At 43.6% G+C, this 60,948-nt stretch overlaps 1 protein-coding gene across 1 annotated transcript; it reads right to left on the reverse strand.

Moving 5' to 3' along the window:
* Positions 1-20,268: 20,268 nt before the first annotated feature.
* On the reverse strand, positions 20,269-53,352 carry LOC124287467 (alkaline phosphatase-like). The gene is given in 12 exon segments (XM_046724023.1): positions 20,269-21,165; positions 24,990-25,103; positions 25,556-25,747; positions 27,311-27,451; positions 27,907-28,003; positions 30,099-30,206; positions 31,419-31,497; positions 31,499-31,592; positions 32,625-32,799; positions 37,542-37,762; positions 38,868-38,942; positions 53,329-53,352. Coding segments are annotated over 11 exon segments (1,572 nt in total). The 5' UTR covers positions 38,929-38,942; positions 53,329-53,352; the 3' UTR covers positions 20,269-20,875.
* Positions 53,353-60,948: the final 7,596 nt, after the last annotated feature.

The raw sequence follows: 60,948 nt of genomic DNA on the forward strand, positions 1-60,948 counted from the left end.
CACTACACCATCCTACTATGCGTGCTGATCGTATGGTACCTGTCGAAACAGAAGGTACCCACATCGTCCGATCTAGCCGAAAGGATATAAAGAAGGTTGAAGAACCGTTGTTTGAATTACTGAAAGTATCGCTGTCTGGCGCTCGGGTTCCATACCCCTCCGGCCCTTTAAGAAGTCGTAACAGCGACAACCCTCATCTGTCACTTCCGAGCGTCAGCTGCGTATGGGAGAACAGCACCGCGCATTATGAATAGCGGTGTATAGCGACAATTTTTTACATTACCCTACCAGCGATGCCGGTCGAAACTGGACGGATAATTACCAACACACTTACACGTAGATTTACCATACCCTGAAAGAGTAAACAGAAGAAGGATAATTGGAGAGTTGGCGTTAGGACTGTGCAGATCACCATTGACATGGCACAATTTACCCGTTCCTCATAGCGCTTCTAGCGCGTATATGACTGTCCCCATCCGTGAGGAATTAGTGTATAAGAAAGGCATGGTGAGAAAAGGATAGATTCGGTTTAGAAACTAAATTTCTGGGGCAGATAATGTTGCCGCATAAAGGAATTATCACGATCGCGAAGACTCTTAGATACCATAAGATAGTTCCATCAGCTGTAGCAGGTTGCAGCGCGGCGTGAAGAATATCATAAAACATATAGCAATGCAGGGCAGTGGTGTGGAAATGCGATATAAATTGATAGCGCCCTAAGAGGACTAGTAAATATTTGTACTCCCAGGGCTGATTTAGTCTACATGGCCTCGGGCTTTATGGGAAAGCGATTTCGAGGGGTCCGATGCTGAAAAGAGGTGAGACATGTTTTAGGCAATTGTGGTCCCTAGATTCGACGATGTCTCCTTACTTGGCTTCCATGCCTGGGTTTCACAACCGTAGTGCCGAGGCAAGGCCGACACTACCAGCGTATCGCGTCTCTCGACCAGAACGACCCGTAGCCGATCGGTGTTCCAATTTCTCCAAAGAACAACTTTTTCCACAATATGTACGTCTATGCTGACATTATAGACGACCAGATAGTTAGTCCGCGCGCAATGGCCCTCTGTTGACATTGATACCGTCAAAGGAAAATGTTAAAGATGATGTAGTATCGTGGTGCCGAAAGAACCCTATTCAATATCTGTCTTTAAAATTTGGCGAGATATCGTTCCTGTGACTATTCTTATAAGAGACGATCGAGGACGACCCATTATCATTGCTAGCTATTCGGTCGGTCGGTGGGTGATACTCCATTTAAAGCGAGGATTTGCATAAGCGCGTAAGACGTCTGTAAAGGGATGTACAGGAATACATACCGATTATGCATTGGGCAGGCATTATGGTCAAGGTGGTGCTGGACTCCTGGAATATTTTAGAAGCTATAGGTAGAATAGCGATGCCCCTGCTAAAGTCAAGCGGGTAAAATACTATTGAGGGAGGGAGCCCAGGCTGCTGCGGGTGTTGTGGGCGACGTGGCGGTGTAGTGCAAAAGCGTCAGAAAAGTATCGACGCATGCAGGGCAGCTTAAAAGCACGATGAAAGGTGTTTTGGGATCATTTCCATCGGGGACGTCGGGCCATATAAGCGTAGACTCGTTAGTACGGGTACTCAGGCACCTCGTAAAAATCACATCGCCGTCTAAAGAGAGAATTCCGGCTGTTGGATCCCTCCCGAGCAGAAAGAAGCGTAGGAGAGAGTCTAAGAAGGCGTTTTGGTATTTTAGGTAGAGATATCATAGCATCCATCACGATCAATCGAGGATATGGAAACACGCGCAATGCGAGTAAAAAGCGAACTGGATTTATTTTCATTACCGGGTATGTATTTCCACGATGACTGGATTCACACTGGACCAAATATAGCCCGTTGATTACAGGCCTCGGGCAGTTGGATCGCACCATAAGGTTTGATATCAATAACCCTATAAACAGCTACGTAGACTTGGCCGAATGTTACCTGAGAATTGTATGCAATTTAAGGCGGCGGATGGTGGGAACACAGTCGCTGACAATGTGATGAGCCGCTGGATGGGGGTGACGGTGACGTAGAGGCATTAATGGCGCTCCCCGTGACGAATACTCTACATTCTCTATTTAGGGAGGTGAGAGTAATGAAGCGGGCTCTAATCAACTAGAATTAACAGACAGTTTGGGTACATACCCATTAGGCGTACAGAAACACTACTAGGCTGCGATAAATCGCAAAATAGACAACAATTTGGTAGCACCGAAAGTAAAGATAAAGGCCAGGGTGTTTAATGAATTTTCTCTAGGCAATGAAAGATTCCAACCCGCATTCGCGAAACGACGGCAAAATATGTGCGCCCAGTAGGCCTTAGAACTCTGTTGGAGAAAATTACACTCCTGATTTGTTCATGCAGCATAGATACCTCATAGACGGCAGTACACCTTTAAAAATCGATAGAGTTGATGCAGTAGCCTGAATAGCACATATGTTACACTCCACCTACGGACGAGGGCCGGTACTCGCATACCGGTTATGCTTACAGCATACTCTCAGCCGAATTTCATGTCCAGACAAGCAGCGTGGCACCAGCTAATAGAGATAGCCATATTAGAGGTTTTGGCATTTTGAAGTACCGTGAAATATCCCATAGCCCAGGTGAAAACTTCGCACTACCGACATTCCCCCAAGGCTGAGAGAATATAATTCGGTCAACATTTAATGAATGGGTCACATTCCTAAAGAATAGTACTTTTCGGTCTCGTTGACAACGAATCGCTCGGCGGGGTTTCGAACAAAAATCCTTTAATTTCCAGCCTTTTGGATTGACGGAAATGAGCCGTTAAAGTAAACGGTCAGGAGGTAGGCAAAAGATGCCATAATCATCAATTTTCGGAAGCCAGGAACCTCTACACGGATGTATCAGATATACCCAGAGCTGTTTAGAAATACAGGGGGTTTGGGGAGAAATTCCACGCACACAGTAACTCTCAAAGAGTTTTAGACGGCAACTACATTGTTTGTGTTCGATTTAACGCACGATTTAGGTGCTGACATGTCCTGCGTGTATCAAAGTGCTCTGGTGAGAGTCGGCATAGAATGGAAATTTTCGCGTAGCCAGCGGCCCTGAGTACTGACGTTAGTGTGTTATAGAGAGCTGGACGAAGCGTAATAGAATTTGACCACTTTAGAAATGCGGCCTATACACTGACGTAGACGAGGGACGAAGAGTTACATATCCTTCTAAAATGTTTGGTACTGTCGAGATTTGGAATGGTTTGGTGCGTAATGAGCCTTTTCTTAAAACAACTATGGCGGCATAGCAGTAGCAGAGATACTTTGGAAGAGGGTGTGGTAATAAAATAGTCGGGATGAAGAGAATTGAAATATCCTATATTGTTTATTTACTTGCAACACAGGAGGACAGAAAAAGCGAACCGAAGTCACTGTGGCTCGCTTTAAGCCGTAGAGGCACCCGGTAGATTACACATGCACGACTCGTGACGGTATAGATTACACGCGAATATGGCCCGAATTTCACGATTTTTGTGACAAAATACTGTCGTTTGCATTATTCTCCTACAACAGAGTTAGGTGTGCAAAGTCTATCGTCAGTAGCTTGCGGTCACCATTGTTTATATTTGATTGCTTAGCTGGCGATCTCGAGGTATTTCTAACGACGATATAGTTAGTCATTTCAGTAAAAGTAATATGCGCTTGCAAAACGATTCCATGGTTTTCAGATGGTATGATAATGCCAAGAAAGAATATACTCGAGAACTTTAAGAGCTATGGATTTTGACGAGGTTATTATTGATAGAGCTGTAGGAATGTTGACGATTTTTTCCACGCCGATCATCTCGTCGCAAAACCGGTCTTACCTAGGCAACCATACAAGGAGGTGTCAAGCCCGGCTTTTAAGCGCTTTCGCTGTCAGGTACTCGCCGCGATAACGACTGTGTTCGATGTAATTGGCATAATTATGTCCAGGGCCGGGATTTGACCTTACCGTCCAATGGCAGGACGAGGCGCCCTATAGGTCACGCCCCCTATTCTTTTGGTACGTAACCGCTGATGGTGTCGAGTAGTATCACGCACCCGCATGTGTGCAGCTAGCAAGAAGCTGACTGTCCGAGGCGAGGGTTGTATATTTTGAGTACTCCGTGCACGATGTCCCGCTGCTACGTTCCCGATTCATTATAATGACCAGAGCGATGGAGAGAAAGATGTAAACTTTTCTTCAATAAGGAATAAGAAGAAATATCATCATCAGGACTCTGGAAACGAAGACACACCTTGTCCGTGGACGGGAAATATGGTATCAGCGTTTCAGCGATGATAATGTGGATTCAAAATTACCGTTTACGCAGCAGGGAGAATGGAGGAGAAACGGTGATAGACAGATTGCGGGTACACGCGGAGACACGTGGGGAACCTAGGAGGCTACTGACAGATTTAAGCCGCAGAACTACTGTTGGGAAGCAATGCTCCAGCGGCTACGCCAGGATGGTTTCTTTCCCAGGACTGGCCAGAACAAATTGTTCAAAAGGGGAGACAGCTAGCCCGGAGAGGATTCTTTTATACGGGTGTGGCGGACAAGGTCGTGTGTGCATGGTGTGGATTAAGACTATGGAAATAGTGTGCGAGGAGACGACATGTGACTTTTGAAGTTCACAAATAAGTTCAGCCCGTCGTGCGCATTTCTCAAAATCACGTGCCCCGTGGGTTTGATACTGACATGAGAACTCTTTAATGAAACTGAGTTGATTTGTGGGTAGAAATGTAGATGTGTATATTTACGAATAAAATTTGTGAGATATTGTTTTACTAGTCTCTGTTGTGTTTTATATAAAAGTGTTGACGTTGTCTACCTCGTGGGTATATTTTGGGAGATTGGTTTAAACAAGCAGGGATACGGTGCTCGCGCGGTCTAGTATTGTAGAGAGCTTTACATAGACTGTCCAGGCTCAATATCTTCTTTGTTGTATTTGGTGAATATAACCGCCTCCGGTGTTGTATTGTAGAAGCTTTACATAGAATACTGGAGGGGTGTGTTATTTTCGGAGTGTCTTGTTATTTTATTTTGTTTTGCTGCCTAGTATTGGTAGAGGCTTTACATTGGCGGTACGACATTTACAGACCTCCTTCAAAATTATTATTCGTTCCAGCTTTGGGTTTTACGATACGAGGTAAAGAACGTAACACTCGGTACCACTCTTGCTGCTTTGCCGTTTTCTACCTCACATTTTGTTTCACGTAGAATATCGCCGTCTTACCGTCTTGTATTGTAGAGAGCTTTACACGGGCCCGGGGTGGTCGTGTGATTAAGAGTGTCTAGGTGTTTCTTGCGGTCTAGTATTGTAGAGAGCTTTACATAGACAGCACGAGATTCCCTAGCCTCCTTTCAAAAACTCAAATATTATTGGCACGCTAATGGTGCATTTATGAGGTAAAAACGCGTCTGAGAGCAATTGAGAATTTAGCTTGACGGATGGGATTCTTATGGTCGCCATTTTTGTTTGTGTGACGTCATTAGTAGATGTCACATGCGCGCGTACACACACACACGTACATGCACGAACACGTACTAGACGACCATTACTCTTATTTGTGACGGTTCAATGACCACGTGACGTCAATACCGTCGTTGTAGGGCGCGTGACGTCAGTGTGGTAGTATATTTTTGAGGTTGCGTCACCATCAAGTGACGTCACTACCTTCGTTTGTGGATCGTGACGTCATGAGACCAATCGTCGTGACGTCATACTGTAGGTCGTGACGTCACGAGACCAATCGTCGTGACGTCATGCGTGTATGACGTCAGTGTGGCCGCATATTTTCGAGGTTGCGTCACGTTACGTCACCTCGGAAATGTGCGGTCACCATACTACTTGGACAGTGTTTCACAGCTACCAACAGTCCAGAAATATTTTGATTGTATACACGTAGAAGACTGCAAATTCGTGGGAAATAATCGCCAAGCGATCTTTCCTGCCGCCATGTTGAGATACCGGTATCACCTTAGGTACAGTGAGAAATGTTAGCCATCGATCTGTGCTCACCCCTCCGAGGTTAAACGACAAAGAATTGATCGACTGATCGCAAACATTACAAATCCACCCTCAAACGACGAATCCCATTGTCGCAAACAGACAACTGCTGTACGAGTTACAGGTCAAGTCTATATGAAACCGTCCACAAGCATCACATGTTCATCTTTAGGAAACCATATTCTTATGCCACAGTGGCCATAATAACACAAAAGTACCATGAGAGATATGCCATTATAAATATTAATAATGGTTTCAGCTCGTTTAAAACCACCTTCAACGCTGTTCAGTGTGAAGCTCAGGGAGGGAGATATATATGATTTTACGTGCGCATCAAATAATTCAACAACACTATTTGTGGTAAATGGAATTCCGAGGTTGGGGAGATGTGCAGCCCTCATCCTGACAACACCATTACTATCACAAACACCGCTACCTCAGGTATTAATAATACCATGTCTACTTCTACTACTGTACCACCACTACCTCAGGTATTACTATTACCATGTCTACTACTACCACTGCTGTACCACTACCTCCGGGTATTAACTAACACCATGTCTACTTCTACCACTACTGTACCACCTACCTGAGGGTATTACTAATACCGTAATGTCACTACTACCACTGCTGTACCACCCTACCTGAGGGTATTACGTACCATGCCATGTCTACTTCTACTACTGAAAAACCACCACTACCTCTGGGTATTAGCCTTAATGCCATGTCTGCTACTACCACTACTGTACCACCACTACCTCAGGTATTACACTACTATTACCATGTCTTCGCTACCACTGCTGTACCACATCCTTACCTGAGGGTCAATTACTAATGCCATGTCTGCTACTACCACTGCTGTACCACCCCTCTACCTGAGGTATTTACTAATGCCATGTGTCTGCTTCTACCACTACGGTACCACCAAGCAATACCTCAGGTATTACTACCACCACCATGTCTACTACTACCACCAATACTGTACCCACGGCTACCTCAGGTATTACTAATGCCATGTCTACTACTACTCACTGTACCACCACTACCTCAGGCATTAATAATACCATGTCTGCTTCTACTCACTGTAACCACCACTACCTCAGTTGATTTACTAATGCTATGTCTACTACTACCACTACTGTACCGCCGCTACCTCAGTATTTACTTAGAACCATAGTGCTGCGCTTCTACTCACTGTACCCACACTTTCACCTCGTGCATTACACTGATACCCATGTCTACTACTACCACCACTGTACCACCACCACCTCAGGTATTACTAATAACATGTCCACTTCCTGCACCATTTCACTGTACCACCCCCTTCCTGAAGGTATTACTTAATACTCATGTCTTACTTCACTTCACTCAATTCTCACTGTGCTCACTGACAGGCCTTCAGGTGTATTACTCACACCATGTCTACTACTACCACCACTGCACTAATCACAATTTCCAGGTATTACTAATTCATGTCTTCACTTCTACCACTGTACCACCGCCACCTCCAGTGTTACACACACCATGTCTACTACTACCACTCACTGTTACCACTGCTACCCCAGGTATTACTAATACCATGTCTACTAATAATACCACTCACTGTACCACCCACCACCTCAGATTACACAAACACCATGTCTACTTCTACCACTACTGCACCACCCCTACCTGAGGTACGTTTAAATACCATGCCCATTTACCAAGGGAAGTCAATTACGTTTACTTTATCAACATATGAACAAAGCAAAGACGTATTTCCTGACCTGGATTCAAATCATCCACTTCCACGTGGGAGTAGTGTTGTTAATTCTTGAGCTGGATAATCGAGATTATAAGTAATATGTAGATCAAGATAGCTCTCCTCGAGTGGATCTGGACCAAACAAATTTTTTGTATTATTCATGTGATGAAATTATTTGTTTGGTATTTTTTCTGTTTAAAATGTTTTGTCCTATCAACTCTGTTTTATAGATATAGGGTATTTATTCACGCATTTATTTTCAGTTGTACAGGACTAGTGGGGATGTGCGCGTAGCTGCATGTTACAATCGCAGAGGAAAAACGAATCGCCACATCATCATGTAGAAACTATTTATTTCAATCATCAACATAGACCAGAGACCATATCTATTATATGGTCTCTGGTGGGACACAATGTGCAAGACAAAACTGGATGATTTTTCAAGTTCTTTCTTGACTGATTTGGAGGTGAATAATTAATTTACCTAAATTGACAAGTGGTACCTGCATGGGGAATATTTGAACTAATTTTCAATACTGTGTTACTATACCATAAAATTGATTTATTGTAGATCAGGTGTACTTGTTCTGTACCACTGTAACTGAAGACATTTTTAAGGAGAAAATATTATCAGATTAACATAACAGGATTCACACTACAGCAAACAATTAACCCAAATAAATAACGAACACCTGGAGTGGAGTTAATAAAATTTATTTTGAAATGGTGTCTTTAAAAGTCCAATAAACAATAGACACATTCACAATAGCTTCCAACTGTAATACTGATGAATAACAATAAAATTTTCAGAGGATGCAAATTGAAAATATATTGGGTGCAATATTTATGTTGATAGAAGTATCCTTTTAGATTAGTCTGACATGAATGGCAACAATTACAGCTGGATCAATGCATAATTTATCATAGTTTTCTCCCCTTACACATTATCATAATTTCTTACCTATGAATGATGTGTTTTTTTCTGATTCCCAACTAACTCTTTTCAAACAGGATGAAATACATTCTTTTTCATCAATTATTAATTAAACAGCAGCAAATGAGTTACATCTACAACTATGCCAATATGAAAGACCTTTCTATTTTTTCAGTTAAATCCATCAATGTGTATATTATAGCTGCCTCTCTTTTTCATCCATCATTTACACAACACAAAAGCACAAAACAATTTCATTTACATTCATGTCTGTCAATTTTTGTGCTGTTTGGGCAAGGTACTTCACAAAACCTGGGAAGATATTCAACAAATGAAAAAGTTCCAGCTAATCAGTGCCAATGGTTGAAATGATGGAATACTGTAAATGTTCAATCAATTTTATCATCATACATGAATTTTACAAACCCAAACTTTTCAAGTTCAAGTTTTCTGTTCAATTTTTCTATTTTGTCAACCTTTTCCTTGAGTTGCCTCCTCCTGTTCATGTAAGTTTTGTTGAGTTGTTCTATGTAGGACTGGGGTCAGTGGCTGCTGTATCACTCTCGCTTCACTGTAATATAAGCATTGTAAAGCATCAGTATTATCTCTTCGACCACACAAACAATAAATATATCTCTGGAATTACAAATATACATCAAGGAATAGTTGCTAACATCATTTCATATTTTAGACAGTATGGGCAATCAATATTTTTATATGTAAATAACATAGCATATAGGTCAAAGTTCAGTTGTATTAAATTCTTTAAAACCATGTCAGTTGGCAAAATTAACTTAATACGATCTGACATTCTTACTGTATCTGAGATGGTTTGAATGTGTCTCTGTGTGTGTGACATTCACATTGTACATGTGCCCCTAATATTAAAACCTTGCATAGTGAACAGTTTGTACATTACACGGCAGATCTAGACTATGCCATGTGCCGTAATTATTTTGTACTTACTATGAATCAAAGTGAACTGACAACGATCAACTGCATTTGCGCGCGCTAATTGTGCGCATGTCCGGATATGACCAAACGAGGCGATCGAAAGGTCAACATCTGGCATGTGTTTGAAAGCAAATTGTCGGGAATTATACAATTTTGACAGTTTTGTGGGAAAATATCAAATGTAATGCAATTCGGATAACTGATGACTTTATACCTATAATCATTGATCTTTTCATTTTCTATTGCGATTTACGTAATATTTCCGTCCGTTGATCGTGCACAATCAAACAATATATAAGATTATATGTGTCACTAGCTCGATCTTGATCTTTTATGAAATTAATGTTCCGAAATGATAGTTGCTAAGTTGGATACCTATTACCAATATGAATTATGTATCAAATTTGCCAAGGAAACAATTAGTTGACATTAGTTGACTAAACGAATCTCGACTAACTTTCTTTGGTCGCATGATAAACGTTGAATCAACGTTTATGAAAGGTTGATCAACCAAACAAACAAAACTCAACGTTGCTTAAACGTTGACTCAACGTTGTGTGCCCGCTGGGATGCTTGTCGTAAGAGGCAGCTAACGGGATCGGGTGGTCAGACTCGCTGACTTGGTTGACACATGTCATCGTATCCCAACTGCAGATATATGCTTATGATTTTGATCACTGAATTGTCTGGTCCAAACCCGAGTATTTACAGACCGCCGCTATATAGCTGGAACATTGCTGAGTGCTGCGTTAAACAACAACCAGACAAAAATAATTGTTTGTTCATGAACTGGAGACTCGGCGTCATCAGCTTGGGGCGTCCCGATGCTATTGGAATGCTGGAAACTGACCAAGGTCAGCGTGCACTGCCGTGCAGTGGACAGTGTTTCACAGCTACCAACAGTCCAGAAATATTTTGATTGTATACACGTAGAAGACTGCAAATTCGTGGGAAATAATCGCCACGCGATCTTTCCTGTCGCCATGTTGAGATGCGTCCCGATGCTATTGGAATGCTGGAAACTGACCAAGGTCAGCGTGCACTGCCGTGCAGTGGACAGAGTTTCGTAGCTACCAACAGTCCAGAAATATTTTGATTGTATACACATAGAAGACTGCAAATTCGTGGGAAATAATCGCCACGCGATCTTTCCTGTCGCCATGTTGAGATGCGTCCCGATGCTATTGGAATGCTGGAAACTGACCAAGGTCAGCGTGCACTGCCGTGCAGTGGACAGTGTTTCACAGCTACCAACAGTCCAGAAATATTTTGATTGTATACACGTAGAAGACTGCAAATTCGTGGGAAATAATCGTCAAGCGATCTTTCCTGCCGCCATGTTGAGATGCCGGTATCACCTTAGGTACAGTGAGAAATGTTAGCCATCGATCTGTGCTCACCCTCCGAGGTAAACGACAAGAATTGATCGACTGATCCCAAACATTACAAATCGACCTCAAACGACGAATCCAATTGTCGCAAACAGACAACTGCCGTACGAGTTACAGGTCAAGTCTATATGAAACCGTCCACAAGCATCACATGTTCATCTTTAGGAAACCATATTCTTAATACAGTGGCCATAATAACCTGAGTGCCATGAGAGATACCTGCATTATAAATATTAATAATGGTTTCAGCTCGTTTAAACCACCTTCAACGCTGTTCAGTGAGAAAGCTCGGGGAGGGAGAGATATATATGATTTTACGTGCGCATCAAATAATTCAACAACACTATTTGTGGTAAATGGAATTCCGAGGTTGGGGAGATGTGCAGCCCTCATCCTGACAACACCATTACTATCACAAACACCGCTACCTCAGGTATTAATAATACCATGTCTACTTCTACTACTGTACCACCACTACCTCAGGTATTACTAATACCATGTCTACTACTACCACTACTGTACCACCACTACCTCAGGTATTACTAATACCATGTCTACTTCTACCACTACGGTACCACCGCTACCTCAGGTATTACTACCACCATGTCTACTACTACCAATACTGTACCACCGCTACCTCAGGTATTACTAATACCATGTCTACTACTACTACTGTACCACCACTACCTCAGGTATTAATAATACCATGTCTACTTCTACTACTGTACCACCACTACCTCAGGTATTACTAATACCATGTCTACTACTACCACTACTGTACCACCGCTACCTCAGGTATTACTAATACCATGTCTACTTCTACTACTGTACCACCACTACCTCAGGTATTACTAATACCATGTCTACTACTACCACTACTGTACCACCACTACCTCAGGTATTACTAATACCATGTCTACTTCTACCACTACTGTACCACCCCTACCTGAGGTATTACTAATACCATGTCTACTACTACCACTACTGTACCACCCCTACCTCAGGTATTACTAATACCATGTCTACTACTACCACTACTGTACCACCGCTACCTCAGGTATTACTAATACCATGTCTACTTCTACTACTGTACCACCGCTACCTCAGGTATTAATAATACCATGTCTACTACTACCACTACTGTACCACCACTACCTCAGGTATTACTAATACCATGTCTGCTTCTACCACTACTGTACCACCCCTACCTGAGGTATTACTAATACCATGTCTACTACTACCACTACTGTACCACCACTACCTCAGGTATTACTAACACCATGTCTACTTCTACCACTACTGTACCACCCCTACCTGAGGTATTAATAATACCATGTCTACTTCTACCACTACTGTACCACCCCTACCTCAGGTATTACTAATACCATGTCTACTACTACCACTACTGTACCACCGCTACCCACCTCAGGTATTAATAATACCATGTCTACTACTACCACTACTGTACCACCGCTACCTCAGGTATTACTAATACCATGTCTACTACTACCACTACTGTACCACCGCTACCTCAGGTATTACTAATACCATGTCTACTACTACCACTACTGTACCACCACTACCTCAGGTATTACTAATACCATGTCTACTTGTACTACTGTACCACCGCTACCTCAGGTATTACTAATACCATGTCTACTTGTACTACTGTACCACCGCTACCTCAGGTATTAATAATACCATGTCTACTTCTACTACTGTACCACCGCTACCTCAGGTATTACTTATACCATGTCTACTTCTACCACTACTGTACCACCGCTACCTCAGGTATTACTAATACCATGTCTACTACTACCACTACTGTACCACCGCTACCTCAGGTATTACTAATACCATGTCTCTACTTACTCACCACTGTACCACCGGCCACCCTCAGGTAATATTAATAATCCATGTACTACCAACTGTACCACCCACCTCAGGTGCATTAACAACACCATGTCTACTTCTACCACTCACTGTACCACTACCTAGAGGTACCACCCTACCTGAGGTATTACCAATACCATGTCTACTACCACTACTGTGCCACCGCTACCTCAGGTATTACTAATACCATGTCTACTACTACCACTACTGTACCAATCACCACCTCAGGTATTACTAATACCATGTCTACTTCTACCACTACTGTACCACGCTTACAATACCTCAGGTATTACTTACTACCATGTCTACTACTACCACTACTGTACCACCGCTACCTCAGGTATTACTAATACCATGTCTACTTGTACTACTGTACCACCGCTACCTCAGGTATTACTAATACCATGTCTACTTCTACTACTGTACCACCGCTACCTCAGGTATTACTTATACCATGTCTACTACTACCACTACTGTACCACCGCTACCTCAGGTATTACTAATACCATGTCTACTTGTACTACTGTACCACCGCCATCTCATTACTAACACCATGTCTACCACCGCTACGTTCCCACAAACGCCGCTCCTACTCTCCTCCTCCTCCTCCTACTACTACTGCTGCTCCTACTACTACTGCTGCTCCTACTACTACTACTGCTCCTACTACTACTGCTGCTCCTACTACTACTGCTGCTCCTACTACTACTACTGCTTCTACTACTACTGCTGCTCCTACTATACTGCTGCTCCTACTACTACTGCTGCTCCTACTTCTCCTCCTCCTCCTACTACTACTACTGCTGCTCCTACTACTACTACTGCTCCTACTACTACTGCTGCTCCTACTACTACTGCTGCTCCTACTATACTGCTGCTCCTACTATACTGCTGCTCCTACTACTACTGCTGCTCTCTACTACTACTCTCCTCCTCCCACTACTACTACTGCTGCCCTACTACTACTACTGTCTCCTACTCACTACTACTGCTCCTACTACTACTGCTGCCCTACTATACTGCTGTCTCCTACTACTACTGCTGCTCCTACTACTACTGCTGCTCCTACTTCTCCTCCTCCCTCCTACTACTACTACTGCTGTCTCTACTACTACTGCTGCTCCTACTACTACTACTGCTCCTACTACTACTGCTGTTCTACTATACTGCTGTCTCTACTACTACTGCTGTCTCACTACTACTGCTGCTGTACTACTACTACTACTACTGCTGCTCCTACTACTACTGCTGCCCTACTACTACTGCTGCTCCTACTACTACTGCTGCTCGCTCTTACTACTACTGATGCTCCTACTATACTGCTGCTCCTACTACTACTACTGCTCCTACTACTACTGCTGCTCCTACTACTACCACTGCTGCTCTTACTACTACTGCTGCTCCTACTATACTGCTGCTCCTACTATACTGCTGCTCCTACTACTACTGCTGCTCCTACTATACTGCTGCTCCTACTATACTGCTGCTCCTACTACTACTGCTGCTCCTACTATACTGCTGCTCCTACTATACTGCTCCTACTATTATAGGCATGAGATTATGGTACTTGCCACAATAAGAGATTAACATTATTAATAACAGGTGATTAAGAGGGGAGAAGATACAAATTATGAGAGGATTTAATAATATATTTAAGATATGAAGTGATTAATAACGTTATAAGGTAGAAGGTAAAGTAGAAAGTCAGTAACGGAGGTAATAAACATGAAAGTAGGTCGTTAGAGCTGATGAGGGCAAGGTGAGGTGACTCATAGCTTAGGTAGGGAAAAAACTACTATACTATCAAGATGGAGCGACGTGGCCAGGGACCTGGCTACCAGTTCTTGGTACTCTACGAGCCATATATATATGGCTAGGGGAGAGAGACTCTGAGATTCCTGGAATCCACCTCACGGTCGTACAAATATGGTAGTGGGGGTACGAAATATAGGTGGGGGAGAGTAACAGATAGTCAGGTTATGGGTTATTGACCAATAGAAAAATTGGAAAAGGGTGTTGGTTGTGACGTAGGAACCCAGGTTTAAGCTGGAGCAAAGCCCAGAGACGGGAGTCTGGTGCGGGCCTACTCTTGCTGTTGGTCACTAGGAATCGTCTGAGAAATTATCTTGAAGCACCAGCATTTGGCTTAAGACTGAAGCTTTGCGGCTGAAGTCTTATAGAGTGACCATAGAGTAGGTTGACCAGCAACACAGTGTTAATAAAAACTATTGAACGAAGATCATCGTCTTGTGTTTGCTGGAGGGACTACGGTAAAGTTCCAAGGGCCCCCGGGTACTGACACTGTACCTCTCGCACATCCCTTATCGTCAGGACCGAAGTACGGGGGTATACCGTAGTTCAGGTAACGACACACCATCCCAGGTGTGGGATACTGACAGGTAAATTCCATCTACCTGCCAGGTAAAGGTGTTAGTCGGAACGCCTTGGAAAGGTGGAAACTACTACTGCTGTTACTACTACTACTTCTACTACTATTACTATTACTACTACTACTTCAACTACTACTACTACTACTACTACTACTACTACTACTACGAAGAATGAAACGGAAATTTCAGTTTGAACTGATAGTGTGGGTATTTCGATGAGTGACGATGGGCGAACGTTCACGAGATAAACCTCGGTACACACGGTACACTGTACATAAGTAAAACAGAAAGTGAACAGCTGTCTGGACATAAAGACTCTAAAAAATAACCCAAATATTTCTTCACCCCGTTACCCGTGAAAGATCACAGTTAGAACTGATCTTCAGCAACCCACGCTTGTCTCGACAAACGGGATCGGATGGTCAGGCTCGTTAACTTGGTTGACACATGTCATCGTATCCCAATTACGTAGATCGATGTTCATGCTGTTGATCACTGGAATGTCCGGTCCAGACCCGATTATTTACAAACCGCCACCATATAGCTGGAATACTGCTGAGTGCGGAGTAAAACTAAAATCACTCACTCACTCTTCACCCGTTATGAGTGAGTGAGTGCAGCAAACCTGCAGTAATATCACGCCGGGTCTTCAGCGTGACGAGCGAACGCTTTAACCACCAGGCTACCCCACCGCCCCTAGCAATCCTGTGAAAATGTCTTAATACCAATTCTGTGGCGTAATTATAATGTTTAACTATTTTACACTAATGAAGTTTTTTGTCAGTAACTTATGCTTACATCGAACTTACATTTATCACAAATGAGAATTACTTCTTTTTGACACTTAAGTGCAGGATTATTGATTTTGTATGTGTCAGCCGGGATCGAATCTACATCCTCAAATTTCTGCATGTGCTGTAGTCGACCTCAGCTACGGCGTCCCATGACAGAACGTTGTGAAAATAACAAGGGTCCGAGTGTTTCGCCCTGGCTCACCTACCTCGTTCGTTTGTCTTCGGATCTTCACAGACGGAGGTATTGTAATAAACCATCTGATTTAAATAACATGAGTGACTATGCCCGAGCACGTAGGCGTATCACGCTAGGTAGGCTAGAAAACTTAATTTGACAAGGTGCCCGTCTTTGTGAGTGAGCATGTGCATAACAGTTTAAGTAAACATTTCGTTCTACATAAAACCTACCGGACCTTGAGATAGTTGTCAATTTCAAGCAAAGTCATACTCATCCATCTACATGAAAACACGGGTCAATGAAATTGTTCATGGTTAAACCTTAAACTTTTACTCAGTAATACGATGATATAGCTGTTTCATTCAAACACGGCGTGGTGATGGGGGTTGGCTGGGGGATGCTTCTGCTTGGTGTAGATGGTGCGGTGAGTTGAGGATGTCCCCGTTCGTTACAGTTCAAGGCGTGACGTATACGTTTGCTCCGCCATCCCCTGCACACCGGTACTTGACGCACTTCTCTGTTTGTTGTGTAATATTGCGAAAGGCGAAATACAAGCTTACTTTCCTACATTCACGGAACGATTACACAATGCGCTCTGTCTGAACGAATATGCATTATGGATATTTTTAACAAAATACACACTGTAATCAAGATCCGTATCTGTAAAAGTCAATAAAAACACACTGGGGCATCCTGGTACAACGCAGTTCCCCTTTGGTGTCTTCGTCAGGTATTTTTTAACAAGGATGAATCGTAAAGGCTCCGTCTCCTGAATCTTTTAATTCATACGGAATAAAACAGTTATAAACAAAACAATATACGTCGGATTCGATTTTATCAGTTTATAGATTTCTGTAGATGTCCTCTAGGTGACCAGGGCCGGTGGGGTAGGCTAGTGGTTAAAGCTTTCGCTCGTCACGCCTAACCCCCGGGTTTAATTCCTCACACTGCTACAATGTATGAAGCCCAATTTCTGGTGTCCCCCGATATTGCTAAGTTACTGCTAAAATCGGCATAAAACTAAACCAGATGTACATGAAAATCACTCTCTTGGTGGCCATCCGATTATGTGCAACTAGAACCCGCCAGTCTTACTAGGCCGATCATCGTTTTAGATACGGCGCATTTTCCTAGCCGTTCAGTTTGAACCTGCATGCGGTTTATGTGGGCTGAGAAATCGGTCCAGAATCCCAGTCCGTTTCCCAGTTCTAGAGAATAAATTGAAAACGGTGCCCAGTCTTAAATAATTGGCCAAGGTTGTTTGGATACTGCCAGTTACAGCTGCAACTATATTTCACGACAAACTTAGCACTGACCTTTTGACACAACGTATAAATTACACATTCAAGGAAAATCTGCAGTATTGGGTAAAACATATGATGATAGAATCTGATCACATTACTCGATAAAGAGGTTGAATGGCGCGTGTGTTTAGGGAAGATAAATATCCATAGAAATATACACCAAGTCTTGCTTCATGCTATATTTCTTAATTACATATAACACGTACAATCCGAAAACACACTCCCATGTGTGTGAGACACAAATGGTATAAATGGAGCACTGAAACTCAGTGATGACACCAGGTGTTCCAGAGATTGGAATGCTTGTCCTGCTCGACCAGATGCACCCGCCATTAATAAATATGTATTCTATAATGTAACTGTTTGTTTGAAGCATAACGCTACTCTCGGCAATACTTCTGCTGATCGTCTTGCTTATATCTTCCTTCGATTAGCTGGTATTCCTGGACAATAACAGTGAGCGAATAAGAGTGGTTCAAACCCGACGATATTTCAGTTACGTCATGACGAGTAAGCATAATCAAGAAACAACTAACAACCCCACTGCCTCCTGAGGGGGAAAGACGGGATGTGGATGTTATCGATAAAGGTCGTTGCAGTGTCTGTGTAAATACAACATTTCTTAAAGGTCACATGCAACCAAAAAATCAAACATAATTAAAACACAATTATCACTTCTTCATGACATATAATATGCATTGCTGATTATGAAAAAACAAATAAACAAAATTATAAGCGTATAATCGCAAATCGAAAGTGCAATATTTTGTACTTGGGTTTACCTCCCTCGAAACGAAGCAGCCGGGATACCGAACCCAGTCAGAGCGGGTGGGTGTGCACTCAAGTGTAACGGCTGGTTCATTAGCAGATGCCGCCTTCACGGCTCTTTGTTTGTGTATATATAGAGATATTGGGTTTTGTAAATACATGCTCATTTTTTTGTGTGTAACATTTTGCAATCAACAGACATCATAACATGTCATGTGTTCAAGTATCAGACCTGCCTGTCTGTGTAATTACATAATGTGACAGAGACCGAACTCGGGCCATAAATCAATGCGTTTTGTTTATGGTGTATAGCCTGATTGGTGTTAAGTTCAAATTGCATGTGGTCAGGGATAGCAGCTGTGTATTGAATATTGTCATTAGCAGACAGGCAGGCAGACACACAGGTGTCAATAAAACAAGACATTGAGTTTTGTCTGTGACAACGACATATCTATATCACAGTTAGAAATTGTGTCAACGCTAAAAAAATGACATTGCTTTTAAGTATCGAACTGAGAAAGTGTCTCGGTAAGAAGAACGTGTGGTGAAATAGACAAATGAAATTATATAAACAGTTAATTTACTGTCATAACATATAAAAGCTGGCGCCTGTGAGACATCAACAAAACATTAGAAAAATAGCTCACACCAAAGCCTTCACCGAGTATTCACCCGACAACCCGCTGCCAAGCTGCGCGAACCTATTTACTTGCGCATGTGCTATGAGCGCAGCCTAGATGTTGAAACCCGTTTTCCCCAGAAAAGTCTGGGGAAAATTAGTGAAACGTTTGAACTCCGATTTCGCGCGTTTTTTTTCATCGCGTTATTTTTCAACTTTATAAGTTGAATTTGCATTTTTTGACGATTTGCTTCGGTATGTCCATACCGAAAGGTATCAGAATCTGCAAAGTTGTGTTTTACGTTGCATGTGACCTTTAAATCATGACAAGCAGAATCTAATTTGTAAAATTAGTATTTTATTGAACATTGGAAACAACACTAAGATTGATAAAACAGGAATTCAAGGCCATAAATAAATAATCAGTTCGTCAGATGACGGAAATCTTGAAATTTAACAGTCTTCTTAGATGTGAATGTCGATATAGACAATAAACAAACAAAATCGTTTGCCCTTCGAATTTGAAATGTGTTTAAGTTGACACGTTTTCTCACGCGTAAATGAAAAACAGACTTTCGGCTTCATCCGGACAAAGAATGATTACGAATGATACCGAGATGACATGATTGCCTGTGTGGCTACATATTTCCATTCAGTATTGACCATGAAATAATACGTCCACTGATTTCACAACAACAATGCACCTACTCACCGATTGTCGGACACCTTTCAGATATAACTGATCCCATCCCAAATCGTCGAAAGGCATTGATGAAACAAGCCATTTTGTTTAAAGAATTTATACATGATCATCCCTTCCACATAAACCGTCATTGGAAACTGATGTGCCTCTGAATTTGGCTTAATGGGGCACTAAGGTTCGGGTAAAGCGGCAGCCCCAGCTCTTTTGATTGAAGTTCCTTAAACACCACGTGTCTCTGTTACCTTCCACTTCAGGATGCAGATCAACCCTCCTGTTGATGATAGCAACACCATCTCGCATTTCATCTAGAACTGGACTGGACATTAGGCGCTCGGCTCTCACTTTCAGGTGTTGCTGGAAAGCACATACTCATTTGAGAACGATCAAATTGTCGTACGCTGTTTTCTAATCAAGGGCACAAAAACAAAGTCACAATCCTCACTTCTATATATATTGTTGATTTCGTTGAGTAAAATGGTAACATAACAATTTAGGTCACAATATTTGGAAAATCGAAACAAAGTTCGTATTACAGTCATATTCGACAGTGATCTACCCATTTCAACACCAGCCACTTCCTTTTGTTGATTGGTTTATTGGGTGAGATGAGTTAATGCCACTTTAAACTCTGTATATATTGTTAGCTCGTCAGCTAAATGGCGGAGGCAGTGATGCAGGTGTCAGAAGCTAACCATTTTGATGAAACCGGAAGAAGCATAGCACTACTATGGTACCTTCAAACATAAAAACATAAAGGGACACACAAGGATTCGATCCCACAATGTTAGGTGTCTGGTGTGCCACCCGCACCCTGATGTCTTTGATTCAAGTACTAGCGGTGTATATTTTGGACTTTCAAACAGTTGCTATTGAACAAACGCAGCTTTTAGAAACATTTCGGCAGGACCTCAGAAATAATCGGCAAGACAAGCGAACTCTTGACCTTTGCATCACATAACAAAAAGAACCCATGAGAAGCGTTTCCAGCGGTGAGTAAATTATAAAGCTATAGCTAAATACAGTCATTGGTCCCTTATGTAAAATCTCGTAGAAAATTATAAATAGCGTCGGCTGGAGTTGTGTCGTGGGGGATGTTTTTTTATTAAGAAATTGAAAAAAATATGTTGATAATAATAACATGAATATTTGTTACACCAGTTGATATAAATGGACATCACAATCACCATCAGTGTCTCATCCCTGACAACAGCACAGCTAATAGTAAACCGGAAATAATAGTGTAGAAATACACAATGTTCTGTCCACTTCCGTTTGCAGGTTCGACCTCATCGCAGTGCTTCTTGTTGATCCCTACGCACGACGCGTAGGCCATGACGTGCGCTATATAGTTCTGCTCGTGCACCCCATGGAACAGGTGCGCCATAGGACCCTGGGCGTATATAGCAACGTCTTCACCTCCGTGAGTTTCATACGCCAATGGGACTGCACTCGTAAAACGGTAATCCACGTCGGCTGCTGGAGAACAGAATCAAAATGGGAAAGGTTAATTTGGGAAGGTCAGGTTCGACGTCAAAGCATTTGCACTTATTTAAACATAACTGAGTGTCTGGTATCTGTGATCAAATCAAACATAACCTGTTTCATTCTGCTCATTACCCAGAATGGCCCGTGAAGGTCCGGATTAGAACAGATATTCAGCATCCCATGATTCTCGCGTGTGTGTTATGCAACATGGACGTAAGTGCCTGCGCATTTGTTTATTCAGCTCATCTAGTTGAGCCGTGCGTCCCCTGTTGCTATATTTTACTTGTTATGCATTGTAATTACCATCTTTTAACACCTATGTATGTAGCCTCTTCTAGAGGAGTTTACTATCTTTTTGTATATGAGACTCCCGTCGCTCTATCTGTTTTTATATGGCAGATATAAGCGTTTATGCCGCTCCCACCTTTAAGTATACCCCTTATTTTATCAGGGTTTTTCCTTACTACATAATTGTACAAACTATTGTCTCAATATCCACCTATATCTATTTGTAGTAGATATATTCCCCTTCACTGTACATATGCTTAGAAGTTAGTTGTAGTCGTTTATGTACCCAAGTATGAACTTTAGCACATTTCTTTGCTGGTCATAGGCTAGGTACCAGGTATTGTCCTCTGCGACGTCCGCGCGGTTACGTTATAGCTGGACGTGGCCAGGTACTCCCACACACCTGGGGAAGTCTAGACTGCTCTGTGCATATCGACCTGTTCCTAGTTGTCAATCGCCGCATCGTGGGACGACCGAAGGACCGAACTTGGGAGCTCAAGACTGGTTTTTGTGACGGTACATCTTGTTGGTACAGTAGTTGGGTCCTTATTACCCCCCACTCATTAGGTGTCACCAGTCAATATAGGGTCTGGTCCCTGAGCTAGTCTATTAATAAGGCGAGTTTACTTAGCTAGTTAGTTTGTTGTTTCTAGCGGCTTCTTGTTGTGCTTGAGGTGCAAGTTAATTCAAAACTCGGGTTGTGTGTTTGCTTACTATTCTGGATCATTTTCCGTCCAGTCTCCCTGGACAGTAGTTGGCGCCGTGACAAAAGACTAAAATGGCATCGGTCGTCAGCCTCGCTGACATGGTCCTTTTGCATGTTATCGTATTCCAGTGAGTAGATCAATGCTCATGCTGTCAATCACTGGGTTGTCTGGTTCAGACTCGACTATTTACAGGCCGTTTTGACATTGCTGGAAAATTGCTGAGTGCGGCGTCAAACAGCAAGCGAACAAACAAAACATTTAACAGAATAACGGTTTCCAGTTTTTTAATATAATTTATAGCTATCATCAAACATGGGTGTTAATATATTTTAGATGGGATCAATGTGTGTGTGCATGTGTGTGCGTGCTTGCGTACTGGTATATGTGTGTAGTTCTTTGAGTGTGCGTTCTGTGTGTTTGTTTGCGTGAGTGAGTGCGTGTATGTGAGTGAGGGTGTGTGTGTGTGGGTGGGGGGTGTTGAGTTTAGTTTAACGACGTTTTTAGAAATATAATATTCCGGGGCGGGGACACCAGAGATGGGCTTCAGACATTGTAAACATGTGGGGACTTGAACCCGGGTCTTCGGTGTGACGGGCGAACGCTTTGACCACTAGGCTACCCCACCGCACCCTGAGGGAGAAGTGGTGATGTGAATGTTCACCATGAGTACTGCTAGTCATGCCGATAAAGGTCGTTGCAGTCTCGGTGTATGTACAACATTTCTGAAATCGTGCCAAGAAAAATCTGGGGTTTCATATTGTGTAAAATTAGTGTTTTATTGAACATTGGAAACAACACTAAGGTTAACAAAATAGGAATTCTAGGCCATAGATAAATAATCATTTCGTCATATGACGGAAATCTTGAAATTGAATGATTAGAACAGATATTCAACAATCCATGATTCTTGCAAAAGCTGAAAATGGGATGTGCGGTCAGCGTCGCTGACTTGGTCCTTTTCCATGTTTCCAGTTGCGCAGATCAAAGCTCATGCTGTCAAAGAATGATTTCGAATGATACCGACATGATTTCGACATGATTGCCTCTGTGGCTACATGTTTCCATTTAGTATTGGCCATGAAATAATACGTCCACTGATTGCGCCACAACAACACACCTACTTACCGATTGTCGGACACCTTTCAGATATAACTGATCATATATCAAAATGACCCCATGAGAAGCGTTCCCAGCGCTGAATACATTATAAAGCTAAATACAGTCATTGGTCCCTTATGTAAAATCTCATAGAAAATTATAAATAGCGTCGGCTGTAATTGTGTTATTATGGGGATGTTTTTTAATTAAGAGAGAGAAAGAGATATGTTAAAAACGATAACATAGCATATTTGTTACATCACAGTTAACAGAAATGGACATCACAATCACATCATTGTCTCATCCCTGACAACACTGCTAACAGTAAACTGGAAAACATAGTGTAGAAATACACAATGTTCTGTCCACTTCCGTTTGCAGGTTCGACCTCATCACAATGCTTCTTGTTGATCCCTACGCACGACGCGTAGGCCATGACATGCGCTATATAGTTCTGCTCGTGCACCCCATGGAACAGGTGCGCCATAGGACCGTGGGCGTATATAGCAACGTCTTCACCTCCGTGAGTTTCAGAATCCAATGGAACTGCACTCGTAAAACGGTAATCCACGTCGGCTGCTGGAGAACAGAATCAAAATGGGAAAGGTTTGGGACGCCAGGTTCGACGTCAAAGCATTTGCAGTTATCCAAACATAACTGAATGTCTGGTATCTGTGAATCACATCAAACAGATCAAACATAACCTGTTTCATTCTGCTCATTACTAGCCCTGTAACGATGCATCGAGCTATCGATGGATTCCAATTGTTGAGTCTCCGATAGCAATTAACGAAAAACTATCGATGCATCGATAGTATGTGTGACTATCGATAGTTTAGTAATTGACGTCCGTTGATAATGCGCAGCGCAAAATAGAGGATGTTTGGGTGCAGACTTGCAGCTTCACTGAGTTTATGTTTTGATTGTTTACTTGATTTGGGTTACCTTTCAAGTTTCTTGTCAGTTATTAAGAAACTGAAACTACTTCAACCTGTATATACCATACATTCATTTGGGAAATGACTTCAAATGAGACAATTCAAGGAGAAAAATACACTATAGCAAAAGTATTGCAATAGTTGGTTGCAATAGATTATCGTTATCGCAATAGTTGTTTCCCCCTCAATAGTCACCCCTACTCATCACCCAGAATGACCCCTGAAAATCCGGATTAGAACAGATATTCAACAATCCATGATTCTTGTAAAAGCCGAAAATGGGATCTGCGGTCAGCGTCGCAGACTTGGTCCTTTTGCATGTTATCGTATTCCAGTTGAGTAGATCAATGCTCATGCTGTCAATCACTGGATTGTCTGGATCAGACTCGACTATTTACAGACCGCCTTTACATTGCTGGAAAAATGCTGAGTGCGGCGTCAAACAACAAGCAAACACACAAAACATTTCACAGAATAACGGTTTCAAGTTTTTGTGTAATTTTTAGCTACCATCAAACACTGTTGTATAGGATATATTAGATCTAAAATGTGTGTTTGCATGTGCGTGCGTGCGTTTTGGTATGTGAGTGTTCATGCGTAGTTCTCTGAGTGTGCGTGCGTGTGTGTTTGCGTGAGTAAGCGAGTGTGCACGTGCGTTTGTGTGAGCGAGAGAACTTCTGTGCTGTTAAAGCCACAAGCTGGATCTGGTGAGGTCACTTCCAAAATGAGCTGTGGTGTCCGTCCAGAGTTATTTTTCCAGGGATAATCAAAAATGGTTACTTACTTGTGTTCACATCAGTGAGGTTCTCGCGGACCACAGGGCCGTTCCCATATCCCAGGGTGGTGTAGGGCATCATGTCTAAGGGGTCCCTGTAGTTCGGCACACGGTTCACCTTGTCTGGTCAATGTAACATATACTATTATTCCAAGCTTCGATGAAGCATTTCCTTATATATTTGAAATATGCTTTGGATATACATGTATATATAGTTAGTCTGTTTGCAGTGAAAACGTACCGATGAATTTGACTTTAAACAAGAAAGTAAATCGAATAAAGTGAAATTAAGATGATTCTGCATTCGTACCAAACTACGATGATTCTGCATTCGTATCGGGATGAGAGAGAGATTCGTACCGCGATGGTTCTGTATTCGTACAGTGATGATTCTGTATTCGTACTGCGATGATTTTGCGATATTTCTTTATTCGTATTGCCTTCATTCTGGATTCGTACCGGAATGATTCTGCATTTGTTGACAGTTAATTACACAACCGAGTCTCAGTAGGAGACAGTCTTTCATTACCTTCAGAACAGATCGCCATTAATAGAATTTGACACACGACACCTACCAAGGATATTGTTGCCTCTTGAGGGGTAGCCGCCGATTGTGAAGACGTGGGAGTGGTCGGCGCTGACGACGACGAGAGTGTCTTTGTCACTGATTACGTCCATGGTGGCCTGGACGGCTTCGTGGAGGGCCTTCACCTCGTGCAGCGCGCGTTTGGCGTAGGTCTCGTGGTGACCATGATCAATACGACCGGCTGAAACAGTGAGTGAGTTGATTAATGTCACTTTAATTAGCACACAATACTTCACAGGTGCCCCCTAGGCGCGCCCCATTGTTATAATCGACAGTTCGAATCCCAGATGTGCCCTGTTTCCAGCTTTGCTAACACCATGCCCTATGTAAAAGTCTAGTGTTCCATCCTTGTCATTCAAATTGTCTGTTTCTTTGCGAAAATGTGATTGGGCTATCGCGCATATCCACAGTCCAATCAGAAACCGTCTTACAAAATCAAATCTGCCTCTCGGAAACCTGGTCGTTGCTGTGACTACAGCCATTGTCTCTCGACTTTGGTCTTAGATTATTCCAAAAATACGCTGAGACAAATATCTTCAATGTGGTTCAAAGTTTTCAATTAACTCCCCTAAGTATGTATTTTTAGTTATTTAAGCGGAAACTGTTATGGATAAAATATGAAATAATGCTGTTATTTAATCGATCAGTACCCTGTTGCTCTAAGCCATCATACACCCACGACGATCGTCAGCCTCTATTATGTATAGGCTGGCTGGCTGAGTATGGTGTTACGCCGTTTGTAGCAATATTCCAGCAATATCACGGCGGGGGACACCAGAAATGGGCTTCACAAGTTGTACCCATTTGAGGAATCGAACCCGGGCCTTCGGCGTGACGAGCGAACGCTTTAACCACTAGGCTACCCCACCGCCTCTATTAAGGTATAGGAGTTACGATCGCTTTGTGCAACGGCCCCAGGTCAGCTGCTATGGTAGTCACCTTTATTAAGAACAGAAATCTTATTGGATACAGCATTTCCATCACAAGGGACACAACCAATGTTCTACACGGGGTGGTATCACAATCTAACCAGAAAACTTGGGGGGTAAGGTTTGAAACTGGTCCCTGGTAGAGACGGCTAGATATTCTAGCCTGGATAAGATTTCCTCGCAGGCCTGTAATAAGCGCCAGGTCTCTAAGATGCGCCGATGGAAAAGCAGCTCACTAACAATTACGGAAGTCCGGGGTATTCCCGTGAAGTAGAATTTTGTTATTACAGTATTATCTCCTTGATGTTGTGCCGGTGTTGCTATGAGGAATTAAGTCACTGGGTACTGTAAAATTCTGAACTATGTGGTGAAATATGATTTGAATTTACTGAGTTCATTTAGTGAGTGATTGAAACTGATTCAGTGTCATACAGTACACTTACATATGTTACATATTGTATAAATACCATCAAATTACAAGAGGCAGTATCATTTTCACAATGGCTCGTGCTCAGTTACGATAGTTCCATTGTTTCCTGATGCCGCCTGGAAAGGATGTTACTTTCATTTTGCCCAGTTTGTGTGGAGAAAAACACAGAACATCATAACACCAACGGGCCCAGAACAAACAACAACTTGGAGGGCTGGCATGGCAGATTAAAGAAGATCGTTGGAAAGGCCCACCTCAACGTTTTCGAGATGATGAAATTCCTGTTGGACGAGCAAAAAATTAACAGTATACAACTGTTCTAAGTGTCGTTCAAACAAACTCACGCACTCAGCGATTTTTCTTTCCACACATGTTATTAACTCACATTCTACCAGCAGAAAGAATCCTTTGTCGTTCTTTTTCAGGATCTGAATGGCTTTCGTCGTCATCTCGGCCAGAGACGGTTCCCCGTCACCAGAAGAATTGCGATCTATATCGTACTGCATGTGGGAGGGCTGGAACAGACCTGAAACACCAGTTTAGGATGATACGTAGATACGCAAATAGCGACAGCCGGCGAAATGGAAACTAAGAGCATACAAACAGAAACAATGGGTGGCGTGGGTATAATTCTTCCAAGTTACAGTGTAGCCTAATTGGCTTGCGCAGTATATTACACTGATAAAACTCTCACTGAAAGGCAATCAGTGAGTGAGTTGATTTTTACGCCGGTTTTAGCAATATTCCAACAATATCACGGCGGGGGACTTCACACATTGTACCTATGTGCGGAATCGAACCCGGATCTTTGGTTTGACGTGCGAACCCTTTAAACACTAGGCGACCCCATCGCCCCTCTGAGAACAAAACTCACGGAAAAGCAAAAAATATAATAAAAAATAAAATATAAAATGTTACAAAGATATTTTCTGACTAAATATTCCGTGATGATTATGAGATGGTCCCCGCCAGAATGCTCACCAAGCAGGTAATCTGTCTTGGCGGGATTCACGGAGTCGAACTGCGCCTTGTTCCATACATACGTTGCATTCTTGTCACCTTTGCTGTTTTTCCAATCCTGCAAATAGTCACACATGTAACCGTGCCTAAAAACGTAGGCGCATTCAATTTGTATGTCTTTGACTTATTTCTTCCCGATATGGATGTACGGATGGCCCAGTCTCCTAAGTCTCTATACAGAGTTGCGCCCCTTAGCCAAACCAGAAGTAAGGTCGCGGCTTCGAATTACAGATTCGTCCGGATTATGTTTTTTGGTTCGTCAGAAAAAATGTCCGTGCTCGAGGGTTTCTGCAAGGTGAACTTCTAACACCCGCATTATTTCGGGATTTCCTCCCCTGTCCGGCAGGCACATCTTGACTCACACTATAACCCGAGTATTGTTAATCGAGAGTGAGTGAGTGGTTTTAATAGCGATAGTAATGATAGCAACAGTTAATGGATATATTTTGTAACATTTATTATATTTCTGGTGAATGGCCCCAACTACCCCCCCCTCTCAAAAAGATGTATCCGTCCCTGTAACTCAGCCTGTAAGGCAATGCTATGATGACGGCGTCGAGTTAGGCAAATGGTATTATATTCACCTGATACAGAATAAAGGGACGGATTTGATTCCCAATATGAACCTCAAACAGGATGCGAAATCAAGGACACGATTTCTCCTCGTAGGTCGTCACAGTGTCAACTCTTATTCACTACTAACGATGTGTACCTGACCTGTTTGGACACGCTGAGTGGGCCAGTAGCTCAATAGTCATCTCAAATCAACCCTACACGTGAGATGGCATAGCTTACATATGGGGCGCTAACAAGATCTACCGTCTCACTTGACCAACATTGGAACCCCTCAACATACACTTCAGTCAACAACACTGAATTGGCGTGTCAGTCCGGTGTTTTGTATCTCACATTGTGTGGACATCTTCTTTTGATATTGGAGGGATTTGAACCTATATGACTGACCCTTACAAAGGTTTAAAAAAGTATTCAATCCTAATACTGACACGTTCGTGTCTTATTAAAGTGACATTATTCATATATTTCAACATACACAACATTGGATTTTTTCAGGCAATGGTAAAGGTTTGGCCCAATAATCAGGTCAGTAGGTCGAAACATATATCCATAGGATTTCCAATTTGTAAAGCAAAATTTGGTTTGAACTTTTTCATAGTAATGATAGCGACAGTTAATGGATATATTTTGGAACATTTACTAATAGCTTACTAGTTTACTCCTGGTGGATCGAAAAAACCTTTTAACATGCGCACACGCACACACACCTTCTCAACGCACCCACCCCCGCCCTTCTGTGGAAACAATCCCAAAACACCAGGTGTGCACTTAGTTTTGTGCGTCAGTTTACATTGCCTTATGTCCCACTCTGCTGAGAGTGAGTGAGTTGCTTTAGCAATACTCAACATGTATCACCAGGAACTACAGGTATGAAATGGTACCAATGGGTTAAGCCAACGTTTTGGTAACTCTGCGCTGACACACTCTTTTCATGACGAGCAAATGTGTGAAACATATGGTTACCCTAACACCTGCGCAGAGGGTTAACTAAATACACGGTAAAGGTAACAACACGGTCACTATACTGACACGTGCCCAGGCAACCTGAGACCTTCACATGCATATAAAGTGTAGAACTCTTTCATGCAACGTCCACCATTGGAATAGATTATTAAAGACGGCTTTTGAGTAACTATTTTTCTGAATAAAGGTTAAGAGGCGGATTAGATTACATTTCATGTGCGAAATCCACGTTAGCCCGAAACTTCACCTGCCATAGGTTCCCAATTGCGCAGATCGATGCTCATGCTGTTGATCACTGGATTGTCTGGTCCAGACTCGATTACTAGTATCTACAGACCGCCGCCATATAGCTGGAATATTGCTGCATGTGGCGTAAAACTAAACTCACTCAATCACTCACTCACCGAAACTTCAGATCCTGATACAAATATACCCAAACAGCCCATGCAAGTCTAGATTTCCACTGTTTCAGGAAGGTCTCTGGGCTCCTTTTCATTATGTTTAATGATTATTACTTATGAATCATTTTTTTCTGTAAAATATGTTCATTTTAGAAGAGTTGTTAGTCTACGAAACGCTTTACAGCGTTGGGAACCAGCCGTGAGGCTTCTTACATTAATGAGGTCACGTCCATCAGCTCGCTGTTTGGAGTCGATTTCTCCTGTTTCCGGGTCTGTCTGGTTGTTGAGTAGAAAGTAGCGGCGTCCCCCTCCCATCACCACCTGGAACACAGGTGTCTCACATGTCAAGCTTAAGGTCAGCATCACATAGGAATTAGTGGGGCTGAAAGGTATTGCATTGTGAGACCTTGTTATTTCGTAACTCTCTGCCCGCTTGGATAAAATCACATTTGAAAAAGATTCGAGGCGATACATTCGACGTGCTATGAAAACGTTCAGCCAGCGTGAAGATCCGGTTAAAATTGGTTTTCGGCAATCCATACTTGTCGCCATATCGAACCCGGATCTTCACGCTGTTAAGAGACCCCTTATCTCCTGTGCAACTGCTTTAACAAGGCCGTTCCGTGATGATTAAATTGGGTCTTCAGTAACCCATGCTTGTCGTTAGAGACGACTGATAGGTTCGGGTTGTCAGGCTCGCTGAAAAGGCTCGTGTCTAAAAAATGGGAAGTTCTGAATGGAGATAATAACGGCCGCGCTATGAAATTGTAGAGGATACGATATAAACACTGACGTTATGGACACGCTCGCCTCCTTCCCTCACTATCTCACTCACTCACTCACTCACTCACACACTCATCGCTAAACAAATAACTCACACAATAACACCCAATAACACACTAACACTAACTACCCGTCACTCCAAAGTCCAAAGACCTATTACGCAGTGTGCGAAATAGCCACTGGCCCGCTAGCCCGTGGCTAGTAAAATTCCAGTCGGGCCAGTAAATCGCCACAGTCACTGGCCCGACTGGCTAGTGCATTTTCACGAGGTCATTTGTTTTTGATGGTATTTTACCTTTTTGTAATCTTTTGCTTAGTTTCTACATTCAAATTTCGGGCTAGTGAATTATTTTGTGAACTAGTAACGTTCAGGCATAGCTACTCTGACTGGCTAGCCAAATTTGGAAACTACAATGTATTTCGCACACAGCTTATTAGCGATCCGTGTGAGTTTCCTCCTACGAGGGGCGGTGGGGTAGCCTAGTGGTCAAAGCGTTGGCTCGTCACGCCGAAGACCCGGGTTCGAATCCCCACATGGGTACAATGTGTGAAGCCCATTTCTGGTGTCCCCCGCCGTGATGTTGCTGGAATAATGCTAAAAGCGGCGTAAAACCAAACTCAGTCAGTCAGTCCTCCTACGATATATGTTTGCGAATGGAGGTCGTAAATATCGGCTCGTTTTCCCGGTATTCACACAGGGAAGTATCACAACGGATCCTAATGACATAGCAGCACGGTAACACGTGTTACCTGAAGGTCAAGGTTATCCACAAGCTGTTGCGCAATGTCCTTGCACCTCCCCCGTGACGTTACTCTTGTTGGTGTCGACGTCACCCTCCCAGTCTCTCTCTGCGGAGTGGGCGTATCCGGCTGCAGGTGTGGCGTGCGTTACGCGGGCAGTTGTCACAAGTCCAGCTGCCTTTCCTGTAAAACACACATTAAACTGTCATTTGTTATTTGACGTATTAGGGACGGCGATGTAGCCTTGTGGTTAAAGCGTTTGCTCGTCACGTAGAAAACCCGGGTTCCATTTCTCACAAGTTCATTTCTGAAGTTCATTTCTGGTGTCCCCCGCCGTGATATTGCTGGAATATTGCTAGAGGCGGCGTAAAACAATACTCACCCACTAACTATGGACGAATTAGGGTGACGGGATAGAATAGTAGCTAAAAAAAGGGTTAGTTCAATAACCCATCTTAAGTTCCCCACTCATGTTCCACCTGTCCATTTCTAGTATACCCTCCATCTATATAGCTAAAAGCGGCGTAAAACCTTCAGGAAATAACAAATCAGTGCAAGAATGCGATTTATTATCCAGGGTTCTCATCGCATATACAGTGAGCCCGGGAACTTGTCTTTTGCACAGATACATTTACATATATCCAAACGGGTTGCCCAGGCATGTTCACACAAAGCAGATATAAGTGATTCCCTGAGAGACTATATAATTGTGTTAGTTATAATGTGTTAGTTATTGTCTGATTTTCGTCGGGGCAGAGCTAGATTCAAATGGAAGAAAATATAGTTGACCTTTGCGGCAAAAATATTGTCTTTTTAATGCAAACATACCTTCATCTAGCAACCATTTGATGAAACGTACCTTCATCTAGCGACCATTTGAGGAAACGTATCTTCATCTAGCGACCATTTGAGGAAACGTATCTTCATCTAGCGACCATTTGAGGGAACGTACCTTCATCCAGCGACCATTTGAGGGAACGTACCTTCATCTAGCGACCATTTGAGGAACGTACCTTCATCCAGCGACCATTTGAGGAACGTACCTTTATCTAGCGACCATTTGAGAGAACGTACCTTCATCTAGCGACCATTTGAGGGAACGTACCTTCATCCAGCGACCATTTGAGGAACGTACCTTCATCTAGCGACCATTTGAGGAAACGTACCTTCATCCAGCGACCATTTGAGGGAACGTACGTATTTGAGGAAACGTACCTTCATCCAGCGACCATTTGAGGATAGATGTCACTTTGCCAGCATCCTGTGCTTCACAGTCTTTCCTCGCCACACTCTCGGCGACCCCGAGAGTTCCTAAGTTGGCCTTGATCCCACACAGGAAGGCTGTGGCTGTTCCTGCTGAGTCAGCTGTTTGGCGATCCACGTTATATGTCTGAAAACATAGCCAGACATGGGTTTGTGATCAGCGTCACCTACAACCGGTGTTTGGGAAAAGGCATCTACGCTAACGAGAACTTTGAACAATAATAAGTTTAGCTATATTGCAGCTAAGGGAAACCAACGAGGGCTAACGGAAAGTACACGTGAAAAAGAAACGTCTCATTTAACGGAAACCAACGAGGGCTAACGGATACCACTCGGGAAAAAGAAATGTCTCAGCTAACGAAGACCAACGAGAGCTAACGGATAGTACACGGGAAAATTAAATGTCTCATTCTCGCGATTTCGTGATTTTGTGGTTGATCTGACAAGTCGAGGTTGTGAGTTTACGCGATTTTATAACATGTTGCCGACTTTTGACTAAACGTGCCAAGTACAAAATAGCTCGTTACCAAAGGTCGAGCTCTCGAGAATGTCCCTTACAATATTCCATACCCACTCGCAATGGATGTATGGATGTACAAGCAGTATCAGTAATTTGGGAGGGTGGAGAGATTAGTGTACCCTGTTTCCGTGGGAACACGGAAGATTCTCATCAATCAAGCCGGGGCGGTGAGGTAGCCTAGTGGTTAAAGCGTTTGCTCGTCACGCCGAAGACCCGGGTTCGATGTGTGAATGGGTACAATGTGTGAAGCCCATTTCTGGTGTCCCCCGGCGTGATGTTGTAGAATATTGCCAAAAGCTGCCTACAAAAGCGGCCTAAAAACAGAACTCACGCATGTTATCAAACGCTTTCCCTGTAACTTTTCTCGTCATTGTCTTTGCCTTCCTACTGTAATCTGCGTTTTTTCGGATTGGCAACATGCGTTTCTATTGTGGGGAAGTATTATCGGGTTTAGATACCAAAACGTTTCACAAGAGTTTTGTGTTTCACTAATGATGTTTCATTTTGACCTTCAACTGTTTGTCGGTTGATCCACCTGACTGGCGCCTGGTTCACTGTCTACACATTGTGTGTCGCTTGCGTGTCGTATCACCATGAGTGAGAATGAGCGTTACTGAGTCAATAAAGGAGTTACTCGTCAGGTATGACTAATTTCAATCATGTGTTGTGCATGCATTGTGCCATTGTGATGTGAAAAGGCCTGGTAAGGTATCACTTACTAAAGCCATGGGTGACGCACACAACGCGTTAAACTAGAAATATAAGTGACGTTGGGTTTTACCCCTTTCTTGCAAGGTATTAAAGTTGTATTACGTCCCTGTTTGCAACATTCACGATGTCTGTAAATAGTCTGGGCCAGACGAACCAGTGATTGAAAATCTGAGCAAAAATAACCGACTGTCACTCATTCGTCCATTCGATCATCGTTATTTGTTCCTACGGAGAACAACGGCTTTAGGGATATACTCTGCATACAACAACACTCGCCACTGGGACACCAACAGCACTTAAGCATCGTCACTAGGACACCAACAACACTTAGGTAACGTCACTGGGGCACCAACAACACTTAGGTAACGTCACTTGGACACCAACAACACTTAGGTATCGTCACTTGGACACCAACAACACTTAGGTAACGTCACTTGGACACCAACAACACTCAGGCATCGTCATTTGGATACCAACAACAAGGCATCGTCACAGGCATCGTCATCGTCACTGGGACACCAACAACATTCCGGCATCGTCACGGGCACCAACAAAACTTCACTTGGACACCACCAACAACACTCAGGCATCGTCACTAGGACACCAACAACACTTAGGCACCGTCACTGGGGCACCAACAACACTTCACTTGGACACCAACAACATTCAGGCATCGTCACTGGGACACCAACAACACTTAGGTTACGTCATTAGGACACCAACATCACTTAGGTATCGTCACTTGGACAGCAACAACACGTAGGCATCGCCACTAGGACACCAACATCACTTAGGCATCGTCACTTGGACACCAACATCACTTAGGCATCGTCACTGGGGCACCAACATCACTTAGGCATCGTCACTAGGACACCAACATCACTTAGGCATCGTCACTTAGACACCAATCATCACTTAGGTAACGTCACTTGGACACCAGCATCACTTAGGTAACGTCACTTGGACACCAACAACACTTAGGTATCGTTATTGGGACACCGACAGCACTCAGACATCGCAACTGGGACACCGACAGCACTCAGACATCGTCACTGGGACACCGACAGGGCACTCAGACATCGTAACTGGGACACCGACAGCACTCAGACATCGTCACTGGGACACCGACAGCACTCAGACATCGTAACTGGGACACCGATAGCACTTAAACATCGTAACTGGGACACCGACAGCACTCAGACATCGTCACTGGGACACCGACAGCACTCAGACATCGTCACTGGGACACCGACAGCACTTAAACATCGTCACTGGGACACCAACAGCACTCAGACATCGTCACTGGGACACCAACAGCACTCAGGCATCACCACTAAGACACCAACAACACTTAGGCATCACCACTAAGACACCAACAACACTCAGGCATCACCACTAAGACACCAACAACACTCAGGCATCACCACTAAGACACAAACAACACATCATCACCACTAAGACACCAACAACACTCAGGCATCACCACTAAGACACCAACAACACTCAGGCATCACCACTAAGACACCAACAACACTCAGGCATCACCACTAAGACACCACAACAGGCATCACCACTAAGACACCAACAACACTCAGGCATCACCACTAAGACACCAACAACACTCAGGCAGGCATCACCACTAAGACACCAACAACACTCAGGCATCACCACTAAGACACCAACAACACTCAAGGCATCATCACCACTAAGACACCAACAACACTCAGGCATCACCACTAAGACACCAACAACACTCAGGCATCACCACTAAGACACCAACAACACTCAGGCATCACCACTAAGACACCAACAACACTCAGGCATCACCACTAAGACACCAACAACACTCAGGCATCACCACTAAGACACCAACAACACTCAGGCATCACCACTAAGACACCAACAACACTCAAGGCATCACCACTAAGACACCAACAACACTCAGGCATCACCACTAAGACACCAACAACACTCAGGCATCACCACTAAGACACCAACAACACTCAGGCATCACCACTAAGACACCAACAACACTCAGGCATCACCACTAAGACACTCAGGCATCACCACTAAGACACCAGGCACTCAGGCATCACCACTAAGACACCAACAACACTCAGGCATCACCACTAAGACACCAACAACACTCAGGCATCACCACAACACTCAGGCACACCACACCAACACTCAGGCATCACCACTAAGACACCAACAACACTCAGGCATCACCACTAAGACACCAACAACACTCAGGCATCACCACTAAGACACCAACAACACTCAGGCATCACCACTAAGACACCAACAACACTCAGGCATCAACACTAAGACATCAACCACTAAGCACACCACCAACAACACTCAGGCATCACCACACCAACAACAGATCATCACCAAGACACCAACACTCAGGCATCACCACTAAGACACCAACAACACTCAGGCATCACCACTAAGACACCAACAACACTCTCATCACCACTAAGACACCAACAACACTCAGGCATCACCACTAAGACACCAACAACAGGCATCTCAGGCATCACCACTAAGACACCAACAACACTCAGGCATCACCACTAAGACACCAACAGCACTCAAGACTAAGACACCAACAACACTCAGGCATCACCACTAAGACACCAACAACACTCAGGCATCACCACTAAGACACCAACAACACTCAGGCATCACCACTAAGACACCAACAACACTCAGGCATCACCACTAAGACACCAACAACACTCAGGCATCACCACTAAGACACAACAACAACCACTCAGGCATCACCACTAAGACACCAACAACACACCAACAACACTCACTCAGGCATCACCACTAAGACACCAACAACACTCAGGCATCACCACTAAGACACCAACACCAGGCAACACTCAGGCATCACCACTAAGACACCAACAACACTCAGGCATCACCACTAAGACACCAACAACACTCAGGCATCACCACTAAGCATCACCACTAAGACACCAACAACACTCAGGCATCACCACTAAGACACCAACAACACTCAGTCATCACCACTAAGACACCAACAACACTCAGGCATCACCACTAAGACACCAACAACACTCAGGCATCACCACTAAGACACCAACAACACTCAGGCATCACCACTAAGACACCAACAACACTCAGGCATCACCACTAAGACACCAACAACACTCAGGCATCACCACTAAGACACCAACAACACTCAGGCATCACCACTAAGACACCAACAACACTCAGGCATCACCACTAAGACACCAACAACACTCAGGCATCACCACTAAGACACCAACAACACTCAGGCATCACCACTAAGACACCAACAACACTCAGGCATCGTCACTAGGACACAAACAGCACTTAGGCATCACGATTAATCAGAATGAAACATAGTTTTTTATCAACTATCAGAACGAATACTCGGACCCTAATTTTCACAAATATATTTAACTTTTCCCAAGCCTTTCAAGATTCCTGCTCAGCCTGTTGAAGGAAGTGATGGTTATGACTTGTGAAAATATCTTTTTCTTTTCTGTTTTTTCTCAACCGAAAATTCAATTCATTTTTTCTTTAAATCTATATACCAAGTAATCAAATAACTAAAGCAGAAAGAAACCTTCACAAACCTTAGACAGTCCAACATTGGGGAATTTCTCAAAAGACAGAATCTTCTCTTCCCCCGTCTGCCCTTCGGTCTGGCCCGTGTATATTCTCCCGGCCGTTACAGATGACACGCCCATTCCATCACCCAGGAAGAAGATAACGTTCTTGGCAACGTTGGTGTTCGGCTTAAGTTGGAGGGCTTCCGTCAGCGTCTTCTGCGCCATCGTCACCCATGCTTCCTTATCTGACCACGGTAAGAATTGTATATTATATTTCCGAAACAGACAATCGTTGCGAAAAGAACTTCCAACAGGATCTTGCTTCGGTTCTTGATAAACATGTGAGTAAATGAATGTCGTTTTACGCCGCAATCAAAAACATTGTAGTACATGTAAATGATCGAGCCTGGGCTAGACAATCCAGTGATTGATAGAATGACCAATGACCCTCGGTGTGTAACATCAGACAACCAATATGATCCAACAATATGAGTGAGTGAGTGAGTGTAGTTTTACGCCGCTTTTAGCAATATTCCAACAACATCACGGCGGGGGACACCAGAAATGGGCTTAATACATTTTACCCATGTGGGGAATCGATGGCTTGACGAGCGAACGCTTTAACCACTAGGCTACTTCACCGCCCCTTCAAACAATATGATCTACAGATCCTCATTTCATTCGGCGTTCATGTCAAGCTTAATGTGTTGGGCACCCGTTATATTCCGTAATCAGTACTTGTGCCACTTCGGTGTAAAACGGGGCCATGGTGTAGTTCAACTGTTGGGCCTTCGTTCGCCACACCGAATGCACGGGTTTGATTCCAATATGGGCCCGATGTATGAAGACGATTTCGGGTGTTATTTCAAAGAGTGGAGTAAATCCCCGCTCACTCACTCACACTGCCCCGTACGTATGCGCTGTATATTTATGCAACCTTATATGTATCTACATGGCTTACGACAGCACCGAAAAATATGATTGAATTTAGAGGGGAAATGATGTTTGTTTTACAGTAAGGTGAAATGAAAAAATACCCCAAGATTTTTATTAGTCAAAAATTAAATATTTGTATGATTCTTAGAAAAAATCTTTCTTTTCAGAACATCAACCAAATTTCTTTCGTTATCTCTATTTTAAACTGTCCTAACTAGCGGTAATACTTGAAAGTTGAATGTCTTTACTATTTTTCCGTCCATCTACATAGAAATTCAGGCCAAATGTTTTGTAAACCGACTCATCAAAAATAAAAGGCGTGGAGGACCGACTCACGATCAAGTCGCCCACTGTAACACAATCGACTTTCTGTGTTGACATAAATAGTTATGCAGATATCAACAAACAACCTACCCGCAGTCGCCACAGATAAGGTTGCCCACACAGTCAACAGAACAGCCGGTACCCGCACCATGGTTGAGATACGTTCTGTAAACAAAAGAGCATTAGTGTGCTTGTCGGGATTAATATGATATTTTCTGGTGGATCATTTTGTACGTTTGCTCACAATATTTTGTGAAACAAGCCATAAGAAATGTATTATCTGTTCGTCTGTGTGTTCTTTGGTTGTCTTAATAAAAGAATAGAAAATCATAAATTTGACTGACTGACTGACTGAGTTTGGTTTTACGCCGCTTTTAGCAATATTCCAGCAATATCACGGCGGGGGACACCAGAAATGGGCTTCACTCATTGTACCCTAGACTAAGGCTTAGTCTCTGAATATATTTAATTTTGATAGTAACAAACAAGCCCATTTATATTGAAAAGGAGCCCTAGGGAGACCAGAGATTCTGAACCTGAGGAAATCTAGACTTGCTTTATTTAGGGCTTTAGCACAGCAGAGAGGGCTTGGCAGTAGGGAAATTAATGTGGTTCAGGGACTGTGAGACAGACTAATTGTACCCATGTGGGGATTCGAACCCGGGTCTTCGGCGTGACGAGCCAACGCTTTAACCACTAGACTACCCCACAGCGTATATTTGAGAAAGTGTTTATACAAGTACAACATCTGTGTAAATGACTACAACTAAGTAAATCCTACTCCATCTTTGGAATTTCTACCAAGAGATATTATATCGTGGCAGCAATATCTAGAATTAGGACAAAATTCTGTAAGCGTTTGCTTGGAGCAAGACTATATTTGTCTCTGAGAATATTTTTTTTATATAATTTTTTAAAAACAAAGAACTCCTCCTATATTGAACAAGTGCCCCAATGAGGTGTTTGATTCGGAACCGTAAAAATCTAAATCTGCGTTACAGTAAGGCTGGGCAGAACAGAAAAAGGATGGTTCAGGCACTGTGAGACAGACCAAGGCGATGTCGAAAATGCGTTAACACTAGAAAATGTCTCTCACTAGCTGTAACAAAAAATCAAACGTTGTCACAATACGCCCTCGGAGTTATTTCACAATATTATATGCTCCTTGCATACCAAATAGTATCGCCATGATAGATGAAGAAATGACCGAGTAATAGGCAAAAATCTCATTTTCAATATGGCTGGCGTGGCGGGCATGTTTGACTTGGGATCGGAGTTTTCTAGAGACATTTAGAGTCATCATGGATGGAATCATTTGTACAAAGTTTCATTTTCATGAGGCTGCTAGTTGTCCAAATTTGCAAAATGTGTACAGTGACGAAGGACAAAGCGAAACGACAAAAGCTTGAGTCAGGTGAGCTAAATATTTTCGTTGAAAATAGTTCTTTTTATCAACATAAATATTAGTGTACAAACATCAGATACGACTACAATATAATCTCTGTTAGGTGTGAGTGAGCCAGTGATCAACAGCATGAGCATCGATTTGCGCAATTGGGAACCGATGACATGTGTCAACCAAGTCAGCGAGCCTGACCACCCGATCCCGTTAGTCGCCTCACAAGCATGGGTTACTGAAGATCAATTCTAACCCGGACCTTCACAGGTATCTCTGTTAGGAAATGGCAGCGGATCATGTGTGCATTCAGAACCTGGAGTACCAGGCAAGGTAACAACAAATACCACCTTATACCGTCTTTGGTACAACACGACCTGGGATCGAACCTCCAACAATCCGCTCTGCGAGCACATGCTCTCTCTGCCAGACCTCGGAGCGGTCAAACGTGTAACTAGTCCGATAATACTGATTGATTTATTCCGACGTTCCACGGTACAGGTCATGTAATAATAACGGGGTACAGCGTTGGTGGGGTAGCCGTGTGGTTAATGCGTTCGCTCGTCACGCCGAAGACCTGGGTTCGATTCCACACATAGGTACAATATGTGAATCCCAATTCTGGGGTCCCCTGCTGGAATATGCTCCCAACGATATCGCGGAATATTGCTAATGGCGGCGTAAAACCAAACTCACTCACTAACTCATTATAATAAGCGCCCAGTTTTTTTCCACAGCACATATATAGTGGGAAATACCTTACAATATTTCTAGAAATTTACTATCCGGTGTTCATGTGTATGGTCATAATAACATAACAAATAAATTAAAATTTATTCGAAAACCGTCAAGCTTGTATGATGAAATAATATGTAGTGGTCAAGAGGCGTTATTGATATAATAACATAACGGAGAGCGGAAATAAATTAAAATTGATGGCGCTCGAAAACCAACAAGGACTGGTCGGCTCGGAGTCAGTATAATGTGTCTGAGTGTCATGATGCGGCAAAATAATATAGCTTCAGTTTAGTAGTGATATATTATCAAGAGGCGTTATTGATATCCGACGGTGTATATACATGGATATGTAAATGATATTTTAAGGTTATGATAACCTTATTTCCCAATTTAGATGGCATCAATAAAGAAGAATGGTCCATCATGATACAGTCTTGCACTTGACAGGTGTAGTGTTGTTTACATACATTCCTATATGTTCAATATTATTTATACATTAACGTTGTTGGTCATGTTAACAGAGATGCGCTGGAATCTCATTTCCAAATGCGGCCATTTTGAATTATTTTCGGTGGACCCAAAGCTTAAACTATTTAGAATATCATAACATCGTTTCATGCTTTTTCAAATTACATATTTTTCACGGAAAGCAAAAATGACTTTATAGCTAGTCCCAAGATATTGTTCACAATCTTCATAATTTGCGTCTGAAAATTGGGTTCAGTTCAAATGAAGAATTAACATATTGTTTTAATATAAGGAATTTGGTCCTCTGACCCGGACATTATAATAAACATGTGTTTATGTGTTTATATAACACAATCAAATAGTGATGCGACAAAGACGTTCGTGAAATAATGTACTAACCTGTCAGGTTGAAACCCTACAGCCTCGCTTCCACACCCGCCCGTTCTGAGCTTCACACCCGACCGTTGAGGCTTACTAACGTATCACGTGAATATTGTACTTGGAGGTACACGTGGTGGGTCAAATGTCCGTCACTGATGGTTCAAATAAAGAAGTGGACATGCAATAATATTGACTGGCTGAGTTTGTTTGCCGAACAAGGCGTCCCTGGAATCCGACTCTTATGAAAACAAGGTCAAATTACAAATCTGCTCCCCCACCATCCCCAACCCCCTCAACGACCCAAACTGCAACCCCAACCACTTCTGAGTGTGTGCCTGGATACTGAATAGATCTAGTTGGACGTTACATGGTGTTAAAGGTACTGTGGAACCCTTTATAACGGACATATATAGAGCCCTTCAATTTCAGTCGCTTCTTGTGAATTTGGATGTTGACAGTGTGTGAAATATGTAAATATAGGAGATAACAGACTGTGAGGAGCATTGGTTCGTCATGTTTGAATTATGTTATTAACACTATGTTATGCGGGGTAGTTTTGTGATCAAAGCCTCAACTCGTCACGCTTATCACTACTGATGTGTTCCTCACGACAGAGACCATAGCAAGGCATTCATCGTGTGTCCCGTCATGATTTGGCTGGATTGTTGCTGGAGCGGCGCTCTCACTCACTCACTCACCATGGTGAGCATTAATTTCACTCAATGTTTGAAGACAATTTTGCTGCAGTGGACAGACAATATTGCATTCAGCAATATTTCAGCTCTATGGCGGCGGTCTGTAAATAATCGAGTCTGGACCAGACAATCCAGTGATCAATAGCATGAGCATCGATCTATACAATTGGCATACAATGACATGTGTCAACCAAGTCAGCGAGCCTGACCCCCGATCCCGTTAGTCGCCTCTTACGACAAGCATGGGATACTGAAGATCAATTCTAACCCGGACCTTCTGTGTCTGAGAAGTATCCTTGTTAAACCTGCGGAATGGCAACTCATTCAGTCTACACTGTAAAGGTGGCATTAGTCCGGGCTAATAAAAACACACACACATTCATACACGCACGTACACACGCACGTCCGCACGCACTCACGTACACACACTCACTGGCAGGATTATTGTTGAAAGTGGCGTAAACTCACTCAACTCTCTGAATCACTGACAGTTGTGAACACTGTAAAAAACGTAAGCAGGGTTTCGAGGAAATCTCGCGAGACAGGTAACATCACCTTTGTGTCTGGATGGCCGACATTAACATTGACGTGCCGTACTTAAAGCAATATTCAACATTGGAAACAGGACAGTTCGGATGCATACAACTTCCCTCGGGTCCAATCGGCTTATTCCTGTCAACGTTTAAAGCCTCGGACGGCAATTGAGTATTGATATTACATACTTCCACCGTAATCTATGGATCCTATTCTTCCGCATCAAGTTCGTTTTTGAACAGCTGAATTTACACAAATCAGTAAAAATCTATGCATGAGCTTGGTGCTGCGTCAAGCAGTTGCCATCAAAGCAATTTCCGAGATGACCTTTAAGGGACGAGCACAGCATAAAGAAGACATTGTATATGTGTGCATGTGGTGAGTCATGTCGTGGGCATCCTTCCATGTGGTGTAAGACAGTGTGTCATGTCGTGGGCATCCTTCCATGTGGTGTAAGACAGTGTGCCATGTCGTGGGCATCCTGCCATGTGGTGTAATACAGTGTGTCATGTCGTGGGCATCCTGCCATGTGGTGTAATACGGTGTGTCATGTCGTGGGCATCCTGCCATGTGGTGTAATACGGTGTGTCATGTCGTGGGCATCCTGCCATGTGGTGTAATACAGTGTGTCATGTCGTGGGCATCCTGCCATGTGGTGTAATACGGTGTGTCATGTCGTGGGCATCCTGCCATGTGGTGTAATACAGTGTGTCATGTCGTGGGCATCCTGCCATGTGGTGTAATACAGTGTGTCATGTCGTGGGCATCCTGCCATGTGGTGTAATACAGTGTGTCATGTCGTGGGCATCCTGCCATGTGGTGTAATACAGTGTGTCATGTCATGGGCATCCTGCCATGTGGTGTAATACAGTGTGTCATGTCGTGGGCATCCTGCCATGTGGTGTAATACAGTGTGTCATGTCATGGGCATCCTGCCATGTGGTGTAATACAGTGTGTCATGTCATGGGCATCCTTCCATGTGGTGTAATACAGTGTGTCATGTCGTGGGCATCCTGCCATGTGGTGTAATACAGTGTGGCATGTCGTGGGCATCCTGCCATGTGGTGTAATACGGTGTGTCATGTCGTGGGCATCCTGCCATGTGGTGTAATACAGTGTGTCATGTCATGGGCATCCTTCCATGTGGTGTAAGACAGTGTGCCATGTCGTGGGCATCCTGCCATGTGGTGTAATACAGTGTGTCATGTCGTGGGCATCCTGCCATGTGGTGTAATACAGTGTGTCATGTCGTGGGCATCCTGCCATGTGGTGTAATACAGTGTGTCATGTCGTGGGCATCCTGCCATGTGGTGTAATACGGTGTGTCATGTCGTGGGCATCCTGCCATGTGGTGTAATACAGTGTGTCATGTCGTGGGCATCCTGCCATGTGGTGTAATACAGTGTGTCATGTCGTGGGCATCCTGCCATGTGGTGTAATACGGTGTGTCATGTCGTGGGCATCCTGCCATGTGGTGTAATACAGTGTGTCATGTCGTGGGCATCCTGCCATGTGGTGTAATACAGTGTGTCATGTCGTGGGCATCCTGCCATGTGGTGTAATACGGTGTGTCATGTCGTGGGCATCCTGCCATGTGGTGTAATACAGTGTGTCATGTCGTGGGCATCCTGCCATGTGGTGTAATACAGTGTGTCATGTCGTGGGCATCCTGCCATGTGGTGTAATACAGTGTGTCATGTCATGGGCATCCTGCCATGTGGTGTAATACAGTGTGTCATGTCATGGGCATCCTGCCATGTGGTGTAATACAGTGTGTCATGTCGTGGGCATCCTGCCATGTGGTGTAATACAGTGTGTCATGTCGTGGGAGAGAGAGAGAGAGAGAGAGAGAGAGAGAGAGAGAGAGAGAGAGAGAGAGAGAGAGAGAGAGAGAGAGAGAGAGAGAGAGAGAGAGAGAGAGAGAGAGAGAGAGAGAGAGAGAGAGCGACTCAGCATGGGTTAAAAATTTACAAATGTGAAGAAATACGATCAATACGCAAAACCGTTTTTTTGTATAAAAAAACCCCAAAACATTTTGAGACTTTATTACAGAACTTAGGGAATTACAATGCATCTTTTCCTACGGATCTAATGTAAGAGATCCAGAGTAATTGACATTAATTCCCAAGGGAAAGATAAGCAGCAGCTCCGAGTCTCGAGCTCCTTACTCTCATTCCTACCTGTACTCTTAAAATAAGTAGGGGAACTTCATTTTCAATTTACGATTGAAAAAAATGGGAGTCAGGTATATCGGAGTCAATCGATTTTGATATGATGATAATGAATGTTTTGAGAGTGCATTAACACTTGCACTTCTTTATGACAATCGTTGTTTGTACAGTGCATGAGGTGAAATTTGCATGTGTACGATTTTCATTTTCAAACAAAAAGGAAACCGTCTAGAAACAAACAATAATGCAAGATGATTGTCAAAATTAACGGTCTACGCTGAGTTATCGACCTTCCTGAAACCGTCAAAATCAAGAATGACACCCTATTTATTTAATCTGTTCAGAAGGGGCAAGGCAATTTGCTTGAAAAGAAATAGTTCATTCTTAATCCTTTATATCTGAGAAAAGAACAACAGTACGCCACGCAAGAGAAAAGCAGCCCCATGAATTGTGGTAAGCATACCAAACACTTTGCAAACGTTACTGGGCTAAAACACTCACCCAAACAATCATGCGGTCAAAATACGAGTTGGATATCCGTATCAAATGCACATTAACCCTTACAGTCTCATCAGTGTCCTCTAAGTTCACGCGAACTTTTTGCTTTCATGCACGAGTGTTCTGTGGAGTGAAAATGTCCGTGAAATTGGAGGTTTTGAACATATTTCTTTGGATCACACCGTTTTATTCACACCGTTTTCCAGTAATGAAAAAGGACGACACCTTGTCACCTTATCAGGTAATGTTACGTAACGAGATCCATTGCGTAAAAATACTGGAGCCGAGGCCGGCATTTTTTAAAGATTAGACACCTACGAGGATATTCGCCTGGATGACGTTCCCTGTTGCCGTTGGACGTGATGATATTTACATGTCTGGTATACGGATCTTAATAAACTCCTTGGGCCATAAACAAGGATTTGTCAGTCGCTTGCACGTTGTAAATACCTGGGGATGGGGATAATAAATACTGAGACGTAACAACGTACCCGTCAACGTATGACATGCGACATACCGACGGAGTCATTCTGGAGCGTACCAGACAAAGTCGTATACATATAGATTGTGGTGGGTTGTTAGAAAAGGCGTTCCACTTCGTTCGAAAATATTGTCGCATGCGTTCAGATTACGTTTATCATTATACATTATATGAAACTACATGCGTTAACTTATCTTGCGTTTGTGACGTTTAGTGAGTGAGTTTAGTTTAACGCGGCTTTTAGGAATATTCCAGCAATATCATGGCGGGGGGACACTATTTCTTGTGTCGAGATAACAAGAATAGTTTCGAACATGAACAAGTTAATGTCAGACATGCATGCCACTACTTTAAAATGGATTGATGGACTGAGATGGAATATTCATCAAGTTAGTTAGTTATTCAGAATCCGAATACAGAATGTTTCGACGTCTAGAGCCACAACCAATGAAAAGGCGAGTTATATATAGAAAATCGTGTGTGGGTGAGTGACTTTAGTGTTAAGCCGCTTTTAGCAATATTCCAGCAATACCACGGCAGGGAACACCAGAAATGGGCTTCACATATTGTACCCATGTGAGGAATCGAACCCGGGTTTCGGCGTGACGAGCGAATGCCCTTACAACTAGGCTACCCCACCGCCCCTGTGGCGTTTAGTATTTGAGAACAAGGATGCCATCGATAGTAATGACTTGGTGCCCTCCCACAAAAAGCAGGACTGACTGACTGACTGAGTTTAGTTTTACGCCGCTTTTAGCAATATTCCAGCAACATCACAGCGGGGGACACCAGAAATGGGCTTAACACATTGAGCCCATGTGGGGAATCGAACCCGGGTCTTCGGCGTGACGAGCCAACGCTTTAACCACTCGGCTACCCCACCGACCCACAAAAAGCAGGAAGATGGATGGAGCATATCATCTTTACATGGAAGACCTACATGATGACAAGTTTCAAGGGCACAGTTTTCCCACGTTCTATCGGAAATTCAAGCCACAATCTCAAGACAAGATGCTAGGCTTCCAAAAGCAAATTCTGCCGGAGAACGACTTGACAATATGTGTCCGTTAAACACTAGTATTTATTTTAATATATACATTGGGGATAGCACTATCTGTTACAGTACCGATTCAAGCTCTATTTGTGGTACAAGAGCACACAAAGTACTCTGTACTTTTACAGATAGTGAAAAAATGGAACGTGGTTACATTTGGGATAAAGGCATATCATTCTAATTAGTATTTCTTGAAACAAAAGACATAGGTACAGATATAATTTACACCATTTGTCGATGTATTAACAAAACGCAAACTCAAAGGTCAGATCATCAGCATCTTTGTAAAACGAACGACGAGCAACATAATTCAAATTAACTAGCATCTTGGACAGTCTTGTCTCATGATTTAGCAATGAGAATAGCCGAGGTTCCATAATTAGGTGGGGTTGAAGAGCAAGACATTTTGTTCCTTGTAATCCTGGAAAATACCATTCCTCGGTGTCCAAATTATGACGTCATCAAGGAAATTACCATGCGTTCTCAAATTCGATGCGTCAAAAACACGCGTACGCAAAAACATTTCAAAACATTGGATCGCAATTCATCCATTAATTCTACTGTACAATTGAAAAGACTACAGGCCTCGTTATATTTGACGCAACGCAAACAAATGGAATGGATGTAATGGAAAGCCCGGCTCACCGAGGTCGGGGCCAAATGCTGGACATTTGGAAGTAGTATTACCTATCACTCTCCTACCCAGAGTTCCATGCGGCAAGCCAGCATAGTATCTCTGCCACAGGCCAGAAAAATGTGACGATTCGTCACATCTTGCAATGTCCATTCAATATAATGTACAGATTTCTTTAACTCTTTTATTTATGACGAGTCTACACATCTAACTAAACATCTTTAAAAGAATGGTTTAGTTTCACTGAGAAAATACCCAAAAACATGTAACACTATTTCGATTTGCGTAGCGATCCTTTGTTTACATAGGTTGTAGGGCTCCACGTGCTGTCATTGAAGCTGATGGAGAGCAAACGATGCAGCCAGTTTAATATCTAAATATGTACTGTCATAGACCTTACTGTCGCAGTTGTGGAAGAATATATATGTAACAATGTAAATCATTATGAAGAGAGCGCCGAAAAGCTTTCGTGAGTCCAGTCTCTTCTTATTATGAATATGCGCGTTTGATTACAAACAAGAGAAAAGTCCGGTCACGTGATATGCAAATTAGCCTGTGGCAGTGATGTTATGTTATGTCATCGCTGTGCCGGAGTGTGATTACCTATGTGACAGCAAGCACCTGGGCCATGTTTCAGCAAGCCCGACCTCATGAAGTAAAGATATATACAATCAGCTGTCAAGTTCGAGTTTACATCTCACAATATTTACTCTTCAAATTCCCTTATCAAATACAGCACCAGAGGTGGAAATGAATTATGTATGAATCTTTCATAGACAAATCCCGCATCAACATCGTTCAAAATGTGTTTAGTTATGTATGTTTTATGCACTTTTATAGAGAGATTCTGATATGAAATTTACGACTGTTTACAGCGGAGCCAAGGACTGCCGTCGTCGTAGTGAGACTGTTAATTTGAATCGCCGGCGGTTATTCTCGTTTGTATTGGGTTGTGGTATGTGAGAGAAGGTGCTAAATCACGCTGACGGAGATTCCTGTCACCCATATGTGTTATATCATGTTGTACTCATGTCATGCAGGATTAGGAGAGTCCATGTGGAAGGGGAGTGGTGTCATGTAGGAATTAAAGAGTCACGTTCCGTAGGAGGAGGAGAATTTTGTCATATAGGAGGAGAATTATGTCATATAAAAGGAGGATTTCATGTCATATAGTCATACAGGTGAGGTGAGGTCGAAAGGGTTTAACGTCGTGCTTGAGAATATTTCGCTCATATGACGACGTGCATGCGTGTGTATGTGTGGCTGCTTGCACTAGCCAAGACTTAAGCTGGTTTTATAGTGCTAGCTCACTGAGATACCATGCCGCAGCTAAGCATGAATACACCACTCAGATCAGTCCTTGTTGTACCCATTAATGCCGAGCGCCAGGCAGGGACCAACAAGTACCATATTTTAACGTCTTTTGGTATGACGAGGCGAGAATTATGTGAAATTGGAGGAGAATTCCGTCACATAGGAGGAGAATCACGTTTGTAGGAGGAGGATTGTCATATAATAGGAGAATAATGCCCTGTTGGAGGAGAATCATGTTTGTAGGAGAAGGATTGTGATATAGGAGGAGAATCAAGTCATATAGGAGGAGCATCACGCCCTGTGGGAGGTGAAGAATCATGTCAAATAGGAGAATTCTGTCACATAGAAGGAGGGAAATCATTTTTGTAATAGGAGGAGTGTCATATAATAGGATGTCCTGTAAATTATGTCCTGTTGGAGGAGAATCATGTCATATTAGAGAATCGTGCAATGTGAGAAGAGGAGGACCATGTCCTGTAGAAGGAGGAGGACCATGTCCTGTGGAAGGAGGAGGACCATGTCCTGTAAAAGGAGGAGAATCATGTGATGTGGAAAGAGGAGGACCATGCCCTGTAGAAGGAGGAGAAACATGCCCTGTAGAAGGAGGACCATGTCCTGTAGAAAGAGGAGGACCATGTCCTGTGGAAGGAGGAGGACCATGTCCTGTAGAAGGAGGAGGACCATGTCCTGTAGGAGGAGGAGGACCATGTCCTGTAGAAGGAGGAGGACCATGTCCTGTAGAAGGAGGAGGACCATGTCCTGTAGGAGGAGGAGGGAGGAGGAGGAGGACCATGTCCTGGAGGAGGACCAGGAGGAGGACCATGTCCTGTAGGAGGAGGAGGACCATGTCCTGTAGGAGGAGGAGGACCATGTCCTGTAGAAGGAGGAGGACCATGTCCTGTAGAAGGAGGAGGACCATGTCCTGTGGAAGGAGGAGGACCATGTCCTGTAGAAGGAGGAGGACCATGTCCTGTAGGAGGATGTCCTGTAGGAGGAGGAGAATCATGTCCTGTAGAAGGAGGAGGACCATGTCCTGTAGAAGGAGGAGGACCATGTCCTGTAGGAGGAGGAGGACCATGTCCTGTAGAAGGAGGAGGACCATGTCCTGTAGGAGGAGGACCATGTCCTGTAAGAATCATGTCCTGTAGAAGGAGGAGGACCATGTCCTGTAGGAGGAGGAGGACCATGTCCTGTAGAAGGAGGAGGACCATGTCCTGTAAGAATCATGTCCTGTAGAAGGAGGAGGACCATGTCCTGTAGAAGGGGGAGAATCATGTCCTGTAGGAGGAGGACCATGTCCTTTAAGAATCATGTCCTTTAGAAGGAGGAGGACCATGTCCTGTAGAAGGAGGAGAATCATGTCCTGTAGAAGGATGGGAATCATGACCTGTAGAAGGAGGACCATCTCCTGTAGAAGGAGGACTATGTCCTGTAGAGGGAGGAGGACCATGTCCTGTAGAAGGAGGAGGACCATGTCCTGTAGAAGGAGGAGGATCATGTCCTGTAGAAGGACGAGAATCATGTCCTGTAGAATCAAGTCCTTTAGAAGGAGGAACACCATGTCATGTGGAAGGAGGAGGACCATGTCCTGTAGAAGGAGAAGGACCATATCCTGTAGGAGGAGAATCATGTCCTGTAGAAGGAGGAGAATCATGTCCTGTAGAAGGAGAACCATGTCCTGTAGAAAGAAGGAGAATCATGTCCTGTAGAATCAAGTCCTTTAGAAGGAGGAACACCATGTCATGTGGAAGGAGGAGGACTATGTCCTGTAGAAGGAGGAGGACCATGTCCTGTAGAAGGAGGAGAATCATGTCCTGTAGAAGGAGGAGGACCATGTCCTGTAGGAGGAGGACCATGTCCTGTGGAAGGAGGAGGATCATGTCCTGTAGGAGGAGGAGGACCATGTCCTGTAGGAGGAGGAGGACCATGTCCTGTAGAAGGAGGAGGACCATGTCCTGAATGAGGAGAGTCCTGCCAGTTAGGAGAAGAGTAATGCCATCTAGGAGTAGGAGAGTCGTTCACCAAGAAACAGGAGTGTTCATGTCATTTAGGAGGAAGGTCGTGTCAACCTGGGAGGAGATCTTGTACTTCAGGAGAAGTATCATGAGTCTGTAACATCCTACATCTTAGACGGCATGTCATCATTATTGTAGCATGTCTTTTGTTTGTGTGTTGCACTCAGCATTATTCAAGCGGAATGGGACGGCAGTCTGTAAATAATCGAGTCTGGACCAGACGACCCAGTGATTGATATCATGAGCATCTACCTACGCAACTGGCATACCATGACATGTCTCAACTTGGTCAGCGAGCCTTAACACACGATCCCGTTAGTCACCTCGTACAGTATGCATGGGTTGCTGAAGACCAATTCTAACCCGGAACGTCACGGGTGGAGACAAGCATGGGTTGCTGAAGATCAATTCTAACCCGGAACATCACGGGTGGAGACAAGTATGGGTTGCAGAAGACCAATTCTAACCCGGAACATCACGGGTGGAGACAAGTATGGGTTGCTGAAGACCAATTCTAACCCGGATCGTCACGGGTTGAGACAAGCATGGGTTGCTGAAGACCAATTCTAACCCGGAACGTCACGGGTGGAGACACGTATGGGTTGCTGAAGACCAATTCTAACCCGGATCGTCGCGGGTGGAGACAAGCATGGGTTGCTGAAGACCATTTGTAACCCGGATCTTCACGGGTGGTGTATCTGCCCTGGAGATGATGAACAAGCATTGCTTGGGGGTCCTTGAATGGCATTTAGAAGCCATACACATAAAGGCAAAGACTTTTTGTGGATGTCAACTTCTTTACTGTGATGGACATGACATTTCGAAACGTCGTGTCCATAACAATAAAGAAGTTGACCTCCATAAAAAAGTTTTGCCTTTAAGCATTGCTTGCTTTACACCTCAAAGAACAAAGTAAAACGGGGATTGGCTGGCCACAATGAGTGGCCAGTTTGGTTAATTATCACTGAGCCTTAACTACGTGGGTCCTTTCAAAATAGGTAAATATCCTATTGACACCTCCAACTTATCTTGTAATCACATAATCTATAATCCCATATTCTTGTTTGAAGGTCGACTCATCACATCAAAATTAACCCTAATAATTACTGTGTATATTACACATAAAATGTAAGGCAAGGTGATTATTTCTGTCCACCAGCCGGATCGGAAAGATACGAAGCAAGGGTTACAGAATGTGTACACAACCTTAGTAATAAAGTCCTCGGATCTGACAGATTACAAGAACCATATGTCCCTCAGACTGATAGCGCCTAGTTCATCAACGCGCTTTAAGACCTTGCTATAATTACACACACACATGGGCAAAACACGGACACCATGTGGTTAGCAGAACAGTTGTCTCGATTGGCGCCAGAGCATATATACATGTATTTAATAAACCATTCAACCTAATTCCTCGCTCACCTCTTCGCAACTCTTGTAACCTATACTCACCCTTTTCAAGTCTTGGAGACTCGTAGGTGTCTCTATGGAGTTATCTTCAATAAATCGTATACATAACTTCACCGCAGAGACTGGAGGCGGTGGCACATGGTTCGTTAAAGACGTGTTATAAAATGACGTCGATCATTCATTCTGTCATTTCTCGGGGGAAAAATACAAAATTTGAATTTAAAGTTTTTTCCCGTCCAAGTTGATTCTGGATAAAAGACGTGTACTGAGCTTTGAAGTTAAACACAAATAACGGACCCCATGTAATAAGGATCTCTACAGTCTCGTAATTTCTGAGAGCTTACATAGTGATGAGTGTGGATTGTCACGCCGAGGGAATGAGAATAATACGGGGTGAATGTTTGTTATTTGCTGTGTGGGTAAGAGTGACGGGGTAACTGCTACCGTCTGACACTCTAGCTGTGGGGATGACTTGCTCTTCAACATAAAACCTCATGACATTTATTTGTACTCGCAAGCACACGCTGACCTAGGATTGGACACATGTTGGAATATACGTGCAAGCGCGAGTTAACGAGAGTGTGTCACACAGTGAGAGAAAGACGGAGGGGTGAATTTAAAGCAACCTACCTTGCTGAAGGCTTGAGACTGATCAGAACTTATGAACAACGTTGCTTCCGGAATATTCCAAACTGTTTACCAGATATTTTACGGGGAGGCAGACCCGACACGGACAGGCTTGGTGGGTAATGCCTCACCCTGGGATGTCCAACCTCTTCTTGAGGCAGTTTACTGCTACTAGTGAGAGATACCTTGCAGCGATGTCATAAATTGCTTCATAGGGTTATGTGATGAGTGTGATGGGGCAACGTTGATTGCCTTACAAGCTCATTGCGGTTAGTGGGTCAAGGAAGAGTCGAGTATTCTCTCACGTCTCTTATACTGTAGATCCGTGTCTGTTCTTAATAGCACAAATGTTTCAGGATAGGTTATTAGCCTTGTGGTTGAAGCGTTCGCCTCTTATGCCGTAGACCCGGGTTCGATTCTCCACATGGGCACAATGTGTGAAGCCCATTTCGGGTGTCCCCCGCCGTGATATTGCTGGAATATTGCTTAAGGCGTCGTAAAACAAAACTCGCTCACTCACTACCTTTGTGCTACATATTAACAGGGTTAATGATGAGATGAGGAGGACGATGAAGGTGATAATAATTAGCGCTTTTAACACTTTGAACAGACAGTATGTTGGTTATATCACGGCGTGCCAGTTTAATGTGGGAGGAAAGCCCGAAGTAATTCAGGTCACAGACGTTTATCACCTCGGTGGAACCAACGAGCAAGGGCATGGCGCTGAGATACCTGGGATAAACTCGGGCGAATCAGGATCGAACCCACGATCATAGTTGTCTTTGGTTGGTTGCATTTTTGTTTAACGCCGCACTCAGCAATATTCTAGCTATATGGCGGCGGTCTGTACGAGTCTGGTCTAAAATACCCAAAAATACTACCCTGCAGAGCGAATTCCGCAGCAAAAGTAACAACAACAACAACATGGCACTCAGGTTCCTTTCTCTAGGGAGTATACAATACTTGCAGTCAGATTGCATTCATATTCCAGTAACCCCCGAGTAATGATACATGTAGGTACTGTAGGGCTATCACGTTGAGTAGACTTGCGTCCCCGGCATCCAATATTCGTGGGTTCGAATCCAATGTTCGTCCGACAGATATTTATTTTATCAGTTCACTATAAGTACTCGTTGGTTTCACGAGTTGAAACGTTTACATTTGGGTTTCCAGTCTGACGCAATTAAGCTGACGCGCCTTAATATAACTACAGTGGAGTTCAAAGAGGCATTCACTCAACTCATTCACCAACGCATACACGTCCGGGTGTGACGTGGGGATTTACGCCTTGTGTTACCAGCGTCAAAACCACAACACACGCGCACGTCCCTGCTCGAACACATGACAAAACATGTTTTGAAGTTAATTATTCGAAGTTAGCAATTGCATTAAAATCACTCATGGCGAAGTATCCCTGACTTCGTTTAAACAACTTCTGTTATATCCGTCCGCAATATATACGAAGAGCGTTAAAAGCAAGAGCAAATTACCTTAAATATCGCCTCAGGGAGATTGAAGCTAAGTCATTCACGCCATTTTGTCTTATTTGTTTGTTATCTAACGTCACTTTACGCAATATTCCAGCTGTATGGCGACTGTCTGTAAATAATTTCGTATGTGAGTTGAGTTTTACTTCGCTTTTAGCAATATTCCGGCAATATCAGGGCTGGGGACACCAGAAATGGGCTTCACACAAAGTACCCATGGGGAATCGAACCCGGGCCTTCGGCGTGAGACCACCTACGTGGTGTACAGGTAAGAGCGTCCGCCTGGGGAGCGGAAGATCGCGGGTTCGATCCCCGGCCGTGTTACACCAAAAGACGTTAAAATATGGTACTTTTTGGTCCCTGCCTGGCGCTCGGCATCAATGGGTACAACAAAGACTGGTCGGCTTGGATTAGTGTGATGAGCGAACGCTTTAACCACTAGGCTACCCCACCGCTCGTAAATAACCTCCGACGACGTATGAGTTACGATCTCCCTGTCGGACTACACGCTACGTGAACCTCGACCCCGAGACGTAGCAGATGGTGCTCTGAGACGTCACGACCAGCACAGGTTGTCGGGGTTCAAGTATGAGCCTGCCTCCCCACGGGCATCCGGAATACAAATTCATCTTTTTCTTACCACACTTGGATTTATGAACGTGTTAACAGGACGACAATTTTTAATAAACAGGATACTCTGTGTATACAGTGAACCACTGCTTGAGTGATTTAGTGCCCAACCCTGGTGTAATATATACACAATGGCATTTATAAAGCGGTCAGATGTAGCACACGTTATATTTGGGATTACACTTTCTCAGTAACAGGGCGGTGGGGTAGCCTAGTGGTTAAAGCGTTCGCTCGTCTCGCCGAAGAACCACGTGGGGACAATGTGTGAAGCCTGTTATGGCCAAAATTATGAGTTGGAATTATTTTTATGTCAAAACTTTAATTTTTGTGCGAAACTAAATTAGTCTACATTTGGGACAGTTAACTATGAGTTGACACAGGACTAGAGATGTGAGCACATGGTCAGAGGGACTCCATTTAATGGTGTTAGGTGTGGACTTGGATTTGGAGTGTTGGCTCTATATGTTTACGGATTTGAGGACCTGCATCATCATATATATTGATGTCAATCATTCAAAGACTGATGAAGAAAAACAGTCAAGTCAACTGTATTGAAGGTATTGGAATTTTTTGTTGAAGAAGGGCATGACATGTGACTTTGAAGTTGATTTGAATCTGAACTGAGTATAGACTTGTTAAGAACTGAGCAAAGGATTTGGAAACTACAAAGCCCATTGTGCTAGAAGCGTCGTAAAACGAAACTCACTCACTTCGTCAGTTAAGTACACATTCTAGTATTTTTGTTGTGTTACCTGCGTTTGTTGTGTTACCTGCGTTTGTTGTGTTACCTGCGTTTGTTGTTACCTGCGGTTGTTGGTTACCTGCGTTTGTTGGTTACCTGCGTTCGTTGGTTACCTGCGTTTGTTGTGTTACCTGCGTTTGTTGTTACCTGCGTTTGTTGTTACCTGCGTTTGTTGGTTACCTGCGTTTGTTGTGTTACCTGCGTTTGTTGTGTTACCTGCGTTTGTTGTGTTACCTGCGTTTGTTTGTTACCTGTGTTGTGTTACCTGCGTTGGTTACCTGCGTTTGTTGTGTTACCTGCGTTTGTTGTTTGTTGTGTTACCTGCGTTTGTTGTGTTACCTGTGTTTGTTGTGTTACCTGCGTTTGTTGTGTTACCTGTGTTTGTTGTGTTACCTGCGTTGGTTACCTGCGTTTGTTGTGTTACCTGCGTTGGTTACCTGCGTTTGTTGTGTTACCTGCGTTTGTTGTGATACCTGCGTCTGCGTTTGTTGTGTTACCTGCGTTTGTTGTGTTACCTGCGTTTGTTGTGTTACCTGTGTTTGTTGTGCGCTTGTATTTGTCCTTATTCACGTTTTCTAGTGCCAGCCTATTGAGCTACTAAGCCACAAGGAAACATGGATACCCAGCTACATTACATTGATGCCGTGCCGGATTGTGGTATGATGATCATTTGGTATGATGCGACCAATGGATCTAAACACTCCGTCCACCAGACCTCTGAAGCGGTTCGTCAGGCGCGTATAGTACATATAAATGTGTTGTTTCATTTGCGTCACTACACATCTTACTACACTTCCTTTATATCGTAGCGAGGGGGTAGCCGAGTGGTTAAAGCGTTCGCTCGTCATCCCAAAGACCCGGGTTCGTTTCCCCACATGGCTACAATGTGTGAAGCCCATTTCTGATATTGCTAAAACCGGCGTAAAACTAAATTCACTCACTCACTCCTTTTATATCATTTCAATGTTTTTGTTGGGGAACTAGCTCCGCTCGAGTGAGTCAGTGAGTGAGTACGTTCAGTCTTACGCCGCCTTTAGCAATATTCCAGCAATATCGCCGCAGGGTCACCAGAAATGGGCTTTAAACATTGTACCCATGTGGGGAATCGAACCCGGGTCTTTGGTGTGACGAGCGAACGCTTTAACCACTATGCTTTCCCAACGCTCCAGCTCAGCTCGACATGAAGACGAAGCCTGCCTGGTATCTTACACTTACATTGTGCGATATATCAGATGTTCATGTAACCAGGAGCGGAATGCACAACTCGTGATAGACTACCCACTCAATAAAAGGACTCTTTTGACGATAGCAAAAGTCGAAAATTAGTAAATATATATTGATTATCTATAAGATTATTTCACACTGGAGTATTGGGGACATTAAATACAACAGTTGTCAAGTAATGTTTGTTTTAAACACACTATTTTGAAACTCAAAGTAATGCTTCGAAATCCCGAAAATGTAGTTAAGATATACGTTATAGTGAAAGGATAGTCCAACACCTTGGTTATTCTTAATCAGGAGAGATAAAGATATATTTCCGCTTCCTGACTGTAGTGGAGACCAATTTGGTGATAAAAGCCTAATAATAGTCTAGTCATTCTACGGCCAATAAGGCTGAACCTTCAACAAATTGCAACAAACGCAAACTTTTGTCTTTTGAACTCTAGAAAGGTTGCCTAAGAACATATAAAAAGTACAGTTAAGTGTATGAACAGAATATTTATTTTTCACAGTTAATGACATATGGATTGTCTATTTTAGTTATGCATGTGACTATATATACAGTATTTCCTCTAATAAGCGCCGGAGTCTCTAATTAGTCCCGGTCTCAAATAAGCGCCGGAGTCTCTAATAAGCGCCGGTCTCTAATAAGGGCCGGATTCGCTAACAAGCGCCGGAGTCTCTAATAAGCGCCGGAGTCTCTAATAAGCGCCGGTTTCCAATAAGCGCTGGGTCTCCAAACAAGAGCCGGAGTCTCTAATAAGCGCCGGGTCTCCAATATAAGCGCCGGAGACTCTAATAAGCGCCGGTCTCCATTAAGGGCCGGAGTCTCTAATAAGCGCCGGTCTCCAATAAGGGCCGGAGTCTATAATAAGCACCGGAGTCTCTAATAAGCGCCGGAGTCTCGAATAAGCGCCGGTTTCCAATAAGCGCCGGGTCTCCAATAAGCGCAGGGTCTCCAATAAGCGCCGGGTCTCCAATATAAGCGCCGGAGTATCCAATATAAGAAGCGCCAGTCTCTAATAAGCGCCGGGACTCCAATAAGTGCCGGGTCTCTAATCAATGTGCGTTTACAATGGAGTCAGATAAAATACCAATGGAGAATCTATAATTAGGGCCGTTGAAACTTTAAGTCTCCAATAAGCGCCGGTTCTGAAAGTCCGTTGGAAAAATAAGCGCAGGGCGCTTGGGACTCAAGACCAAATAAGCGCCGGTCTCCAATAAGCGCCGGAGTCTCTAATTAAGCGCCCGGTCTCCAATAAGCGCCGGAGTCTCTAATTAGCCCCGGTCTCCATTAAGGGCAGGAGTCTCTCATAAGCGCCGGAGTCTCTAATAAGCGCCGGGTCTCCATTAAGGGCCGGAGTCTCTAATAAGCGCCGGGGTCTCTAATAAGCGCCGGTTTCAAAAAAGCGCTGGGTCTCTAATAAGCGCCGGTTTCCAATAAGGGCCGGAGTCTCTAATAAGCGCCAGAGTCTCTAATAAGCGCCGGTCTCCAATAAGCGCCAGAGTCTCTAATAAGCGCCGGAGTCTCCAATAAGCGCCGGTCTCCAATAAGCGCCGGGTCTCCAATAAGCGCCGGAGTCTCCAATAAGCGCCGGAGTCTCCAATAAGGGCCGGAGTCTCTAATAAGCGCCGGAGTCTCGAATAAGCGCCGGTTTCCAATAAGCGCCGGGTCTCCAATAAGCGCCGGGTCTCCAATAAGCGCCGGGTCTCCAATAAGCGCCGGGTCTCCAATATAAGCGCCGGAGTATCCAATATAATAAGCGCCGGTCTCCAATAAGCGCCGGGACTCCAATAAGTGCCGGGTCTCTAATCAGCGCCGGGTGTGCCACATGTTTACAATGGAGTTTTCAGATAAAATACCAATGGAGAATCTATAATTATTTCAGTTGAAACTTTAAGCGCCTCCAATAAGCTCCGTTGGAAAAAATAAGCGCCAGGGCGCTTGTTAGAGGAAATACGGTAACACCAAGGCCAAATAAGCGCCGGTCTCCAATAAGGGCCGGAGTCTCATATAAGCGCCGGTCTCCATTAAGGGCCGGAGTCTCTAATAAGCGCCGGTCTCCAATAAGCGCCGGAGACTCTAATTAGCCCTGGTCTCCAATAAGCGCCGGAGTCTCTAATTAGCCCCGGTCTCCAATAAGCGCCGGAGACTCTAATAAGCGCCGGTCTCCATTAAGGGCCGGAGTCTCTAATAAGCGCCGGTCTCCAATAAGCGCCGGAGACTCTAATAAGCGCCGGTCTCCAATAAGGCCCGAGTCTCTAATAAGCGCCGGTCTCCAATAAGCGCCGGAGTCTCTAATAAGCGCCGGTCTCCAATAAGCGCGTGGTCTCCAATAAGCGCCGGAGTCTCTAATAAGCGCCGGAGTCTCTAATAAGCGCCGGAGTCTCTAATAAGCGCCGGTCTCCAATAAGCGCCGGAGTCTCTAATAAGCGCCGGAGTCTCTAACAAGCGCCGGTCTCCAATAAGCGCCGGAGTCTCTAATAAGCGCCGGTCTCCAATAAGCGCCGGAGTCTCTAATAAGCGCCGGGGTCTCTAATAAGCGCCGGTCTCCAATAAGCGCCGGAGTCTCTAATAAGCGCCGGTCTCCAATAAGCGCCGGAGTCTCTAATAAGCGCCGGAGTCTCTAATAAGCGCCGGTCTCCAATAAGCGCCGGAGTCTCTAATAAGCGCCGGTTTCCAATAAGCGCCGGTCTCTAATAAGCGCCGGAGTCTCCAATAAGCGCCGGGTCTCCAATATGTTTACAATGGAGTTTTCAGATAAAATACCAATGGAGAATCTATAATTATTTCCGTTGAAACTTCAAGCGCCTCCAATAAGAACCGGTTCTGAAAGTCCGTTGGAAAAAATAAGTGCCAGGGCGCTTGTTAGAGGAAATACGGTAACATCAAGACCAAAGGGTGTTGACAGATGGTAAAATATATAATTACGAATGTTAAAGAAGAGTGCCGGTCGAGTTCTTCAAAGGTTACACATCATTTCGCCCCAAACCTACGTCCGTGAGCTTTCAACTACATCATTCGATGTGTGTGATGTTCACGGAATACAAATGTTTAGAAACAAGACCATCTATAGAAGTCGATATTTAAACGATAATCAATGCAATTTTCCAAAATGACGTCATTCTTATGTGTTCGGGTTTTACATGTGTTCCGTCGTATACATGTATGCATGAAATGTACCGTACATTACTGTTTTTGTAGCTCAGTTCTACAAATATGAATTTTGGAACAAAAACTGCGTATTTCTCTTCAACAGACACAAAAATTACGATAAGCTTAAAAGGTCCTAAATCGTTTCAAACATTCTATATTTTCAAATCTGTGTACATTCACAGCGTCCATTTCTCACAGCCATGTTTGATGTCGCGACATGTAAAAAGAATTAAGATAAGCTGAAAAGTCATATATCGTTTCAAGCATTCTTTATTTTCAAATCTCTATAAATTCACAACGTAAATGTCTCACACCCATGTTTGATGTTGCGACATGTTATAGACGTGTGTTGATACGATAGGAATTAACTATAAAACGCAAAATAACGCTTGCTATAATCCGACATTCCATGGTAATGAAATAACCATATACATTGGATCACAAGCAAGTTTTTAGCGTGTAACATATATTTCAACTTTGAACAGTATATTAAGGGCTATTCCTTAGAACA

Source organism: Haliotis rubra, unplaced genomic scaffold (genome assembly GCF_003918875.1).
Source record: "Haliotis rubra isolate DU_JTF1 unplaced genomic scaffold, ASM391887v1 Scf400, whole genome shotgun sequence".
Classification (NCBI taxonomy): Eukaryota; Metazoa; Mollusca; class Gastropoda; order Lepetellida; family Haliotidae; genus Haliotis; species Haliotis rubra.